Below are 72,089 nucleotides of genomic sequence, written 5' to 3' on the forward strand. Positions count from 1 at the left end.
TCAAAGAGCTTGCATCACTGCCATAGTTGGGTTCAATCAAAGCCCAACATGCTATAATATCAAGTCGAGCTGAAGCTGGTAGGTATTTTTCTTTCGATCCTCACTTCCACACATTGAAATTGTAAACATTGCCAAGCAAGTATGCACCATCATAAATGTAGAACAGCTAGCAACTACCCTTGCAAGTTCAGTTATTGCAAGAGCACTCCCAAGAATAGATAGACCAGGGCAGCCATATCCCTTAATGGTGCCTCCAGCCACTTTAATATTCGCGAGCTTTGGCACAATCTCAAATGGAAATTCTGCTCGTTCCCAATACTTTACAATTACAGGGGCAATTTTTGTTTCTGCAACTTCCCTTGGTTTTTTAAAGAAAAAGAGTTTTCTTTGTTGTCTCTTGCAGGGATGGTGGCCTGTCTTGGCTCAGCACTTTTTCACATTATTACAAACTCTGCTTTCCAATTTCCTTTTTTAATTTGCTGACTTTGAATGAGGGCTTTTCTTTGTCTGCTTGCAGGGATAATTAACATCGAACTTTGGCAAGGAGAACCAGCATCTGCAACTGAGAAACTACATGGTGAAAAGATACATTCGATGATTTCTTCTTCAAAACAGTGTTTTGAAGAAGAAACAATTTCACATTATTGACAATGACATAAAAATAAAAACTTACTGAACCTTCCTCTAGTCTGCAGACAAAACCCTGGACTCAAGAATTAAAATGACTCTTTTCTGGACCACAGTAACATCAGTGACTGCGAATAACAAGGAATGAACTTTGGAGAATTTGACTACAGCGGGCTGACAAGACGGAGTCTAACATTGGCTCCAATGGGGATGGCAGCTGCCGCTTCTTGGAGGTGCCAAGAACCGCAGAGCTTTGGGAGAGCAGATAGTACTCGATCCAGACATTCCAGTGCTCGCTGATCCATTCATGCAATGGTAGGGTATGTGGCAAACCCTGCACTGTGTGAAGTTGTAAACGAAGTAAGAAATCAGTTAGCAGATTTTGAAATTAATGAAGTTTTTTTCAATGCCTTGCTTCAATGTTTTTTTCATGTACTGGAGCAAAACAATCTACAAGTTGAATGTCACATCAACAGCAAACCATCTTCCCCAGTATGGTCGCCACTATGTTAGCACTCAAATCTGCCTCACGCTGAGGAAGGCAAAACTCGAGGCAACATCAAACCAAGCTCAGCCTCATAGCTAGCCCTATGAGGACAGGAGAGGGCTCTCTCTGGGTCTATCTCGGCAAAAGGTCTTCAAAGGGGCTGAGATGACTCAAAATTAATACTGATTTTAGGCTAGTAAATTGATAGAAAGGGGTTTTTTGATAAATGATTTGGTTTTCTGGGCTGTGTGGGGCAAAGACAGCAAGAGCAAAGATTTAATCAAAGACACAGATTACTCGGCAAACTTCTAACTAAACTGTAATGAAACTCGAACAAAATGTTGCCTTTTGGCTGCTTATTTATTTACAAAATTTACCCTACTTCGCTGCAAAAACAATAGATCAGGTAATACTGTAATTCCAGATCAACCATTCAAGTAAATCTGAGAAGAATTCTGCTTAAGAGTGCTTCAACCAGATCACAGATGCAATTGCTGGCAGCCCTACATGCACATAATGAGTCTGATCACGTAAAAGATAGTTTGATTTTTCAGTCAAACTGAAAAACATTTCCATGTACATTGCAATAGGATCGCGAAAGCCAGACTCCATTTGCTGCCCCAACTCTGTAATACATACTTCCAGCTGCACACTGCCAATGCAAACATCTGTAGGAAACTCTATTATTTTTTGTTTCGAAGGAGGAAGAGTTTCTAAGAACTTTTTAGGGTCTCGGAAATCATATGACTGGATCTGCTCATTCAAATACTGAATCTCCTTCTCAATTCTTTCAACAAATAACTCACAGACACCAGTTTTAGCTTCAAGAGGAATTTTTGGAGATTTCAAACATTGAAGCAAGGCATTGAAAAAAACTTTATTAATTTCAAAATCTGCTAACTGATTTCTTACTTCGTTTACAACTTCACATAGTGTAGGGTTTGCCACATACCCTACCATTGCATGAATGGATCAGCGAGCACTGGAATGTCTGGATCGAGTTGGAGTCGCCAGGTGAATGTCTCAGCCTTCATATGTGTCTGACTGTTGTCCACCATCAGCACCAGATCTGTAACTTGATTTCATGTACTGGAGCAAAACAATCTACAAGTCGAATGTCACATCAATAGCAAACCATCTTCCCCAGTATGGTCGCCACTATGTTAGCGCTCAAATCTGCCTCAGGCTGAGAAAGGAAAAACTCAAGGCCACGTCAAACCAAGCTCAGCCCCGTAGCTAACCCTACGAGGACAGGAGAGGGCTCTCTCTAGTCGATCTCGAGAAAATGAGCAATAGGATGCGAGATGACTTCACACTAGAACTGATTTTAGGCTAGTAAATTGATAGAAAGGGGTTTTTTGATAAATGATTGGGTTTTTCTGGGTTGCATGGGGCAAATACAGCAAGAGCAGAGATTTAATCAAAGGTACAAATTACTCCATAAGGCAGGGTAGGCAAGAGCTTAAGCATCCAAACTGAAATTATATGAAATGGAAGGACTGTTAAGAAAGTTGAAAGGGGCATTAATGTATGAATCCCTTTCAGACAGAGGAAGAAACACAAAACATGAATGCTTCTCCAGGGCAAAGCAGTAAGCTGAATTTTACCCTTCTCATTCAGAAACATTCAAATTGAAAACAATTTATGAATGAAATGAAAAACATTACAAGATACATATGAAACAGAGAAAAACATATGCCAAATTTCAAGCCACAGGGATCTTATGAAACAGAGCTGCAAACTTTCAATTAAATCTCTGTCAACTGTACAATAAAACTCTGTATTTCTCCTCACACCTCTGCCAGAACTCTCCCCTACAAATGATTTTTCAATACATTAAATAAACTATGAGAGGTGATAACTGATCGATGAAAATAAGGAGCAGTTTCACCTTAAATAAGTCTGCTCTTAAAAGGAGCAGTGTTACAATTTATTCGCTGATAACAAATGAATTGGTAGAACCTGTAGCTAGACTTTCTGAACTGCAACGGAGGCCAAAAATAGGCAAATCAACCCTATTTCTCTGCTTATGGTTGGTATTCTGCGTTTAATTTGGGTTTGACTATTTATTCACTTCCATTACCATTATACCACCCTCCCAAAATATCATGACAGGTGTCTTTGCTGAGGGCACGTTTCCATGCTGCCACATATGTTGTTTAGATGAATCGAATGCCCAAATAGTGTAATGACTGCCACCTAGGAAATGCCACTTTCATTTCGATTTATTTGTTGGAAGAAACAAAACATTAACTCTAACTCCCCTTATTATCAATCCTGTCATAGAAGAAAACAAATGAAAGCCTCCTCCAATGTGTCTACATATATGTTAAGCAGACAGAATAGTCATAACATTTTATGTTATAATGTTGCACCTCAGAGTTTAATATGGCCTGAGACAAAAACATCTGTGTATTTCAAACATATGCAACGAACTTTTCCAAACAACAATATATGAATATCGTTGCTTGTCTTCCAGCTGTTCAACGACACTGCGAACCATATATAACAATTCAAAACATGTCCAACAATATAGAACCATAGCGTTCCTCTACACATCTAAAGGGAGTCAACTGGTATCCTTCCTTTTCAACTGCGGCATCTTGTGTTACTCCAATATCGAGCAGATTCATACTGAAAGAAGCTCCGCTGTCTCCTTGAAAGTGGTGTCATCCTGTCACCCGCTTAATCCAGAACTTCTTAGTTCTATCGTCGATCAAATTGGAATGACAGAGAATGAAATACAATTCTCTCTTCAACCAAGGCTTGTTTCCCAACATTAATAACACCACAATCATGCTAAAATCTACTGAGCAACCTTTAGAAGCCTACTTGCAAGTCGATGGAGCCGATTTGATAAGAAACTGGGTGCAAGACACAAATTTTCTGGGCTCTGTCACTGTATGGTTAGCGCCCCTGCCCAACAGGTAGCGCCCGACAAGTGGGTAGCGCACCTTCTGTGGGTAGCGCGCACTCTGTATGGGTAGCGCGCACCTCCACTCCATGGTTCTGTAAACAAATTTTCGCTCTCGACTTCTCTAATTCGACCTTTACGCCATCACACTGTTCCCTCTCCAGTGATTGCCTTTGTCCAAACTCGAATTACAGAGAAGACTTCTTAGTCCATTAACAAATTTTGGATCCACACTCAAAGGTTGATTATGTTGTGCCTTATCTATGAGAGAAAGCATGAGTTTTCTTGCCAATGTCTGGCCAGCTACAAGCCACACATGGTTCACTTTCAAGATTATAACCATCAACTCCACCAAACAGCTGGGCGCGTTGTATAATTTGGCATTCTGACATTTGGATGCAAAACTCTGTTTTGTTTGATTTCTTTGTCTCTGATTGCTGATGATGTTCTTTTTGTTTGTGCTTTTGAAGGGACAGGAGATGCTGAAGCTGTTGCCATTTGAAGAGCTGGAGAATTTGAAACATTTTGAGAAATCACATCTTCTAAAAAAAACACATTTGATGATTTCTTCTTCAAAATAGGGTTTTGAAGAAGAATTATTGACGATGACATCCCTGAAAAACTTACTGAACCTTCCTCTGGCCTGCACAAGACCAAACTATGGACTCAAGAATTAAAATGACTCTTTAATGACTGCAAATGACGAGAAATGAACCTTGGTACATTTGACTACAGTGGACTGACAAGACGGAGTCTAACAGGAACTTAACCTTCTTCTTAGATTCCTTTTTTCCCTCACTAGTGTCATCACTGGGTTTATTAGTATTTCCCTTCCCTCCCTTATCTTTTTTCTTCCCATGTCCCTTCTTCTTCCCATCAGATTGTTAATTTCCTTTACGATTTAAGGATTGAACAACGTTAACTACTAAAGGTTTAGAAGGAGTAGACACAGACGACATAGTTTGTATTCTAGAAGCATATTGTAATGAAAACTATTATATTGATTCATAAGCTATTTATATTGCAATATATCAATTCTAAAACTCCATTGGCATGGGGACCCACTTTCGGCTTGGAGAGATCAATTTTCAATCTAGAAGCATCAGGAAAATTCTTATAAATAACTCTTGACTAGGAGTAGATGAGCTCTAATTGTTGAGCTATGCAGATAGCATGTTCTTTAGTGAACACCCCAACAAGTAACACATCCTTAGAAGTCTCCAATTGCAATGATTTCAAAAAACATTCCAGAAGAAACTATCAGGGATATAGGCCTTTATCATTCTCTTCCTTCTGTGCCACTTTTGAAAGTGGTCAGAAATATGTGTAGCCTTGTCTTGCTCAAAATTGGCCAGAAGCTCAGTTCTGGCATGGTAATGGATAGACAACTGAAAATGGTTAAGAAACATTGTGGCTAAATCACCAAATGTTGAAAACGTACCCCCCCTTAAATCAATCTCCCATTTAGCCACGTTTCCATTTAAAATGCATTGGAATAGTCTCAACCTAATTGAATCATCAATCTGGGAGTTTGAGAAGCACCATAAATGGAAAGTGGTTATATGCTTAGTTAGATCCTCACTAGACTTGAATTTGGGAATATTGGACGAAATTTTAGTAGGGACCGGAGGCCAAGCCTGGTTATAACGGATTACATCATTCATTAATTTTGAAATATTTGGAAAATTAAGTGTTTCCAGGAATGGTAAGCACAGAGGAATAGGAGAATTCCAAGTGGAATTTCCAACATTCAAAAAATAGTATCTTGGATTTGAGTGGCACTTGGATGGCACGAGTTCCTTGTAGAAACACCTAAACCATAAGGAAAATATAGTGTCCCAGGGGTTTACAGAGGGTATCCACCCCCTACTGTAGGGTTACTTGTTATAGGAAAACTTCCTCCTAGTAGAACATTATATGAAGGGGAAAGCCCCTGATAAGGATTCTAAGCACTAGCTAAGGAGAGAAAGCTTGTGAAGTACTGGCAACAGGGAAGGGCATACTCCCCTGTTGACCAAATAAATGGGAAAATCTTCCTGACCCAAAACCACTTACAAAAGGATGTGCCAAGCCCTGCTTCCCTTGAAAAGGATTAATGTTTTGAGCATAACCAAAGAAAGGAATTGATCCTAAATTCAGTGATGGATTGGAAGGAGGAACATGTCCAATTCCAAATTAAAAACCTTCTAAAGGAATTGAACTAGTAGGCATGAAATTCATATATGTAGAAGCAGTAGAGGGTAAAGTCAAAGACACTGAGGGAATCCTACTAGATGGAATTCTGAAAGGATAAGCTCCCATGAAAGGAGCTGAAGGTTGGGTGCCCCCACTTAGAATCGGAATGGAGGTAGATCCAACAACTATTGTACTAGGTGTAATAATAGATATAGGAATAGTACATCCTCCTACAACTGAGGAAGGAGTATGTACACCAGTAGTATCGACAGAGCCACCAAGATTGGCCATTGAGAAGAAAGAAAGAAAGTGAATAGGCTAGGTGACCTCTGAGTCAGAGTACCCACATATGAAATGACGTAAGGAATATGAGAAGGAAGAGTTTATGTAGGAGTCTTAATAGGCTCTGAAATGTCTTCAATTTCTACTTCTTCTTTTGATTGGAAGAGTACTCTAGTAAGCACCAGAGCCCTATGAAACGAGAGCCCTCAAAGAAGGATCTGCCTCCATTGCGTTAGCTAACACTAACTAAAAAGGACTAGAGTAATTACTCCTACGACTTCTAGGTGAAGACTCGACACTCGCAGGTGAAAGCCCATGAAGCCTTCTAGACTGACAAACCAGTTGGTCAACCACTTTTATATATTAAGAAAAATTAAAGACTCAAAACACCTATGGAAAACTAGGAGCACAAAGCACTCACTAAAAACATCCTAAATATATAACCAAGCAAACAAATTCTAGGTATTTCCATTCCGGGTGATTAGGATCGAACACAAAAATAAAAGAAAGTGAAGATAAGGATCTCCCGAAGTTAGTTTGGGATGATGAGTGCCCAAGCGTACGAACTCTCTGCTTCCCACCATTGCCAAATGGAAGTTGAGCCTTGTCCCATAACATATATTTTATGTTGGAAAGATTAAAAGCCTGAACAATACACTGGAGTAATAGATTTCAATTCAAGGTTAGATGTGAAGCTGCCTACATATAAAAATTTGGAAAAAAGCCAGTAATAGGGTCAATACCACAATAAAACATGCTTAAAGTTAAATTTTGGACACACACATGCCTAGAAATTTGAATCACGCCTTGATTATGACCATGTCTCTAGGTTCCCATTGAATGATTGTGTAATTTTTGTTGAAGACTAGATTTAGTTGTTCCAGGAACAATTCATTCCTATGGGAACTATTGTGAAGCCCTGATAAAGACTATGACCAGACAGGCACAATGCCTCCACTACTTGTATCATATTTCCCTCTAAGGATACTAGAAGAATTTACGATTGAATGGAATTCATTATATTAATCTAGGGCTTTCATTTGGGGATAATGACTAATCATATTTAGTAGATCTTCCATTAAACCCATTTTCATAGAGCAGCTAGACCATCCTAAAAATTGTCGAGATGAGGCTACACAAGCTACTCCTAAATATCTATTAGAAGGTAATTTTTCTTGTTCATATCAAGTATAGGTTGCAGCCTCACTCAAAGTGTAAGTTACATCTACCCTTTGCATTAGATTTCTTATACTTGTCACCAATTGGTCATATTGTGACCTTGTTGCAAAACCTCTGTTGTTTATGATTGGCTCTCTGCCAACATCCATATGTTTAGACATTGAAGCATTGGAATTTTCAAATGATTCTACCAAATATTCTTCTATGAAATTTCCCAAAGAAGCTCTATCAATTGCTTCATGTTGCCACATTTTTGAAAGGGCATCTTATAAGCACTCTTTAGTTGTCGATATCTCTACAATGGGTAGGGGATAGTTAGAACCCAACTTAACTCTAGGAGAATGAAGAACTGATTTTGGTGCATCCCATAGATGATGTATCCACTCTGTGGATAATCTAGCCAATTTTTTAAGCCAAAAATGGAAATATTCTCCCGATGGATCAAATTTGTAGCCTTTAAAATACACATAATCCCAAATACCCAAAATATGAACAATCAAAATATTTAAATTAAATCCTAATGTATTTTCATCCATGAATAAATTAAATGAAATAATCGTATCTATGTTCAATAAACAAATTCATATTAAACCATAACATACCTAAGGATTATCTATTTGATCCATCTCACGTCCATTTAGCAAGCAACCATAAATGCAATGCCATCCAAGGGCATCACACTCTAGATAAACATATAGGAGCGTGTTCTAGAAATACTTCATACCCCACCTCCTATGAAGCTGGAGAACCTTAAAAAAGAAACTATAGATCACCCCCCAAATTCGACCATGCGACCATCCTGTTGCGCAAAATTCCTGCATCCAATCATCAACTAGTGGATAGCTTGTACTACCTTGCCTCTAATCCCTGTCAACCCTCCATGGTAAATAATTAACATGATGTGAAATAATTGGCCTCTCTTAGTTGTAAGGAAAATTAAAACTCAAATATCTTGAATATTCGCAGAGACTATTTGACTTCAGAAACATATTCACACTATGTTCTCCTGAAGTATTTCCCTCCTTTGCCCACAAAATTTGTATGATGTGAACAAGATGGGACACATTTATAACACTCAACTCCCCAAAATGTAGATGCGGTAACAACAAATAATTTGTTTCATTGTATGCTCTATGAAAATTTAATACATAGTCAAGCGAAGGTCCATTTATAAATCCAGTTAGAGCCTTGTTAGCACTGCTCCAACCAGATGACCATACCCTTGCCAAAAGTGCACTTTTGGCCTTTTCAAATTCATCCTCCAGGTTTAGATCATATGATGGTTATTTAGACACTTCACTTGAATATACATGACCATGCATTTAATAAGCATATCATTAAGCATCTAACACATGTAAAACTAGAAATGTAACAAAATAGCCAACTATGCAACATAATCATTAGTGTTTCGAGCCCTTGGAAAGTGTGCGTGCTAAGGTCCAGTGAGGTGTGTTCACCTTGGTCTTAGTAAAATATTATATGTTATTAATAAGACATCACTTTCTACTATTATGTTAAGTATCACTAATTTTTCATTATATATAACATAAATTTAAGTGCAAAAGGGTGGTGTACAAGGTAAAATACTACCAAGCACCATCCAGTAAGCTAATTATTGGTTTGTTCGCCTTCCATCCTATCCGATAGGTGGAAATAATATAATATTAAATAAATAGTATGAAAACATAGTTGGTCAATCATTGGCTTACTGCATGGTGCTTAGTATTTTCCATCTGCAAGTAGTTAAATCCTTACAATAGTACTTGCTACACATTATTTTTCCAATTGTTGTAGACCACGAATTTCGATTTGTATGATAAATATTTGGTCCAAAAATTTTCGCACAAATGTTGGTTCACAATGTCTATTGTGGCATTGATTAGGATAAGACTAGTGAGATTCCACCAATCATGAAAAAAATTATAATTTTAGTATATCATAGACTACAACTAGATGACCATAAGGGTGGGCCAAATCTTATCTTGAGGCTTAGAGGTAGGATTCTAGACTAATCATGAATCTATTTTGTGCCTCTAGTGTGCTTAATCCTTACCGATTGTTCGCAAGAAGTTTCATTATAGTTTCCATACTGATGGATGTGCAACAAATAATGATACATATTTTGATAGAGATCATTGCTCTAGTATTCACTAGTTATAATTGAACTTGATTAGTAGATGATTAAAATTTACTGAAAGACACCTTAAGTAGTTTGATCACCTAAAAAAATGCAAAGGTAATGCTTCCTATCTTAAGCTTTAACAAAATTATAGATATATTTTAAAGAAAAACTTCTCTATTAGAGAAATGATTTATAAGAAAAATTGACACATTTGAATTCAATGGACATACCACTTATTGACTGAAATTTCAAAATACTGAACTTATGGCAACAAAGTTCATTATACCAATAAGTTTATAATCATCTGAGATATAAAGGTCCTATTCTTCAAAGACATTTCAAGGAAGTTGAAATGTTTCTTGGTAGACTATTGTTAGCTATCAACACCTATCGATAAAAGTTCAATTCATATCAGTTCCACCATGATATGCCATGGAACTTGTATGGTTTTCAACTTTTCATACATCCAAAATCTATGTTCTTAGAAAAAAGTGATTTCTTGTATATATATCTCAATTTTTTGGATCTAGATTAATTCCAAATGCATAAACATTGAATAAACATACCGTAGTCAAATGTATGATATGACACACTAACACGACAATCCACAAATGAAGAAAGGCATAATATTGATTGGTGGATTGTTGGTAGATTATTTTCTAACTCCCTCCTGTATAATTAATTTATTGTGTCCAAAAAGTAATCTAGTTATCTAACCTTACTATTGTATATGCACACTTTTAGCTTGCATAGAATAAAACAATGGAACCATCCCGAATGGTACATTGGTTTGTTGGTGATGTCAATGGAGAATTAAATTTTCCAAAAGGGTTCCATTATCACTGTGGTCTCCCCAACTCAGATGGAATGCCTTAGAAAAGGATGAAGCTCAAGGCATGTCCCAGGAAATTTTGGTAGAATCATCACCCCTTTGACCAAGCATCGAAGCCAAACAAGTCCATGTTATGCAATGTAGTCCCCAAACTTTGAAGCAACATCATAAAAGACAAAAGGGAGGGAATCATACAAGTAGACGAAGTGAAAGCAACTTCAAAAATACAATGGTGTAATCAAAGTACATTTATAACAAGAGAAGGAATACTAACTGATGAGAAAAAAGGGAAAAACAAGTTACAAACTATTGAAGGTAATAGGAATTGAGAATACAATCAAATAAACTTGACCATAATTTTTTTTAAATCATTAAAATTATTTGCATTGGCTAGATTTTTCTTATCTCCATAAATTGGATTAGTCATTGAAAAACAAAAGAATAAACATCCATTATGCTTGATATCAAAGGTACATCCTTGACATTATAGGTAAGTCAACAATTAAAAAGTATTGATGATATAGTGTGGAATATCTAGTAGTATGTTTAGGAATGTACTAAAAATGAATTTTCAAATAAATTGAGGTCTTAGATTGCTATTGTGGGTACTCAACAAGTGGTAATCGATGTATATTAACCTTGCAAATTATGTGATTCCTTAAGGTTTAGCTCTACACTAGATCTTTCAGCAAGAGTGCAAATATAATATGTCCAAAATAATATAAGTTAATTAAAGGCTTCTCTTTCTTGACACTCTATGATAGTTGAAATTAACATGGAAAATAATTGTATGGAAAAGAATAATGATAGTGCCATTTAAGAAAGAGTCTAAAGCAGAGTGTGAACCTACAACAATCCTTTTGGGAGGTAGAAGGGGAGCCAATAAATCATATGGCATGTTAAGGAAATTATTCCAATAAGCTTGAAAGGTATAAAATGCATGTCCTTCCTCATCATTGACCTCCTAGGGCTCATAGAGTAAATATGAATTGAATGATCTCACATGTATGCCTCGAGAAGAGAGATCCTGCTTCAACTTATGATCACAAACAAGTGACAAAGGATCTGATTCACCAAAAATGCATAATGTAAAATTAGTTGTTACAACATGATCAAGTTAAGTATTGACACTATAGGAAGCCAGGGTTTTAAAACCTTATAGAACCTCTACAATTATTTGTAGATCTAATATGCTCTAAAACTGAAGTAATAAGATGATACAAAATCTGTTGTTCTATGATGGCTCTAACTTTTGAAGAATAAAAACACTTAGAAAGTGATATTTATAATTGGAATTGTTCCAACAATGAAATTGGACAGTTGCAACACTCTAAATATAAGAAATTTATCAATGGCTATGTTACAAAGCTTGCACTAAGTGGCACATATAGTTCTAGAATTAAATTATGGATTGATGATTCTCTGAAACATAATTTATTTTATGATAGGACAATGTTTGTAAAAGAAAACAATAATGATAGATGGTGTTCCAAGCTTTCACTTTTATGATGACTTGAAGTTGGTCTTCTTAGGCCCCCAGTACAATGAAAGATGAGTAAGGGGTCACAAAACCAGGACCCTATATCTAAAAAGACCTAACATATTTTATACAAGTGAACATTATTACATTCACTTACAATAACAAACCACAAATGCAATATTACCTATTAGTTTATATCACATTATCTGCCTCCAGCTTGGATTTCTTAACTAGGAATAGAATCCATGATGTGCCTCCCACAAAAAAGACCTTATAGGATCTTAGAAACATTATGGGCTCACAATATCAGGACCTTCTATTTAAGTGACCTAATATATATTATATAGAGAAACATTATTACATTCACTTCCATCTACAAAACCAAAACACAAAGAGACACAATGCTACCAATTAGCTTGTATGACATTACCAACCTCTATAGGATGGATTTTATCAATTAGGAATAGAATCCATTATATGCCTCCATGAAAAATCCCTTATAGGATCTCATAAGGATTACAAATTAGCAAAACCAGGACAATATAGATAAAAATACCTGATATTTTATAGATAAAGTTCTGAATAATATCAGAAACTTCCAAATTCTATTTTATAGAAGCTTATTCTAGTTTGTTTCCAAGCATATATCTCTCTTTGTCAATGCAGGTCCTCTACACATGCCATAATTGAATATTATTTTTCCTTCCTTGCCTTCTAGTAATTTAAGGTGTTCCTTCTACAACATGTCAAGTTTTCTCTCTTAAATTGCAAGTGAATATTTGATATCATTTATCTTTTGCTACATGATTGCTTCCCCAATTTCAACTTTGAATTTTTAGCTGAAAGGTCTTCACTAGCCCAACTTATCCCACCCATAAATTATCATAGTTGTTTAATAGCTTCATCCAACTATCCTTTGATAATATCATTTTCTTCTTTCATCTGCTGGTTTCTATCATGTACAATACGAACTTCTACCATCATATTCACCAAGTCTACATGTAGAGGCTCTTTCTCTTTTTCGAAAGAAAATAAAGCATCATATTTCAACCTAAACTCCTTCTCAAAAGATGTGATCTCATTTTCTTTGTAAGACATTTCAACCAGTTCTAAGAGATGTGATCTCATCTATTAGCTCTCCATTTTCTTTGTAAGACATTTCTACCAATTTATTTGCTCCATCAACCTTTGTTTCAAGCCCCTCCTCTCTGGTTGTGTCATCTATAACCCTCCTACACTCCACGAGAGACTGAATTAATGTTTAAATCTTAGCATTCAATTGGCTTTGCATCACCTTGATTTGAATGGATCCTCCAATACCCAAATTTTCCAAAGCTAGAGAAAGTGGGTGTGTTGATATGAGACATAAAATTGTTTTATATCTCTATGGATCAATTTTGTTATGAAGTTTGCATTAGCTATGCCATGGTTTCAAAGGTAAGGGAGGAAAACAGTATAAAAGTGTTTCTAAACCCTTACAAGTAACATACTACAAAAAAGTAGGCCCACACATGTGAAGTAAGTGGCATATTTCAAGCTCCAAGGTGATGATGATCCTCAAGCAAGGTTTGAAGGAAAGGGAACTCATTCAAGATGCCATACTACCTTGTTTGTATAATACTATTGCTGATGTGCCTGGTTATGTGAGGAAAGGGGTACATGTTTCATATGTTCCATAATTTGCAAAGTTTGTACTAAAAAATTACCCAAGTTTGTATAGAAAAGGATATGATTCTTTTGGTGAACATGACGAAGGGGTGAATGCATGAATATGGGTTACACTTTTCAAAAAAATGTGGTAATGAAATTTCAAAATCTTACTCTTTTATTGAATTGAAGCCATCAAATTTCATATAAGCATTGTGAATTTTGATTCATAGTAAAAACACAATTTATGGAGAATTATGTTGTTTTCCTAATGATATTTTTTTCAGAACATTCTAGTTTCATATAATATTTCAATTTTCCATTAAATGAAATGCTTGTCCTTGCAAATTTTCACACATCTTAAGAGTTATGTGTGTGTTTACATAGCATAAATTAGTCTAAAATGTGAAATTTTAAATATATATATATATATATATATATATATATATATATATATATGAGCATGATCTTCTCAAAAAGAGCTAAGTTTTTCATATTAAAAATTTATTTTTTTACGTAAAATTATATTTTTTTATTACTTTTCGAAGTTGGTGAAGTAATATTTCAATTGCATTTTGTAGACACGTGTTCATGTAAGGTTTTTTTCAACTATTTAAATAAATTGAAAATTAAGAGTACCCTTTTGAAGAGGACTCGTAAACGAAGAGAGTGGTATTTTTTGAATTTTTTTTGTTGTGTATATTTTATGTTATATATTTTTTATTCAACCTCTTTAAAACTGTTCAAAGAAAATTCAAGCATTATGTTTAAAAGAAATTAGATGAAAAATAGCATATGAATTCAAAAATGTCAAACTCATATGCCATTGGATAGAGTATTCCTTCATGAATCCAACATGATCAACTCTGCCACTTAAGGACACATTTTTGCCTAAGTCCGCTATGGTACAAAATGGTATTGCAAGAATTTTTTTAGAAGAGGTGCTGAAATTGTGAATTTTATGACTTTGTGCTTAAATTTCAAATTCAAATAGCTCGACTGAGGGTTTGGTAACCCTCAAATGAGCCATTCACATGGTTAACAGGGGCTCAATCGAGCCTCTATAATTTTTTTTATGAATCCCATAATTTATATTTTGGAATCAATAAAGATATAAAATTTAATCCATCAATAATTTAACCAAGTTGATATGATATTATTTTACTAAAATTGAAAATTCAAGTGGATCTAGGTTATGAACAACATAAGAATTTTTTATGCTATTGCGTTGAGATGCACATTGTACGGTCCAATATGGGGAAATGTGTAAGTATGTCTTTCCGTGCTCAAAATATACCTTATCTTATACCTTGAGTTTGAATAGATCATATATTTACCTTCCACAAAAGTTTTTAACATATTTTAAAATTCCAGATTTTATTATAATTTTTGTTATCATGTTAAGTAGAAACCTTATTAATTTAATATTAATATTAATATTAAACAAATATTATTATTATTATTTTTTTTTTATGAGAGATTCTTCAGCGTAAATCACATAGAATATCATTTGTCTATTATTGTTAAATTAAATTATGAAATTGTTGGGTTGTGTTATATTCTTTCCACGACTAGCCCATGTAGTTAACCGAGGGGTTATAAGGGGGCAGAGCCCCCCCTTCATTGCACTGATTGCGTAGTGAGGGGAGTCACAGTGGGTTTGAGGGGTGCAGGTAACCCCACTTTATGGGGTCTGGGGTAATGCCCTGGAAAATTTTGGTTTTGGGCCCTATGTTAGGTTGGGCGGACCTGCCTATGGTTTTGTGCATGATTTTCGCACATGGTTTTGGATGCGATGGTTTTTTGGTCCATGGTTTTGGACGCGATAGTTTTTGGTCCATGGTATTTGATGCTTCGGCATGTATAAATATGTATTGTAACATTGAAAGGAACATAATGAAAAATCAAGCTGCTAGTCCCAGTTTTGGGATCTAGGGGAAAATCTATGTGTATATGTGTTTTATGTGTTATTCTCTCGCATTGTTTATTTTCTGTGTTTTAGAATTTGTATGTAGGTAATTTCTGTACAGGGTTAAAACCTACATATGGTATCAGAGCTGTTTTGGCTTCAAGGGGACGCCTTTTTTGCTGAGGGGTTTCGCTCGGGCCTGTGGTAGACCCTGCTCAATGGGAGATCTGCGGGATTGATATTGGTGGTGAAAGAAGATGGCGAGCAGTGGAAAGACAGAGATCAAGAAATTTAATGGTCGGAGTTTTGAGTTGTGGAAACTCAAGATGGAGGATTTGTTGGTGGATAAAGATCAGTGGATCGCAGTAGATCTAGGTACTAAACCAACTGGAGTGTCCGATGAAGAATGGAAGAAGTTGGATCGAAAGGTAAAGAGCACAATATGATTGTGTGTCTCAGATTCAATATTGCTGAATGTATCAGGGGAAGCTACGACGAAGGCTTTATGGGACAAGTTAGGGACTTTGTACCAATCTAAGTCTCTGGTGAATAAACCATTCCTGTGGAACAAGCTGTATAACTTGAGGATGAAAGATGGAGACTCAATGACAGAACATCTGAACGCATTTAATACTGTGGTAAGTCAGTTATTATCTGTTGATATTAAAATTTCAGATGAAGATAAGTGCATCAGTTTGTTGTGTTCTCTACCAGATTCGTGGGATAGTTTGGTTTTTGCAATAGGTAGCAATGCAACTGCCTTACAGTTTGATGAAATAGTCTCATCCTTGCTGATGGAGGAGATGAGACGGAAAAATATGGAGAGCCAGAATGGTGATGCCTTGTCTATACAAGGACGGTCCCAGAACAGAAACAAAAATAAGTCATCGAGTGGGAGATCTAAATCTAGAGGTAGATCTAAATCTCCAGGAAAACCTATAAAGGTGGTGTGCTGGAAATGCGAAAAGGAAGGGCACTACAAAAGGGACTGTAAATCTAAAGCTCCTGATAAAGGAAAGGGATCTGATGATGCTCCTTCTGTAGAGGCGAAAACCACCTCAAATGAAGGTGGGGATGTGTATTGGCTGATTGACTCAGGTGCATCCTTTCACTTCACTCCCCATAGACAGTGGTTCTGCAAGTATGAGAAATATGATGGTGGTGATGTCTTTTTCGGGGATGACAGGAAGGCTAGAATCATTGGTAACGGAAAAGTAAAGTTGAAGTTGCAAGGTGGAAGGGTTAGAACACTTCCAGGTGTTCTACATATTCCTACATTAGCCAGAAATCTGATTTCTGTAAGCAAGCTGGATGATGCAGGTGTAAAAACAGTGTTCGAGAAGGATACCTGCAAAATGGTTCGAGGGGCACTGGTATTGATGTGGGGAGTTCGAATTGGAACTTTGTACAAGCTGCAAGGTAGCACTATTGTTGATGGGTGCAACAGTTCCATGGTTCCTGAAAGTGGAGCATAAAATCTAGTGGTCTCTGGAGAGAAGACCATGTTGTGGCATCAAAGGCTTTGACATATTGGAGAGAAGGGCCTTCAAATACTTCATGGTAAAGGTATGGTAGAAGGTATGAGTAATAGCTCTCTGGATTTTGATTTCTATGAAAATTGTGTATATGGGAAGCAGAATCGGGTGAGTTTCCCCTCTAATGGTAAGAGGGCGAAACAGATATTAGAGCTTGTGCACAGTGATGTTTTTGGACCTGTGAAGGTTCCATCATTGGGTAAGTCTATGTACTATGTATCATTTATATATGACTTCTCAAGGAATACATGGATATATTTCCTTAAGAAGAAATCTGAAGTCTTTGACAGGTTTAAAGAATTTAAGGCTCTAGTGGAAAGCCAGACAGAGAAGAAGATAAAGGTGCTAAGGACAGATAATGGTGGAGAGTTTTATAGTAAGGAATTTGAAGAATTCTGTAAGAAGTGTGGTATAGCATGGCAGAAGACTACTCCATATACACCTCAACAAAATGGAGTTGTAGAAAGAATGAAAAAGACATTGATGGAAAGGGCAAGAAACATGCTCAGTGGTGCCGGGTTAGGATAGGAATTCTGGGCAGAGGCAGTGGAGACAGCATGTTACCTGGTCAATAGATCGCCTTCATCAGCATTGGAGGATAAGACTCCACAAGAGGTATGGACTAGTAAGAAACCCTCTCTTTCACATCTAAGGGTATTTGGATGTGATGCATATGTACATGTTCCAAAGGAGAAACGAACTAAGTTGGATAGTAAATCTGAAAAGTGCATCTTTATTGGGTATAAGGATAGTTTAAAGGGTTATAAGCTTTGGAACCTAGTAACAAGGAAGGTTGTGTACAGCTGAGATGTGGTGTGAAGAGAAGTGAAAGATGTTACTAAACATGACTTCCAAAAAAAGGAACCTGAGAAGATGGAGTTTGAGCTAAAGGAGGAAGAATCAGACTCTACAGCAGAGGAGGAATCAGAAGATGAAGAGCCACAAACTCTGGGTGTGAGAAGATCAGTTTGAGAAAGAAGGCAGCCAGAAAGGTATAGTCCATCGGCTTTTTGTTCAAATTTTTCTTTATCTATCACTGATGATGATCCCAGAACTATGAAGGAAGCAGTAGATTTAGAGGATGGAAAACTCTAGAAAGAGGCCATGGTTGATGAAATGACATCTTTGCACAAAAATGAGGCTTGGGATCTAGTGGAGTTGCCAGCTAGAAGGAAACCCATTGGCAGCAAATGAGTGTTCAAGAAGAAGACAAATGCAGAAGAAAAGGTGGAGAAATACAAAGCTTGGTTAGTAGCAAAAGGTTATTCCCAGGTGCTAGGAATTGATTTTGGTGATATTTTTTCTCCTGTTGCCAAGGTAACTTCTATTAGATTACTTTTATCTGTTGTTCCTGCTTTTGATTTTGAGGTAGAAAAAAAGGATGTGAAGACAACATTTCTTCACGGGGATCCGGAAGAGGAGATCTACATGAAGCAATCTGAAGGCTTTACAGTGAAGGGTAAGAAAGAACTGGTATGCAAGTTAAAGAAGTCTCTATATGGGTTAAAACAATCACCAAGGATGTGGTATCAGAAATTTGATACATTTATACGGGGACTTGGCTTCACGAGAAGTAAAGCAGATCACTGTGTGTATTTTAAATTAATTAGTGACCGTGTTATTTATCTGGTCTTGTATGTGGATGATATGTTGCTGGTTGGAAATGACAAATAAATTATCTAGGATTTGAAGACCAATTTGTCCTCCAAATTCGACATGAAATATCTTCGTGCTGCAAACTATATTTTGGGCATGGAAATTAAAAGAGATTGGACAAAGAGGAAGCTCTGGTTAAACCAGAGGAAGTATGCCGCGACAATATTGCAGAGGTTTAATTGCAGGATAGTAAACTGGTGAAGGTTCCTATTCCTATAGGTGTAAATTTATCTGCTAGACAGTGTCCCAAGACACAAGAAGAGGAAGAGGATATGTCTCATGTTCCATATGCAAGTGCAGTTGGTAGCCTGATGTATGCGATGGTCTGTACTAGACCAGACAATGCACATGCAATGGGAGTACTGAGTAGGTTCATGTCAAAACCAGGGAAGGAGCACTAGACAGCAGTGAAGTGGGTTTTCAGTTATTTGCGTGGCACTAGTGATTATGGTTTGTGCTACCAAGGAAGACCAAGATTGGACAGAGTGTTGGATATTCATGGCTTTTTTGATGCAGACTGGGCTGGATATCTGGATCATAGAAGATCTACAAGTGGGTATGTGTTTAACCTATTTGGAGGTGCAGTCAGTTATATGAGTAAGAAACAATCTGTAGTGGCACTATCAACTATAGAGGCAGAATACATGGCAGCCACTCATGTAAGCAAGGAAGCAGTTTGGTTACAGAGATTGTGTTCAAATATGGGGTTAGTACAGGGAGCTATAAGGATAGACTGTGACAGCCAAAGTGCAATTTTCTTGGCAAAGAACCCTGGAATATCATTCAAAGACAAAGCACATTGATGTTCAATATCACTTTGTGAGGGATATGGTAGAAGACAAAAGGATGTTTCTAGTAAAGGTGGACACTTTGAAGAATACTGCAGATGCATTGACAAAATCCGTGAGCTCTGAGAAGTTCTCTTGGTGTAGAGAAACAATGGGCGTTGCAGGGCTAGATAAATGACTAAGCTCTCTTGTGCCCCCCTATGGAAATAAAATAACACATGGGAGAATGTTGGGTCATGCTATATTCTTTCCATGACTAGCCCACGTAGTTAACCAGGGGGTTAGAAGAGGGGTGGAGGCCCCCCTTCGTTGTGCTGATTGCGTAGCGAGGGGAGTCACAGTGGGTTTGAGGGGTGTAGGTAACCCCACTTTATGGGGTCCGAGGTAGCGCCCCAGAAAATTTTGGTTTTGGACCCTATGTTAGGTTTGGTGGACCTACCTATCGTTTTGTAAATGATTTTCGCACATGGTTTTAGATGCGATGGTTTTTCGGTCCATGGTTTTGGACGCGATGGTTTTCGGTCCATGGTATTGGATGCTTCGGCATGTATGAATATGTATTGTAACATTGAAAAGAAAATAATGAAAAATCAAGCTAGTAGTCTTGGTTTTGGGATCCAGGGGAAAATCTCTGTGTATATGTGTTTTATGTGTTATTCTCTGGCATTGTTTATTTTCTGTGTTTTAGAATTCATATGCAGGTAATTTTTGTACGGGGTTGAAACCTACAGAAATCTAATATTAATATCAAAAATTTAACATTAATACGTTTTAATGTTAATATTATTACATTTATTAATTTTGGATAATATAATATTAACTTTAATATAATATAAAATTTGTTATGTTATAGTATATACTAGCACAACCACATTAATAAATGTGGTTGATATACACTGTAGGCGTCAACAAAAGAGCCATTAACACAAAAAGAGTCATACAAGCTGACTCAATATGTTAATTTTATTTAACCTAATTTTTTTATAAATATAAAATAATAAAATATATAATATTTTTAAAATTCTGAAGTAATCATAACCTAAAACTACCTAAATAAATAAAACTTAAACAATTTTAATTGAAAGACATGAAGCACTCTATGTAACTCTAATGGAGGTAGCTGGAACATTAATATTTTGGACAATTATAGATAATATTTCCACTGGAAAATATTCATTTTCCCTCCGGGTGATTGTACAACATACATTTGAAATCTTGAATTTTAAATATGTATTATATATAAAAAATTGTTGTAAGACAAAAAAAAATAAACATGATTTAAACATAATATTTTAATTGTCAAAGTATTTTAAATTTTTTGAAACATAGAGGAGACAGAGAAGGAGAGAAGGGTAAGAGAGAGAGGGGGGCACAAATATGGAGAGAGGGATAAGAGGACAGAGTGGAGGAGAAATAGAGGGAGCTCAAGAGATGGAGTTGGAGGAAAAGATAGGGAGGGAAGAAGTTCAAGACATATAGAGAGAGAAAGGTGGAGAGGGAGAGAGATAAAGGGTGTGACAAGGGAGAGACGGAGAGAAAGTTCATATGTTTGACGGTGAGATAGAAAGAAAGAGAAGGAGAGATGGAGAGAAGGGGGAGAGAGAATGAGAGAGGGAGGGTGATATCCAACATAGTTGTAGGATGAAGAGAGAGAGAGAGAGAGAGAGAGAGAGAGAGGAGGGGGGAGACAAAGGGAGGTGGGAGAGAAAGGAATATAGATAGGACTTGAAAGGGAAGGGTAGAAAGAGATTGAGTTGGATGGGGAGAGAGACAGAAGTAATGATAAAGACATATAGAGAGAGAAAGGCAGAGAGAGAGAGAGAGAGTGACAAGGGAGATGGAGAGAGAGGGAGGGAGGAGAGTAGGAGGGAATAGAGATATAAGGGGAGACAAAGGGAGAGAAGGGGAATAGAGAGAGAGGGGGGGGAGAGGGATATAGATAAATATGGAGAGACAATGTGCATGTTTGTGGGGTGATATAGAGAGACAAACAAGGAGAGATAGAGGAAGGCATAAATATAGATGGAAGGAGGAGAGAGGGAAGAAAAGGGAGATAGAGGGATGGAGGGAAAGATATATAGATATGAAGAGAGAGAGAGAGAGAGAGAGAGATCATGTGTGTTTGGGGTGGTGAGACAGAGAGACAAAGAAGGATAAATGGAGGGATTTATCAATATATATGGAGGGGGGAGAGAAAGGGAAGAAAATTGCTTGCACTAGATGCATTGATTTTAGTGTACAAATGTTGATTTCTAATCCTATTTTATTTATTACATGAGATGCATTTATTTTTGTGTAGATGTTGATTTATAATTCTATTTCATTTCTCGCATTAGATGCATTGATTTTAATGTAGATGTCGATTCCTAATCCTATTTGATTGCTAGCACTAGATGCATTGATTTTAGTGTAGATGTTGATTTCTAATCCTATTTGATTACTTGCAACATTATATGCATTGATTTCAGTGTAGATATTGATTTCTAATCCTTTTTTATTGTTTGCATTAGATGTGTTGATTTCATTGTAGATGTTGATTTCTCACCCTATTTGATTGCTTGCATTAGATGCATTGATTTCAGTGTATATGTTGATTTCTAATTTGATTTAACTAGATGTATGGTGTACAAAAATTTCAAGGTAATTAGTATGACATTGTGCATTGATTTCAGTGTAAGCACAAAAGAACTATTGATGACGTGCATTATGACTAAGCTTTTGCAGATAACCTCAAACAAAATAAAAAACTTACATATTTGTAACTTTTACATATCCACATCTTTTAAAATTGAATAGAAATTATTTCAACCATATTTGAGTTTTTTAAAATTGAACAAAACTTATTTCCATCATGAGGAATTGATTGAAATACATGGATAACTATGTAAATTTAGTAAAGTTGATAACATTATATAAAATTATAGAAATGTTGTCATATTTTTTTTTACCTATATATTAAATTTCAATATGATTGACTTATATCATGTTATGACTAAGCTCTTGTAGGTAATCTCAAAAGAAATAATATTGAATAAAGCCTATTTCTTGTTTACATGACATCTTTTAAAATTGAATAAAACTTATTTCAATCCTATTTGTGTTTTTTAATTGAACCTTGAGATATGAAATTGATTTAAATACTTAAAAGAGTTGTCCATGCAATGGCATATGGGTGGGTCACAAAAAATTTAATATATATATTTTTATTATAATATGGATGACTTTATAATTCAAATAATTTATTTTTAAAATTGAATTGTAATAACATAGATGTTGATTGCACTAAAATACACTTTCTACAAGCGAATATGAAGCATGATTGTAATTATTTCCATGTTAAATATTAAATTGATACATGTATGATATATTCTAGTTCGTTTTAAGTATAAAAGTGACTTGCATCATAACTTATGATTGTACTTATTTTCTTAGTCCATGAAACTGGAAATAATTTTTTTTATATTATATAATATAGGTTATAGTAATATAGAAAAGAATTTAAATTAGCGAAATGATTTTAACAGATCCATAAACTTCAAAACTTAATGAAAATCCATAAACAAGATTAATACAAATCCATTAACTAGAATAGTGAATGTATCAATAAACTATCCATATAAAAATATATACAAATTACAAGTATCATGTGAACATCCATAAATTGAAATAATAAGCATTCATAAACTAAAATAATGTTCATGTACATCCATAAACTGTCCATGTATGAAAATATACAAAGTTTGTATCACATGTGAATGTGCCCTATGAAATAACCCAGAAAATATACAAATTATCCACTCTAAATACCACCATAACTCCTATGTGAGTTCTATCGTGCAAAGTAAGTGTCCATTAAGTGTCAAACTATTTAGATCATTATTTGTACAAAATAAAAATATGGAAATAAATGTTTTTGAACCACATTTTTAATTACATATACATGAATCTACTGACCTAAGTCGAGTCCAAATGCAAGTCTGATAGGATGCAGATTTGATGAATCCAGGTTTGGATCTCCCCTACCTATGGCTCAATGATTGGGGCTTGCACCAATGGACTCGCATCATTAATGCCTCTAAACCCAACATCCCACTCATATGTCCAAAATGGCAAGAACAAATTATAATTAGTCTACAAATTAATTAGCATATATGTCTAACTTAAAAAAAGATTTTTTTAAATATTAGGAATAAAAAAGTTTACCTCAACTTTTGGACCATGTGGTTGTACATAGTGGCTCTCCTCCAAATTAGTGTTATGAGGTGGAGGTCGAGGTGGAGGAGAATCCATGGAAACATGCTTTGGTCAAGGATGGCCTAACTTATAACCTTCTCCCTCGGATCACCTCATAAGCTCATCCATGTATATGGGTTGTGTCTACATGTTATCGTGAACTATTTAATATAAATGAAACCTAATACAAACTAGAAATTAATATAAATAATTATGCATAATTTGACAATAAGATTCAAAAGAATTATATATATATGTACCTAATCTATGTCATGTAGGCTGTATACCCTCCAAGTGTCACAAATGACATCATGACACATACATGCATATGTCAAAAGTTGTTCAGTGGGTAAAATCACGAGAAATGAATCATCATATAAAGGCACTGGAGGGTGACGAGGAAATGGTCATGGTTTCCTAATCTATCCATCCAATGCAACACACACACTGACCAATGACCACTACAAGGAATATATCTTTTAGTGGAGGTATTTGTGGAAGCCCCTATAAAAGTAGACCAAAAATAGGTTTGTAGCAGAGGTCACTAACAGAGGTGGATGGACAGATGTTTTTTGGATGGTGTGTCTATAATCTACAAATTCACTAGTGCTTTACTATCCAAACAAGAATTGGTGCCACACAGAACATGGTGCACCATGGAAAAATTATTTTTATAAAATAAAAAGACACGATGCTCTAAATAACACAGCACACTAGTGCTTGAATAATTGATAACACCAGAAAAATGTTACTTTTAAAAATCGTCGATGCTATATACACCCACAACGGTGGTGCCCTTAATGTAGTAAAACACCCTGGTGCGTACCAAGAAGGAGCACTGTAATATTTTTTAAATTTAAAAAAAATGTGGTGTTATTTTCCAACAATGCACCAGTGCAGTAAATGTACTAAAATGCCCTGGGGCGTCTTCTAGAGAACATAGCTAGGCAATTTTTAATTTAAAAAAAGAGTGGTGCTATAGTCAAACAAAGCACTAGTGTGATACCTGTATTAGAATTCCCTAGGTGTCTTAACAAAAGCACCACTATATATTTTTAATTAAAAAAGAATGTGGTGCCCTTGGATATCTTCCGCACTAGTGAAGTTATGGTAACACACCAAAGGAGGGCTAAATAAAAAAAACCATCCCAGCCGTAAATTTCATTTTTACTACTATAATAATAGAGAGCTCTGAAGCACCGCTGCCACTCTTGGCTCATGCAAGATCCTTGACATCAGTGCTTCTCTTTCTCACCATCCTTCCATACCATACTCACTACTTGACTTTCCAATTTTTTCAAACCATGGTAAAAAAAAAATTCTCCATTACATGTCAACAATGCCTCCCTAATTAACAAATGTATAGGTAATGATTATGTTTCTATCTAATTTAATTTTTTAAAGGACTAGAATTGAAAATTAGCTTAAAATTTCAATTTAAAAAAAAATTAAAAAAAATTTCCTTGTGTGGTGCGCTCGATATGTTCGACTTGAACCAGAAGTGGTGCACCCTATAAATTTATAGGGTGCACTGCAATATGGTGTGTGAACATAATGCACTATTATTGTTGCGGTGTGTTTTATAAATGAAAATGCACCAGGAAAGCTATAAATTGTACATCGATACATTACGTTGGTGTGTTTATGTTTACCAAATGCACCGAAAAAACAATATTTAAAAAGTGTGTTCAATAACTTGAACGTTCGGTCTCGGTTCGAAAAGGTTATACATGCACACCGGTGCATAAGTATGACACACTGTGATGAAAATTTAAATTTGTAAACCAACAATAATGTGCCATACGTATGTGCATGTCGATGCCAATGCAGTTTTGTTTGAAAACACACTGAAGTCAGTGCATGACTATGTTTTGGGCGCACTAATGATTTTTTTTTTTTTTAAATTGAAAGTTATGTTTCCATATTTATAAATACATTTTTCATTTAATAAAAAAAAAATTGTATTTTATGTATGATGTTGATGTATTTTATATGTCAATCATGTAGTAGAGACGTCAACAGGGGGAGCAAGAGCAGGAGAAGGAGAAAATGGCAGACCCATACAATATTGTCTAACCATGGGAGGCCAGAGAGAGGGAAATAGATTTATACCCTCACCCTATTACTGCAATGACCTGAGTGCTCTTAAGGTCCCATGTAGGCATCCTCAAGTACTATGAGGAGGCTAGATCCCTGAATGCACACTTTTTCTTATTGGTGCATTTGATTTGCCAATGGAGTGCCCAAAAGAAGGGTTTCTGTGATGTTCCTGGGGCATGGTATATGCCCTCTAAGGAGGACATATAATTATCACTGGACTATCTAGGAGAGGGGATGATTTTCACCAGTTCCATGATGTCTCCCATGGGCCTGCAGTCAACTTGCCTACACTCAGAGATATGTCGAACCTCATGCAGTACATCCAACAAATTTTTAGGTGTGTGGTGGACAACTATGCATTTCTTCTTTTGTTGCACAAGAAGTTAGGAGCCTCTCATTATTAGTCACCACCATTGCACACTCTAATAGTGATGGATAGCGCATTAGTTGCCCTCTTTTGTATTATGTCGATTATTTGATTCAAGCGCTAGATTGTATGAGATGGTTTGCCATTTTTTGAGGCAATTTTGTATGGCTTTAGATAGATGTCATGCATTGGACATGAGAGGGTAACCTTCCATTTTTCTTCAGAATTTTTTTGTTTATTTTTTTAGAGGCTTCTAGAGACGAGGCATACATTTGACTGTCGCCATCCTAGATTCATCACTGAGGTCTAGATACGCATGTGGGGGCAGATGATGCCCAAGAGGCGCCTATCAGAGTATCTGACTAGGATTTCCGCCAAGGCACTTGCATTACTGGCTAGTGAAGATGACCATGTGTTTGTTGTGTTGGAATTTCCATATGCAGGGATTGATTAGAAATAGTGCCCCAACATCCTCTTCACACTAGTTGAGCCTCCATATGATAGAGGTAATATTAGTGTTTTCTTTAAATTAATCTAGTTTCATTTTATTGTTTTAATTAATTAGAATAAAATTTATTCTAACACATTCTTTAACGTGTTTTATTAAATTGTTTAATGAAATTGTTTAATTATTGTTGTGTACTATATATTTTATATATCAGCACATTTGATGGGGACATGCCTCCTCCCCCACCGGATGGAGGGGATGAGGAGATGAGTGAGGCGCAAGAGGGTGAGGCACATCCTTAGGGGGCATGGGTATCCAGGGCCATACGACTAGTCTGCGATTTCGGATGGACTACTACGACAAATTGGACAAAGTTTTGGTTTAGGAGGGAGTCCGCCTTACGAGGGCTCAATATATCAGCGCAAATTAATGTTCGTGGATCTCTACAAAGATTTTCCATGTGAGATGATGTCTCTTATGTGTCATATCATTAGAGCTAGTAGGCTACTGGCAGTGATGAGGGATGTAGGGCATGAAACTAAAAATACGTCAGATGAGGGTGATGATGATGATAATGAGGGTGGTGATCATGATCACGATGATGAGAGTGGTTATCATGATCATGATGATGAGGGTGATGATTATGATGCTTATGGTAGTACTACCAGATCAGATCATGGCCATCAAGTTGTTGGTGATCCTTCTGTTAGTACACCTCCTCATGATGAGATGGAAGAGTTAGAGGATGCGACTTATGTTTCTCCTAATATATCAGACCAACCAATTCCTCCTCCACCTCAATGTTCACCGGATCACATTGAGGCAGTAATTGACAATCCATCGTCTTCTGTTGCAAACCAACCACCTCCTCCTCCACCTCACAGTTCAATAGACGTTAAGGCAATAGTTGAGCATCCATCATCTTCTACTACATACCAGGCAACTGGCACTACTACGTTTGTCGTATCAGATATTTGATTGCAATTATTTGACTTGATCATGTAGTTATTTCACTTGTTTGTATATCTATATATATATGGTGAATTTTTTTTGTTCATGTTTATGTACTTAATTTATATGTTGGTGTTAATGTGTCTATTGTTAGGTCATGTTAGATATGTTAATTTAATGTGCTTGCAGATAGATGTGTATGTGATAGCAGTTATTTGACATGAGATGTATATTAATTTGAGGATGTGTGTGGTGATGATGTAAGATTACAATGTTTGCTTTTGTTAGATGTGATCATGATTATGATGCCTTGTTATATTATTAGATTTGTGTGCTATCTAATGACGTTTATATGTGCTAGAGGTGTATATAATTAGATGATGGTAGTGAATTTGAATGTGTATCTGAGATGATGTTTATGTTTTTTAAATGGTTATCATCACGATATTTATTTTTATGAAATAATATTTATTATAGATTATGTATTGATGAACTTATATCAAATTTTTATATATGAAATTGCTTGCAAATTGACTTACTTTAAAAAAAATGCATAGATATTTTTATAAATTACAATGTTTAGTATGGTTGAAACTATGATTGTAAAATTATGATAAATATTATTCTATTGCTTATATAGTTCATTGGTATTCAATCTAACTTAATTATTAAAATATTTCAATACTCACAAGGAAAAAAATATTAAAGGTAAAATAATTTAGTTAGTTCTTAATAAGACGAAAATGTGTAACTCATTTAATTTTTAATATAAAGTATTAATAATATTAAATTATTCAAAAATACAATTTAACCAATTCAGTATTGGTTTATAAAATTCAATCTATTGTTAAATTTAAAAAACTTAAGTCATATTTTTTTATAATTAATTTAGATTTAATATAACTTAAAAAAAAATAATTATAAAATTTAATTGATTACTAAAAACAATGTAAACTTTGAAACGGGAACTATAAACTTAAAATGGGAACTCTGGCCCAAAAACCTCGAAAAAACATGAAAAACAGTGCTAAAAACGAAAAGTGTGTATATTGGAATTGTGGTTTTTTCTTTTAGGGTCAATTTTGAACATGTTTTAAAAATGGCAGTGAAAACGATTTTTTTGTGGAAAAATTGTGCAAAAAACACCCTAAAAATGAAAAGTGTTGATACTGGAATGATGACTTTTTTTAGGGTCAATTTTCAACATTTTTAAAAAATGTTAGTAAAACCGAATTTAAAATTTAAAATTTAAAATTTCGATTTTTTTTTTTCTTTTTTTAAGATTGTTAAAAAAATGATTTTTATTTTAAAAACAAAAAAAAGACTCACACTACCCTATAAAAATATAAATATAATTTTGATTCAAATTAAAAAATTAAAATTAAAATTATTATTATTTTATTATATAACGTTCATAACATATTTCATTAAAAATACTTAAAAATATTAACATTATGCGTATGTTTTTTTAAATTAATAGTTTTAGTTTATATCAATACATCATATATATATATATATATATATATATATATATATATATATATATATATATATATATATATATATATATATATATATATATCTATATATATATATATATATATATATATTCACTCTTTAACCAATTTAACATATTTTAATAAATTTAACTATAAAAAATTATATATATTAATAAAATATAAAACAACTGAATATATATATTAAAGTGTAGATATCTTAACATAAACACAGTTTTAATTAGTCATATTTCTTAATTCTTGGTGATGGCATTTAACAATTAAGTGTTTTATTAGTTGTTTCATTTTTGTGATAAAAATTGTCTTTATTATTTTTTAATTTAATTAAAATATATTTAAATTAAATAACACCTTCTAACTACTATATAAACTTTATTATAAATTTATCTTAATTTATATATTTAAATTCAAATTATTATATATTTATTTTTATTTGAATATGTTATACTTTAAAATTATATAAAATACTTACATTCAAATCTTTCATTCCATTCTTTTTTAATTTCATGCATGTGTAATCGAGATATTTCTATGCGTAGAATAATAAACTTTCATGGAAATTGTCGTTTAATCATTGTACTAGAATCTCTATATTTAATTATTCATCGAGATTGTTGTTTAATCATTGTACTAGGATCTCTATATTTAAAGTTTTATCGATAATTTTTTAATTAGAATAACAAAACTTCATCAAAACAACGGTTTAATCATTGTACTAGGATCTTAGTATCTAAAACCGTGTAATCAGTGTACTACGATCTCAGTATCTAAAGGTTTTCCATTGTCAGAACATTTAATAAACATCTTTTGCAATAAACAAAATATGCCTAGATACGACAAAGGAAAAGGAAGGCAGAAGGTTTAGCTTTGTTATGTTTATCATATTTACAGCGAAGTCATTTAAGAGATAAATGACTTTTCATCTATTCATTCACTATTAGAGTAATCACCAGAGTTATCCAGATTGTTTTCATTGGAATCATCCAAGTTGTTCTTCACTAATCGAGTAATCACCAGAGTCATCTAGATTGTTTTCATTAGAATCATCCAAATTGTTCTTGGATGATTTCTCAAAATAATGCTCATAATAGATTCCAATATATTTGATAGATATCATATACAATAATTTGAGTTCTGATAGATATAACTTACAATAATTTCAGCTCTGAGCACAACATCAATATGGATTTGTTATCGTGCTATCTATGCCTTCATAATAAATTCGAAATGTTTTTAGGGAGAAAATAAATTCAAGGAACAAATAGTTTGATCGAGTAATCTCTTATCAATTACATGATATAGAAGTCTTAACTCTCTAAAAGCTGCTTCGAATCTCAGTCTAGTTTCTTTTTTATTTTAAAAGGCTTGGAGTCTTCTTCGATTTAGATTAAAAAATTATAATACTAAGTCTGTGTTTTTATATTATGACAAATCCGAATGCACCTATTGCTAGCTACCCTATCACACGCAAGTATTTACACTGGTTTTTATTCATAATGTTTTAAATTTAGGAATTTTAATTTGAATCTAATCCCTCTAAAATCCTAAATTTAAGCGATTTCAAGAATCACCCAACGTAAACCTACTGGCTTTAGGAGAGAAAAGATTTGATTTTGTTATGTTGCAATTATTTTTATTTTAAAATAAAACTAGTATTTATTCATAATATTTTAAATTTAGGAATTTTAATTTGAATCTAATCCCTCTAAATTCCTAAATTTAAAATATATTGACATTGGGAGATTCTGAGAATCGCCCAATGTAAACCTGCTGGCTTTTGTGGAAAAAAGATTCGACTTTGTTATGTTGCAATTAATTTTATTTTAAAATAAAACTGGTATTTATTCATAATATTTTAAATTTAGGAATTTTAATTTGAATCTAATCCCTCTAAATTCCTAATTTAAAATATATTAGCCTTGGGCGATTCCGAGAATCGCCCAACATAAACCTGCTGGCTTTTGGGGAGAAAAGATTTGACTTTGTTATGTTGCAATTATTTTTATTTTAAAATAAAACTAGTATTTATTCATAATATTTTAAATTTAGGAATTTTAATTTGAATATAATCCCTCTAAATTCTTAAATTTAAAATATATTGGCCTTGGGCGATTCCGAGAATCTCCCAAATCACCCAACGTAAACCTGCTGGCTTTTGGGGAGAGAAGATTTGACTTTGTTATGTTGCAATTATTTTTATTTTAAAATAAAACTGGTATTTATTCATAATATTTTAAATTTAGGAATTTTAATTTGAATCTAATCCTTCTAAATTCCTAAATTTAAAATATATTGGCCTTGGGCGATTCCGAGAATCGCCCAAGATAACCCTGCTGGCTTTTAGGGAGAAAAGATTTGACTTTGTTATGTTGCAATTATTTTTATTTTAAAATAAAATTGGTATTTATTCATAATATTTTAAATTTAGGAATTTTAATTTGAATCTAATCCCTCTAAATTCCTAAATATCACCCAACGTAAACCTGTTGGCTTTTGGGGAAAAAAGATGTGACTTTGTTATGTTGCAATTATTTTTATTTTAAAATAAAACTCGTATTTATTCATAATATTTTAAATTTAGGAATTTTAATTTAAATCTAATCCCTCTAAATTCCTAAATTTAAAATATATTGGCCTTAGGCGATTCCCAGAATCACCCAACATAAACCTGTTGACTTTTGGGGAGAAAAGATTTGACTTTGTTATGTTGCAATTATTTTTATTTTAAAATAAATTGGTATTTATTCATAATATTTTAAATTTAAGAATTTTAATTTGAATCTAATCTTTCTAAATTCCTAAATTTAAAATATATTGGCCTTGGGCGATTCTCGGAATCGCCCAACGTAAACCTGCTAGTTTTTGGAGAGAAAATATTTGACTTTGTTATGTTGCAATTATTTTTATTTTAAAATAAAATTGGTATTTATTCATAATATTTTAAATTTAGGAATTTTAATTTGAATATAATCCCTCTAAATTCCTAAATTTAAAATATATTGGCCTTGGGCGATTCCGAGAATCGCCAACGTAAACTAGCTGGCTTTTGGGGAGAAAAGATTTGACTTTGTTATGTTGCAATTATTTTTATTTTAAAATAAAATTTGATATTACAAAAAAAACAAATATTTTATTAAAAAAATACATTTAATTTTTTCATACAAATAATATTTATTTAAAAAAAAAAAATTAAATGTTTTTCACACAAAAGATATTGCGTCATAAAGAACGGAGGTGTGTTAGGATTTATTTTCCTTCTTGGTACAACGATCTAAAAGAACTTTGTCCTTCCATATGATTGAATACTTTGTTCATTGAATTAATTTATTTAAAATTAAATCTGACATGCAAGAATATTGGGTCATTTAGAAAGGAGAATGTGGGTTTTGCATTTAAAAATTGGTGGAAAACGAACTTGAATATTATGGAAATGGACTTGTCAGGAACCCACACAATTAAAAAATAATGAAAGGTGTGTGCATGGAGTTCAAATGTGTTACCACAAAAATAATCTCAACGATATCTTATGCTCGGTCATTTACATAATCTCTATTAATAGAAACCTCTAAAATAGTTTTCTCTGGTTATATGCACGTAGCTTGTGACCTGTTGTTGTACGTGATGGCATAATTCACAACTTTGAAATTCATAAAAGATTAAACTGAGAAAGTGGATGTGATTTATATCTTAAAATGTGTCTAAGAATTTCCCACATATGCCCACGTAGGCCTGGAATTTCATTCTCTCTACTTGTCAAATTTTAATGAAAATTTGATGACTTTTTTTGCATTTTTTTATGCATGTCATTTTACGTTTTAATCCAATCAAATTTGTGAGTGTCTTCTTGCTTTTATTTGAAAATTTTCTTTCAACAACTCTTACAAATTTGTTTTATAATACAAAATAATTAAATTCCAGGCTAATAATAACTATTATTTATAAGCATTCATTTTAAATTTCCATCATTTACAAATATTTAATAATAATTTTTTTAAATGAATTTATTTTTCAAAAAATCAATTTGTTTTTCTAAAAAATAAATTCTTGGATTTATTCTATCGCAGGAAAATTATGCAACTTGAGTGATATTGTAACACTGGTGTTGTAATTAAAATTGTCGGTTTTTGTGTCTCGTTTATTATTACTAGTGGTTTAATTAGGGATTGAGACTAGTTGATTCTGGTTGGAAAATAATATTTTTTAAATTAATAAATAAGTATTAATAAATAAAGTTTGTTGTTTTGTTGTTGAAAATCATAATGGGTGACACTAGAATAAATAATACTTTGCCGGAATTTACAGGAATTAAATTTGAATTAAAATTCCTAAATTTAAAATATATTGGCAGCCGAGCGATTCCGGGAATCACCCAACGTAAACTAGAAAAGCTTTGACCTTGTTATGTTGCAATTATTATAACTGTAACCACTCAAAAATAATGCATGTAGATTTATTTGATTCCCTATTAATGTTAAAAAAATATCATGTTATTTGATTCCCTCTTAATGTTACTAAAGTTACTATTTTATCATTTTAACTCCTGGATTTTTAAATGAGGAATTAATAAAGTGGATTAATAGCTTTGGTATCGCTTAAAATATAATAATAACTATTTTTTTTTATAAATAAAAAATATTTTTTTTAATAATGTTAAACAAATTTAAATCGAAATTTTAAATTTTAAAATTTTTAATATTTTTCTTTTAAATGAAAAATATGTTTTTTTTTAATGATTTTTAATTTTTTTTTTTTTTTTTTTTTTTTTTTTTTAATTTGAAAATACGTATATTTTTATTTTTTATTTTTATTTTATTTTCTTTTTTTCCATTTTTTTGTTCTGTTTTAAATGTTTTTAATTTTTATTTTTGGTTGATGTTTTTTAAAAATTTTCTATTTTTACTTACATTTTTTTTAATATATATATATATATATATATATATATATATATATATATATATATATATATATATATATATATGATGTCAAAAAAATTGACATAAAAAATTTAACGTGTCAAAAATCGTTAAATTTAGAAAATAATTATTTATATTTCATACATTAGAAAATTTAAAGTCAAAAAATAGGTCTTTTAAAAAAACAACATGATGCAGAATCATCACTTTTTTAAATCAGCATGTAAATCACTAACATTCTAAAACGTAATGTACATAAAAAAATTAAAGTGCCAAAAACTATGCTTTAAAAAAAATATGTGTGTTCTGCATCGCCCCTTTTCAAAATCAGGTCACTTTTTCACTATCTCTACGAAATGGATAACAGTATCAGTTCCCGTTTCAAAGTTTACATTGTTTAAAGTTATGAAATTTTGAAGCAATTTAAATGTAATATTTATAGCAACTCTTACCAATTTAAATTATAATTTTTTCTCTCTAAACATTTTGGTGCTATTTTGGTTCTTTATTTTCTATTGTACTAATTTAAATTTAACTATTTTTAATAATAAATATGAGTTAAATAATACAAAAATGATACTATATTAGATTTAAAATTTTGACAAATAATATATTTGATTATTTCTTTTTTTCCAAGGAAAAAAACGAACTTTCTTATAAGATATAAAAAAGTTACAATGCTTTTGAGTTAACATTCTGCATAAACTGCCTGTTTAGGAGCCGAGACTCCTCTGGTAGGAACATTAGCGCCCCTACAGGGCTCTAAGAACATCTGCTGAACCCGGCTTTTACAGCTATTTCTAATTTGCATGTACTCTCAAGGAAAAAACCGTAGTGCTTCCTGGGCCTCCATACATATGGAAAACAACCCAGGATCAAAGCATAAAAGTTTGACCAGAATATAGTTCGCTCTTTAAACCAGAGCTTATAAAAACATAAGAGTAAAATTATCAGTTTGGAACGTTGTCATCTTGTTCTAACCGCTAACAGGAAAAAAAACCAGCGCATATAAAAGAGCATCTTTTGTGGAAGATTTATATATTTGGAGCTTGATCCGACACACGGATCTGGTCATGTTCCTGTTCAGTTATTCTCCAAGCACCCACAGCCTGCCGCAAGCCTTCTTTAGAAAATCTATCCGCTTCCTCATTGAATTCCCTGTATATGTGAGCAATTGAGAAAACATTAAACTGCTGTTTTAAGGTTTGGATCTCTTCAAGTAATGGCAACAACAAATAGTTCTGACATCTATGCTTCCCCAAAACCCAATTTATAACATTCAGCGAATCACCGAAAATCTGAACTGTGAGGATATGTTTGTGAACAAGCCAACATAGGAGCAGTTTAAGAGCAGTGAGTTCAGCGAAATTATTTGTCCCCCTTCCAATTCCCACCGAAGCTTTGAGAGAATGTGAACCACTAAGGTGGATGCACAATCCGGCCCCCGTGTAGTCATTTTGAGCAGCCCCGTCAAAAAAAGCCCACGGGATCCCTTCTCTGATGCATGGTTCCTTCCGCGGGGTAGCGTTTGTAGAAACCTCCTTTATAGGTATGCTTTCAAGGATGGCACTGCTTTGAATGGCAATAGCTGTCCCCGGAGTCAGCTGCTCACAGAAGATGCTTCGGTTCCTAGCAATCCAGATACCCCAGCAGATGATGGGAGGTAAATTCCTTAAATTCCTCTCTTGAAAGTGATTCCACCAGTATTCCCAAGCTGTGGTCAAGCAGTCACCTTCCCATCTGATTTTTACATTTATCAATCTTTCCACTTCAGCCCACACCTGTTTTGTAAAGGGGCAAAGGATGAACAGATGCGAGATGGATTCAGACTCAGTGAAACACAAAGGGCATCTACCAGGTCCTTGTTTGAAGCGAGCTTGCAGAACTTCCCATGTAGGGATCTTATAATTTAAGGCACACCAGAAGAAAATTCTTGCTTTTTTAGGACACTTTAGCTTAAATAAAGGTTTTGACCACCAGACTGGCGGGTTCCAGCCTTTATTCTTCATCAGTAAGCTATAGCCAGCCTTTGGCGAATATAAGCCTGTCTCCGCATGAGCCCAAACCAGAGCATCTGATCTGTCCGAGATTCTAACGTTTGATCTTCTAAGTTCTTGGATGAAAGCCTGCCATTCCACTCTCCAAGCAGGATCGATTCCTATCTCGACCTCAGACCTCCAAACCTGTCCCCAAATGGAGTACTGCTCCAAATTTGCAATCTGCCTTAAGTTCCTAATACCAATATCATCCAGGTGATTAAGCATACCAGGGGAAAGAGCGAAACCCTCACTACACCCAACCCAAGGATCCCTTCCAATCCTAACATTTTCTCCATTTCCCACCCTCCAAGCTAGCCCTTGTTCAATAACCTTGAAAGCCTCCGTAGTGGCTTTCCAAATAACAGAGCAGCTTCTTCCTTTTTTATTTGGCATTCTAATCCAATCTTCCAGTGGTGTGGGATCAATGTACTTTCGCCTTACCACCTTTGTCCAGAGATTTTCCATAGTGATAACCCTCCAACCCGATTTTGCAGCTAAAGCCAGACTGAAATCTGTGGGGCTTTTCAAACCCCAACCACCCCAGTCCTTTGGTCTTGCTATCTTGTCCCATGCCACCCAAGGGAGCACGGAATCTTCCTTTGATCCTGACCATAAGAATCTACTACAAATCTGCTTGATTTTGTGAAGAGTTCCTTTTGGAATCCAAGTCAAAGCAGCCCAGAATACCGGAATAGCCTGGAGAACAGCATTTACCAAAGTAAGCCTTCCCGCCCTTGAAAGCCACTTAAAGCTCCAATGAGAAATTTTTTGTTCAATCTTCGCAATTAGCCAATTCCAGTCTTGCTTTCTATAAGAAGATGGTTTTAGCCAAAAACCCAGATATTTGAAGGGCTGCTCCATATTACAGGTGCCAAAGGGCAGCTGGCCTGCGATCATATTCTCCTCTTGTCTATTGAAACCTTCAAAAATAAGTTGTGACTTCCTCTCGTTTATTTGGAGCCCTGTAGCCTTTAGGAACAGATCAAGAATGCGCTTAATCTCTAAAATTTCATTTAAGTTCCCATTTGTAAAAAGAAGAATATCATCAACAAAGAGCAGGTGAGTAATAAACAGGTTGACAGCAACTTCCAAACCTTTTACCAAACCTGATTGTTTTGCCTTTGCCATAAGCCTGCTCAAGCCTTCCGCAGCAAGAAGGAAGAGAAGAGGAGAAAGTGGACATCCTTGGCGCAGTCCTCTTTGGCTTCTAAAGAATTGGGAAGCAGCTCCATTAATCAGGACAGCAAAGTTTACATTTGTGACACATCCCATAATCCAGTTTATGAAACCCACCTGGAACCCTAAATGTGTCAGCAGTAGCTTTAAATACATCCAACTGACCCTGTCATATGCTTTTGATAGGTCTATTTTAAGCACTGCCCCCTTCTTGTTTGCTTGCCTTAAACTGTGAATAGTTTCTTGAGCTACCCCTATAGCTTCATGAATTTGCCTCCCATCCAAGAACCCAAATTGTTCCTTTGAAATACAGCCAGATAAAAAGGGTTTCAAGCGAACAGCAATGATCTTTGCAATAATCTTGTAAATGGTATTGCACAGAGAGATAGGCCTAAAATCTTCAAAAGAGCCAGGATCTTCTTTTTTAGGGATAAGTGCAATGAAAGTTGCATTGAAAGGACCATAGATTTCCCCTTTAACTCTAGATTCTTCAACTACTTCAGTAAGCTCAGCCCCAATAGATTCAAAGAAATGTGCAAAAAGTTCTATGGTCCATCCATCGGGTCCTGGGCTTTTGTCTTTTGGCATAGACTTTATTACATGTTCTACTTCTTCCTTTGTCACTTCTCTGAAAAGATCATCCGCATCTTCCTCCTCCACAAACCGAGGGAAAGCCTGGGCAGTTCTAATAATTTCAGGCAAAGAAATGTCCCCCGGATCCGAGAAGAGAGAGTGAAAATGAGATTTCCCCATAGAGGACAGTTCCTCAAAAGATGAAGCCTCCCTGCCTTCAGCATCCCTTAGCTTCCATATAGTGTTTGCATTCCTCCTCCCTTTTGCAAAGTTATGGAAGAATTTAGTATTTTCATCCCCTGCTTTCAACCAAATAGCCCTACTTTTTAATCTCCACTCCTCTTCTCTTTCCAATAGGATCTTCGCCCTTCTCTTTTCCAGAGCCAGAATTCTTTCTTTCGACTCCTGAGATGAATAAGAATCGTTTGCTGGATCTTCGAGAGCCCCCAGTGCCTCATCAATACTCACTAAATCTTCCACTTGCTTTTTCCTCCTCGCTGCTGCCCATTCAATTGTAGCTTTTTTTAGTCTTTTGAGGTTCTCCAAGAACCGGCCAGCTTTATTCACCGAATGCTCCTGGCTTGCATGTCTCCAAGTCTCATTAAAAAGCTTGATGTATGATTCCTCCTGAAGCCAAGAAGCATTGAATTTGAAAGGCGCCGCAGGTTTTGAGGGTGGCTTGGAGAACTCCAGAAAGATAGGAAAATGGTCTGAGTTTCCCCCATCACCCACCCATTGACGGAACAGAGGAATACCAGAGGCCAATCTTTCATTTATAAGGAAACGATCTAGTCTTTTCGCAATTCTGTCTTCCCCCGTTCTTCTATTTCTCCATGTAGGTTTTGCTTTAATGATATTGACATCAATCAGATGATGTGAGAGAAGGATATTTGAGAAGAAGTCAGTCAATGGATCCTCCCTCGCAAGAGGCCCCCAGGCTTCAGCAATTCCCATCGAGAAATTTAGGTCTCCCCCAATGATAAGATTTCTGTCTTTTAACAAGTCTTTTGAGAGAAGGTCGTTCCAGAAAGAGACCCGACCCTGACAAGGGCCGTAGACATTTACAAACAGCAGAGGGATGTCGAAATCAGGGGATACCACCTCCACTCCCAACACATTTGGTAACCCCCAGGAGCTTAAGACCTTCAGTCTTCCCTTTTTAAAACCCAAGGCTAGTCCTCCTGAATGTCCACTAGCATCTGCAGCTATGAATACCCATCCTGGAAAAAGAGAGCCCAAGGAGGATTCAACATCCGAACCTTTTCCCAGAGTTTCTTGAAGGAAGACTATGTCCGGGTTGTTTCGAGCAATAAGATCTTTTAAAGCTAGTTTTTTGGGTTTACTAGCTAAACCCCTGCAGTTCCATGAAAGGCAAATCATTTTATAACAGACTCTGGGGGTTTTGCTGCTCTAAGCGCCCCGGGAATTGTCATCTGTTTCCCATCTGCTACATCAAAAACGGCTTTTGCTTGAGTTTTTGAAAACATGGATTTTCTTCCTCTACCCTTCTTTGGGCAGGATTTTGGAGTTTCAGTGCCCAAACCACCAACAGGGTCCAAAAGCTCCTTCGAGCACCCCGGTTTTTTGCTATGAGATCTAAGATTATATTGACATCCACCAGAAGAGGCTCCAACACCGGAAACCAAAGGAGGGAAATCCTCACAGTTCAGATTTAAGGAGGGAAGATCAGACGTGATATTTTCAATATTTTGCATAACAGACTTAACATTTTCTAACTTAGAAACCCCCCCTTCAACAGATTCAGAACAAGAGACAGAGGTATGATGAGGAAATAGCATACCCGGTTGATCTTCCGCTGAGACCGCAACCGGAACAGAAGGAGAGGGGTCCAGAGTTGGTTGGTCCTCAGACAAAATCCTCGCATCTCCGTCGTCCTTGAGCTTCCCTTCCATTGTCTGCTGCAGTTGCTCCTCCACAGGCTTCCCATCTGGAATGACCTCCTCCTGCTCGCTCCCGACCCGCCTGCTACTCCTTTCCCACTCCTTTTCATCTCTATAGGTCCTCCTCTTCCTCCTACCCAACGGGCAATCTCTTGCCAGGTGCCCATATTCATGGCAGCGATGACAGCGAAACGGGAGTAGTTCATAGTCCAACGGCTGCTCAACCACGTACTCCCTATATCTCAGAGTGATGGATTTTGCCAGTCCCTCCTTGGGATTTAACCTCACCAGAATCCTTGCCACCCCCATTTCGAAAGTGTCAAGATACGATCTATCTGCGTCCAGGTATGTTCCCAAGAGGTTCCCAATAGACTTGAAAACAGAGTCCGCCCAGAGATAAGGAGGGAGACTCGGCGCCCTTACCCAGACGGGAAACTCATCAACCTTCTCTTTTGCTGCATCAAAAAGCGGCGTCCATCTCTTAAAGAAAACCGGTCTGTTCCCAAATTCCCAAATTTTTCCTTCAACCCATTCCATGGCCTCTTTACTGCTGAAACGGGCCATAAACCAACCTTTGACCAGAGAGTTGATCTTGCATGAGGCCGCTGGGGAGTTTGCCCACTGACTCGATGCCCACTGTCTAAGATCTTTGCCGGAGACGGGCCGCCCCCTGATTCTGCCCACCAGAGTAACTTCTGCGATCTCTAGGACGCCATCCACATGCATATCCATATCAAGAACGAGCTCTGAGAAGGTCTTAGTCTTTAAGGGTTTAGCTTTCTTTCTTTTCTCCCCAACCCTTGTCACCTCCGGGTGTGCATTCTGGTCCCCGAGCTCTGGGTCATGTAAACCGTCGTCCCTTTGGGGCCCAAATTCCGGCCTAATAACCTGCACGTCCCCATCCGATGGTGGGGTTTCGACCAAACCCTCAACTGGGCTGCCTACCCCTTCAAACTCCGAGATGACCTTTCCATGAACCGTCCCTGCTGCCGGTGAAGTCGAAACCGTTCCCTGTGAAACTTGTCCGCCTGCTCCGGAGAGCAATCCTACCGACCCACCGATTCCCAAAGGAGGGTTCTCTGTAAAAAGCCCCTTGCTTACTGCAGATGGATGGGTGCCTCTCCCGACCTCCTTCCCTGTAACGTTTAAACCTCCTACCGATCTCCACACCCCTCTGTTCTGGACTGAATTAATTATGTCTTCTAATCCCCCGGATGGACAAAAGATCTTGGCTGGAGATGTTAACTTACCAGACGGCACAGCGGAACATTTGTCTCTCCACGAGCTCAAACCTGACAGTGAGGGTTCCTTCTCATTTCTCCTGCCATCGGTGCCCAAATTGCCCGATAGATCCCAGCTTTCCTCCAACAGACCCTTTGCAAAACTTGCAGCCCTAGTACCAGCCGTCAAAACCGCTCCAGCTCCATTCCTTTCGAGCTTTTCAATCAGCTCTCCAATGTTCTGCTCGCTTAAATCCTTCCCCCACACTGTAAGCACATCCTCTGGCGAAGGGTCAAGCTCCACCGACTCACTAGCAATAACCATTGTAAAAAACCTAGAAGTCCGTAAAATGGTAAAAGACCTTCCAACCGACGCCCGAAAATGCCAGCTGAAAAACCGCCTGCACAACCGAAAAAACGCATACAAGTGCTAAACCGGAACAGCTCCGAGGTAAAGGTCACGGGTTTTCGAAGTAAACCGCTCATTCAATCTGCCTTCGAAAACATTAACCCGCCCGCCTGAGGGAATACTCCTTTGACCCGCGCGACCCAGACCGCTTGACCACTGTTGCACCCGTCTCCCTCTGTGGTTGCCAGCGCCGCATCTACCTGTACCTGCGTGTCAGCTTGCAGAAAACCCTATGATACCTAGGCCCTGGCCCTAGGGGACCAGGGTCGAAACCTGGCCTCGCCATCTCCTCTCATCCCCGTTAGCATCTTCTATTTGATTATTTCTTAATGAACAACTCAAAAAATTATTTTTTCCACATACTTATCGCGAGATAGTCACTAAAATTCATGTTTTCACATTTTTCCTAGCTAAGCTTACATCATGTTCACAATGATAAAGACATGTCTACTTTAAATAATTTACTCATAAATACATAAAAATAAATATTTATTTTACATAATCTAAATAGGAAGGAAAAATGCATCACAAAGTCTATTTGGAAGTCAAACAAATGCCTCTTAATCACCATCACATTATTTATCCTTTAATTCTTAGCCATAAAATATTTATTAATTCAATTTTTATTTATAATTACCATTGAAAATAAAAGTCAAAATTGTTCCATTATCCATGAAGAAAAAATTAAAGCCTCTCATGCATCCATGTAAGCACATTTGTTTCTCATATGGTCCACAAAAAATGTAATCAACATTTTATACATGCATAAGACCCCCTTTTAGTTTACATAAAGTTGCAATAACTATAATTTAAATATAGTAAACATGACTTTACCTATCATGTCAAGAATTTAATCTTACATATTAATACACAATTTTTTCATTGTTAAAGTCCTCATAGAGTTATCACTACATGATGATTTATATTTATTTTGAGCTAAACAAGAAGAAAAAACATGTGAATTAATTAATAAACCAATAAGTATCTAAATCGAGACTAAATCTTCAATGCTATTTCTAAATTCACTATTTTCTTCTCATTTTCATATTTGAGAAGGATTGTGATCTTGAATCCTTATTATCATAGATATTGTACACAATTGGAAATACTTAGTTTTAAGTGTAAAAATGTTTGTGAGTGTTACCAATTATATTATAAAAGATGAATAAAAAATAATATAATTAGTGAAATAAAGAGAACAAAAACATGCAGTAATAGTATAAATGATGAAATAACACAAGTACATATCACTCTCCATTGTCATCACCCTGATTATCTTACTCACTTGGCATGGTAACATTGTTGTTCACAAAAATGTGTTTTGATCTAGGGTCGTGTCTTAATATGAAACACCAATCCATATCCAAAGCATTTGGGTAAAAATACACTTGGCTGCAATGTTTTGGGAAAACATAAGGCTCCCTAGCTTCATGCCACATCTTTCTAGAGTTGATAGATATCATCCCACTATCACGATCTTCCTTTATACTATTTTGATCAAAGGTGTCCCACCACTTGAACCTAAAAATAACACATTTGAATGGAGAGAAGCCCACTTGAATGATCTCTTGTATCTTTCCAACCTAACCTAACATCACCTGCATTAGGTTTTAATCACGATGGTTAGAATGAATAGATTGCTTGAACATGACTTCCACTCCACAGTCTTCTGTCATGCATACATCATCGACAACTTTTGTGCGGAAATGATGTCCATACTCGCACATAGATCAGAACAAATGGACCTATAAAAAAGTGAAAAGATCACAGTGTGATGTGTCTAATAACTTGAAATATCTATATATATATATATTACAATTCAAAGGTGCAATATGAAGTTAAAATTGTACAGAAAGAGATTATAATTACCGAGTTGCTACACCCAATCCCTATGTTTAGCACATCCTCTTCAGCACATGGGTAATGACCAGATGCACTGTATTTCTCTCTGAATTGATCAACAACCCAACTATTAGGGCATGTCATTGGAATATTTTCTTTTAAATGATTAGGATAAGGCACACTTCTACCATTCAACCATTCAAGTTTTTTCCTGTCACTCTCCCATTTCCTCCTCTTATCTTCATACAATGCGACCCATGGTTGTGTTGCTTCCATATTGTAAAGAATGAATTTGGTGATGGCTTCAATTTCTGAATTCATTGATGAAATCAAACAATATATATATATATATATATATATATATATATATATATATATATATATATATATATATATATATATATATAATACGTATGAGATCAAAATATGCATTAATATGAAGTTCAGTGTGAATAGTCACTGTGTAGTAATTTGACAAATGATAAGCCTGCACTTACTCTTTATCGTGTGTCTCTTTCCATTCATTTTTAGAGGCTCCCCTTTTCTTTTGTCTTAATCCCTTTCATCGTCCCAAATCACCACACCTCATTTGTTATCAATCTGCTTGATGTTCTTAATGGCATAATAGAAAGACTCATACGATATATACCCCTCTACCATAGACCCCTTGGGTTTTCCCCTTTGTTGAACAAAACCTTTCAATTTCTTCATGTACCTCTCCAATAAGAACATCCAATGGCAAGAAACCACCCCAACTAATTCAACCTCATCTACTACGTGAATTATAAGATGAACCTGCAAGTACATGAAATTCGTCAACAGTTCCTTCTCAAACATACAGACAATCTCAGCTATCTGTTAACACAACCATGGAATTCTATTCATATGAATCTCCTTTGATGTGATCCAATGTACAAATGTAGATAATTTAGATATGGAACATTGTAGTTCTTAAGGGAAGTCATGGTTCACACACCCACGCATGAGCAGAGGATAATGACACTGCACAATAAACAATACATTATACAAAAATTAATTATAAAATGACCCATTACATAAAAATTAAAAAATAAATAATAAAATCATGTTTTTTACACATGTACTCTTAGAAGGTTCAAATGGTCATTGTCGGCCGGATAAGTCGTTCTTGCAGACAAGACCGACCTCCCTAGTATCTAATGATATCTAGCGACAAGCAAACCAAACAAATTCTATCTTTCTCTAAATATGAAATTTATAGATAAAGGAAAACAAGTGTTTTAGGTCTACCTTGGGTCCACTGCAAGTTTGTGTAAGCCACGCTCCGTTGATCCAAATGAGCTCCCTTGTAAAGAATCTGCAAACACAAACAAGCACACACATTAAATAGCACCTGAAAAACCAATATAATAAAGCATATTTATCATGATGATCAAGGAATTCATGAAACAAATCATATAAGACAATTTGTTGAGAAAAATGAATCTGATTGTATTAACTTTAATCAAAGAAGAACTTTACAACCTTGGTGCCTTGATGCTGTACAAGCTCCTCCCAGGGTCCAGCAAGAATCTCCTCTACTTTGACAAGTTTCACTCTCTTCCCAATGAGGCCAAAAGTTATGTAATCTCTCCTCTCAAGCTTAACTAGGAAGTCTCAATTCCAACGGCATTTACCCTCAAAAATGTTCATCTTCTAACCTCCCTAGCAACCAGCCAAATGCCTTAATTTATAGTGCAATGGAGGGAAGTTACTAGGCCCACCTTCAAAGGGATAAAGCCCTCCTTCAAAGGGATAAGCTCCTCTCATCAAGGGATTAGCTCCTTTAGTTTTGGGATGCATGAACCACCTAGGAGCAAACCATCCACATCAAGATTCCTTCTAGAATCATCCAGAATTAACCACAAGTGAGCTTTTAAGAATAAACTTGTGCCTTTTTTACTTTCACAGGGGTCCGCACCCACTCCTTTAGAGACAGAGCGGGTAGGTCCGCAGGTAACATGACCATGGGGTGCAGGACCACAGGTAACAATAAGAGAAAGTGCGGAACCAGAGCTTTATTGATTTTTAAGGACTTTCTCTCATTTTCAAAGCTTGACATGAAGAGCTGAGGTTTGAAACTTGCTAAGGAGGACAGTATGAATGATGATAGACCCATACTGACTGCAAATAGTCATGGTGACAATATTTTGTGTAACAGATTGCCCCCTAAAGTGCGAAGTCTATAGTAGATGAGGATTTCATTTATCATCTAAGGAGAGTGAAGTACTTTATCATTGTGAGGATCATCTTGTGGAGAGCCTGGTTGGAACCTGTAAAAACATTCAATACAAAATATATATATGAGATCATATCATCGCTGAGGTAGGCATTCCCATACTCAGATCAAAACTGACTAGAAGACTAACTACTGCTCTGATATAGGATGATCTTGTAATACATCACAAGTATAGACACATGTAGACACAGTATGGATGTAGCCATCTGTTTATGAATAGTCCACTGTATAATGAATACAAAATTCCTCGCAGCCTGGATGGTGGAAACTAGATCCAGGGTCTTGATTTCTACTTCCCAAAATAGTATGATTCGATCCATGTGAATGAATGTGTCGAAGTCGAACATGGTAGAAACCACTTGATTACCAGTCAATGATGCAAGTTGTTAACAAGTGTGAGAGAAACCACTAGTAATGTCAATGGCTCTCAAAGTACTCAGTACAATCCATGAGATGTGAATAGATGTGTTGATGTCGAACATGTCACAGAATCCTTTGATCGAAGGTCAATGATGCAACCTATTGTCGAAGGTGAGAAACCTGCCATTGAGGCATGCAGATCCCAAGGTACTGACAATTTCTAGATCATATTTCTAGATAATGAGCTGAAGTCGATAGAAAGCGATCCGTTGTAGGGAAGCCCACAACACGAAATCATAGATCATGTTTGAAGAAATATAGTTGCAAGGACTGACTCAGGGATGGTCAAGATGGATGACAGATATTTTGCAGATGAATGGTTTATTTGCACTGACCTTTTGAACACATAACGACACAGCAGATGGTTTGGTGACAATTGACCCAAAGTTAATACCCAGAAACCGGCTGAAGACTTTCAATATGGTTTGATCAACTGTTAGGCAAAGGATTTCCAAACCCAGGTGAATAAAAGTATCATGTTCAAGAGTGGTTAAATGTTTTTCTAAGACACAAAGCATGACAAACAGGCTCATTTTTCTCTCTTTTCCCCCACCATTTCTGGAAAGTACCTCTTTCTTTTTAACAAGCTTGAGGAGGATAACATTTGCTTGATTATAAGCTCATCCTTCGGATGAGTCCAACTTAGTTAAAATTCGAACCCTAAGAAGGAGTGGTCTGTTCCTGTTTGTAATTGAACAGGTCCTTTACTGTTAAATTTTAACGAGTCTAGTATAGGAGAAACTCGGCGTTTTTCAATTTTAGGGAGTCTGAAAAAACTTAAGAAAACTCTAGGGTTGTCCTTTTTCGTAAATTTGTGTCTCCCAAGCCCGAAAAAGTATAAAATAATACTTGAGAGAACCGCTTGATCATTACGACCAAGGAGTACTTTCCATAATTAGTGCCTCTGATCCGAAAAAGTAAAAAAGTGATCAATGACACGTCGTTTTATAACCAATATCAAATTTGAAACGACAAAAATACGGCAATCTTTTCATGTTTTTACAGTCAGAAAAGGGCTGTAAGTGGATCGTCTTTTTAGTTCCATTTTAATGAGCTTAAAAAGAAAAACTCGGCAATATTTTCATATTTTAGGAGTTAGAAAAGAGCTTAAAGGTGACTAATGTTTTTTGTCAAAAATGATCAATTTTGCCTGAAAAATCCGTTATCCTGCACAAAAACTCAAACATTACTCATACCTGTTTAAAATAGATAAAAATGCTTCAAAATTTACCTCTTTAAAGTGAAAAATAAACAAATTAAAAAATCATTTATTCAAAAAAGCTTATAAAAAGGGCTTTTGTAAATTCATTTTTACCGTTTGACTTCAGAGTGAGAAAAGAGAGCTTTTGGTCAGAAACTTCCCGTGAAGATTGCGGAAAATCTGTCTATTGGAATCGAACGCCGTCTCCTCCAGGTAATCCACATCATCTTACTCTTTCATTTCATCCATTTGAAAATTGTTTTTAGGGTTTTATTTTGTTTTTTAGGAAATTTCTAGGTTAAAAACCCGCGCGCGGGGGTCCGCAGGCATAGCATAGGAAACCTGCGGACCCCGACTTTTTCGTAAAAGGAAAAAAGTCAGGGGTCCGCACCTGCCATGAAGGCAGAGTGCAGACCTACGCACTGTCTCTAACAGAGAGGGTGCGGTCCCCGCAGCATAGGTTTTCAAACCTAAATTTTTCAAATTCTACCCAAAAATTTTGATTTTAGATATTCTAATTCACCTTTTTACTGAATGTAGGATATACATCATGCTTGATTGGCGGGAACAGGAGCACGAGGATGTGGATCTCGCCATGATTAATCATCAACCTTCGATTGATGCATTGAAGGCATGCGGTTTATACAAATTCTGGGCCATACCTGGCATGAGGGCCCAGGTGGACTTTTTGCAGTGGCTGGTAGACAGGTGGAATATACAGGACCAGTGTTTCTTTATTGGTGGCCACCAGCTCGAAATGGAGCTGGAAGACATTTACTTTTTGACTGGTTTGCCTAAGAGAGGTGAACATTTGACTCTATTCGGGACTAGGCCAGGTGGCCAGTCTGTCGATAGCCTCTGGCTAGAGTTTTGTAACGACCAAACTAGAGACAAAGGGATAGATATCAAAACCATATCCCATCCTGAGCTCAAAGTGATTGCATTTACTATTACCAGGCTCTGCGGAAGCACAACACTACATGTAGCCACTGGATCCCAAATGTGGATGGCAGTACACTGCTTTCGAGGCACCATCTTCAACTAGTGCGAGGCTGTGTTGGCTAATATGAAAGGCCAACTGACTAGAGAAAAGAACGGACAAATGAAGACCTTTAGATACGGTGCTTTAGTTATGAGATTTGGTCTAGAGAGGGTCTCAATGCTGGTCCCACAGCATCTTATCGTTGGAGCTGGACTTTGCCGAGAGCCCAAACTGATGTGTTGGGTTGCAGTTATGGTCCGTCATCCTGAGGAGGGAACAGAAGTCATTCGATTTACTCCTAAGTATTTTCATTGGTTGGAGAACCAAGCTTTTGCTATTCAGGACTTTCCTTATGTTGGGGTAGATTATCGTGGTGACCCAGACATGGCTCTTCCACCAGGAGAGCAATGGGATGACTTAGGTAAAATCATTTTCAACATTTTCTAATTTATTTTTATTTTTTTATCTCGTCCCAAAATTGATAGTAAAAGTTTCAAATGCAGATGTAGGTCCACGACGACCAGCCACTCTCTGGCCCTATGAAAGGAAACAGCCAGCAACAGTAGCACCAACCCCACAAGACAAATCTACAGAGACCTTGGCCGAATTGGAGAGTCATCTAAAGCGTTTGACAACAGACATTCCGAAGACCAGCATAGATGACATTCCTCTTAGGCTACAGCACTATGTGATTGGGGTCCCAGGACCTTTCAGGAGGTTCCTTTGTAGGGTGGCCCGTACAGTGGTTTCTTATCGTGATCATCACCAGTGATAGGATGATCGCCTGTTGTAGACTCATATGACATTTTTTGCTTTTTGTACTATCATTTTTGCTAATCATAAGGTGTTTTTCAACCTATGATCGAATACGATGTATATTTGACACACTTCTATGCTATACTATATCACTATTACCGGCTTATCTTGTAAAACATGTTATGGAATGTTTTTGAATTTACTTGTATGATTATTGCAAATGTCTACTTAACATTCGAGAAGCAATTGTTTCTGCTAATGTATTTAAATATCTTGGAATATGCTGATATTCAATATAGTCAAATTCACGTTCCAAGAGATGAACTCTCAAAAATAATCTCAATAACACTGGATTTCTAATGGCATATACTCTATTAAGCTGTAATACAACGAGTTCAGAATCTAACCTCACAATCAAACTCCGAATCCCAAATGAGATGGATTCAGATAATAACTCAATCATTGTGCTATACTCTGCAATGTTGTTCGTTGTTTGACCGAGGCTTACCCCATGCATAGATACCAACTCGTCAGAGGGCGAATAGATGACCCAAGCTGCAGAAGAAATGTTTCGTGTATTACGACAAGCACCATCAGCAAAACCAATGTATGTTTGGAGAGATGTCGACATTTGCAATATCAAGAGTAAAATCAAGATAAGCAGGAATAATGAAAAAAAAACTCACTAAGCTAAGCACACTTTTTAATCTAAAACACACCAGCTAGAAAGAAAACTAACCTAACTAAAAATCTCCACACCCAGATTTAAGCATAATATCTCTTCAGGTAAATACCATTTCTGGGTTTACCTAAAGAGACCCTGTCAAAGTCTACCAATTCATAGGCCCCTTTTGCCAGCTTTCGCTTAACAACATAAGGACCATGCCACATGGGTATGAATTTTCCAATGCCTAATTTATCATTTGCTTGATCGTACAATAAGACTAGGTCTCCTTCCGAAAAATTACGAGGGGTAACATTTCAATCATACTGAGCTTTAATAGGTTTGGCATGAGCTTCGATTGCTAGTGCAACATCACGTCAATTCTCATCTAGCTGAGCCAAGTACAACAAATGCTTTTCCTCTTCGGAAGTGGCTGGAAGTAATTCTATGGCCATTTGCAATGACGGGATTTCGCATTCAATGGGTAACACAGCTTCCAAACCATAAACTAGCTGGAAAGGAGTGAAACCGATTGATGTTTTTACTGAGGTTCAATACGCCCAAAGCGCTGAAAATAGCATGTTATGCCAATTCGACCTATGAATCCCAATGATTCGTCGGATCATGATGACTAGAACTTTGTTGATGGCTTCAACTAGACGATTAGCCTGTGGATAATATGGAGTTGAATTATCGTGACGCAAGCCAAGTTGGTCTGTAAGTTCAGTCATCATAATATTTCGAAAATGACGCCCATGATCAGTGATAATCACTTGTGGAACACCAAACCTAGAAATTATATGATTGAACATGAAAATCACAGCAATTTTGTTGTCTGCCTCAAATGTAGGCATCACCTCGGCCCACTTGGTAAAATAATCTACCGCAAGGATAATATACGCATGCCCCCCGGCCGAGTGAGGGTTACATGTAATAAAATCGATACCCCATTTCGCAAAAGGACCGACGACAATTATAGGGTGGAGAGGAGCAGGTAGAGTGCGCATCTTTCGATCAAAAATTTGGCAGTTGTGGCATTTTTGAATCGCGTTAATATAGTCTTTAAACAAAGACGGCCAGAAATAACCAGCGCGCAATATCTTTTGGGTTGTGGCAAACCCAGACATATGACTGCCACACGCTCCATAGTGACAGTCATTTAGAACCCTTTCAGCTTCCTCATGAGTTAAACAACGTCGGAAAATAGAGTCTGCCCCACGACGATAAAGTGTATCTCCAATGATCTTGAATTGTTGGGACTAGAATCGTATTTTTCGACGTTCTGATCTTGAAATTTCTGGCTGAAAGGATTGGGTTTGGAGATAAATGATGATATCCCCATACCATGGATCTAAAGTGATGATTAGAAACAAGGATTCGTCCGCAATGGGCTCCTCCACCACAATTTACATGTCAGCACGTGGGAAGTCACACATCAACTCCGCAAAAACTAAAGATTTCTTTGACTTAGACTTTTCAAATTCTAAGTCAAACTCCTACAGGATCACAATCCATTTAGAGTATTTGCCCCCTAGTAATTGTTTGGTCAAAATATAGATCATAGGGTTGCAATCAGAAATTACTGTAGTTTTTCCTAGTAAAATGTAATGACGAAAACATTGGACAGCTTGAACAGCTGCCAATGCCATTTTCTCCACACGTGAATATTTTAACTCAGTTGGATTTAAAGTTCGACTAAGGTAATATATGACATGTTCACTACCGAATTCATCTTCCTGAACTAACACCATTCCAATGGTGGAATGCGAAGTGGCGAGATATAAGAAGTAGTCCTGGTTGTAGTTGGGAGGATGCAATAATGGTGCATGGGTCAACGCGTGTTTTAGTGCATCAAAAGATTTGTCAGCTATCTCATCCCAAAAGAATGGAGTATTCTGCTTCAACAACCTGGTAAAACCCTTTGTGATCTCGGCGTAGTTAGGAATGAATCGACGTAAAAAGTTTGCTTTCCCTTGCAAACTTTGGAGTTGGCGAAGACTCAAAGGAGGAGGCAATTTGAAAATAGCTTCAACCTTTTAGGGATCGACGTGAATGCCGACTTTCGAAACAACAAACCCTAGTAACCGACCCGTTTCTATATAGAAAAAACACTTGTGTGGATTCAACCTAATTCAATAATGCCTACACCTCATAAAAATTTCTCGTAAATGGATGAGATGATCGGCTTGGTGTAATGAATGAGCAGGTAAATCATTGAGATAGGGTTGCACAATGTGCTTGATGTCATGAAACGCGTAAGACATGGCTCTTTGAAAAGTTGCCCCAGCGTTCTTGAGTCCAAAAGGTAATTTGAAATAAGCAAATGTACCCCATGGACAAATGAAAGCCATCTTTGGTCGATCAGTAGGTAGAATATTTATTTGATTGTATCCGGAAAAACCATCCATGAAGGAGAATATTTCACTGTCGGCACAATCATCAATGATTTGATCGATATAGGGAGTTCGGTAATTGTCTTTTGGACAGGCTCGATTAATATCCCTATAATCGATACATATTCTTATTGTTCCTTGCTTTTTGTTAACAGGAACAATATTCGATACCCAATCAGTTAATGGAATTGGATAAATGAAACCTGCTTTAAGTAATTTTTCAACTTCTGCCTTAATAGCAGCAGCTTTTCGCGGGTGGATCTGACGCAAACGTTTCCGGACGGGTTTAGCATCTGGGTAAGTTTTGATTTCATGAACAACAATTACTGGGTCAATTCCTGGCATTTCCTTATATGATCAGGCAAACACGTCACGGAATTCTTGAAATAGGGCCTTATATGTTTGAATTTCATTTTTCGTACAAGAGGCACCTATATGAATGTTTTCAACAATTCCAGGCATAACCGAAATGTCAATAGGAATATTTTGAGAAATATTTCCCAAATTTAACTCAGAATTAGAATTTTTCATTGGATTCTGAGGTTCCTTGACATAATCAGTCGTAAAAATAGATGAAAAATAATTTTCAAAGCGATCAATCTCAAATAAAAACGAAGATCTATGATGAAGATCTTCCCATGGTAAATCATCAACACATAGGATTTCACGAATTTGCTCATCAGTGTGAACAAGTTCGGAAAACGTTGTTGAATCTGAGTTTGATGTTGAAAGTGATTCTTCATGGACCACATTCATTAAGTCAATTTTGGTTGATGAAGGGTCCGAAAATGACTGCACGACCTCATATGCAATTTCATATGGACTCAAAGGCATAGCATCACCAAATGAATCTATCTCAGATTCGGAAGGTACGATCCAAGGATCATCATAAACAATAGTGTCTGATGAAATCATATGAATGGTTGCAGTAGAAGATGATGCGTTGAGAGGAGGAAAGGGAAAAGTTCCTAGTAAACCAGAATCTTTAACTAATCCTACTCCAACATCCTTATAAGGGATAGTTGTTTTGCCGACATGCTGGATACTTTCAGAAGAGGCTGGGTCAGATGAAAAGTAAGTTAGCTGGTCTATAGTTACAATCTTTCCATTATGAGGGAACTTTATAAGCCGAAAGACCGATGAAACAACAGCTGTCATAACGTAAGACCAACTACGACCCAGGAGAAGGTTGTAATCTAGAGGGGCATCAACCACCTCCACATCTAGATTAACAGTTTTTCCTTCTATCCCTATAGGTAAATCTTGTAGAATGCAAAAAGGATGGAACCCATGGCCATCAAAGGCCTTTAGAATCATCGGGGATTGATTAAGTGTAGGAGAACCAAGCGATCTCCAACACTGGATCGACATAATACACATTGAGGCTCCCTCATCAATCACAGTCCTATAACAAGGTCTGTTTTTTACTAACACTGGAATCTAGAAAGCCATTTGATGAGGTAAGGGAGGTGTACTATTTTCTAGATTGAAAATTATAAGGTTCGTGTCCTAAATGTCAACAGCTCCTATAGCTGACAATAGCAATTTACGCTGCACTGGACATCATTGCAGCACTTCCAAAGCCGACATTGCTGAAGATGAAATAGCCAAATCTTCAACAATGTTATAGTTCTGAGCCGCTCTCGCATGTGGATTGAAAGCTGACTTTCGAAGTATACCCTTGGCGGGCGGTTTGATTACTATGTCTGGGTTAGGTTTCTCGATCTGTAGTGGATCGGAACCAGGAGTTGAAGTTGATCGGTTCGAATGAGAAGATTCTGCTTCCTTACCACTAACAGGACTTTTACTTCCATAATCTTGTGATTGAGTCGCAATCCTAACATGGGACATCATCATTATGGGTTCTTCTGAGGCATTTGAGGAAGAACCTATCATCTTACTGTCTTGACTAGGAAAAGGATCCTTCAAAACAATAGGCGTTTCGGAACCTTTGATGATTTTTGCAACCTCAGTGCGATGAGGGAAGTCTCTTGTAAAATGCTTTTCGTCACAAATGAGACAAGGATAACAAGGTTTGCGTTTCTCATCAGTTGATTCCATTTTTTCTGGTTTCTCTTTCGAATTTTTATCTGTTTTATTTTTCTTCTTCCCTTTCTTTTTACCGTTGGATTTTGATTTGGCTGTAGATGACTCTACAACATGAATATCAGCAGAAATTTCTGCGGAAGAATTTCCTGTCGGGGAATCTGGTAAAGTTATGATAGGAGAAGAATTGTTGGAAGATTTCTTCTTACTTTCGGTATTAACTGTACCAATCATACCATCAGCGGCATGAGACCCTGAAGGAGCTGTAGTTATTTGATTTTGTTTAGGAAGGTCGGGGATTTTCTCATGTAACGTACTTGACTGCGTATAAACTAAGTCAAGGTACTGAGCTTGAGCAATTACTTTCTTTTCAGTAATGACACCTGCCTTAACTACATCCTCAGTGATTTTTGGTAATAAAGATTTGACAAACCATTCAGCTAAGATCTGATCCGGAATAAAAAATTTCACTAAACGCCATCGACGTCTCCATTCATGAATGTGATCTGAAATGCAAGTGGACGTTGACTGTTTTAATGAAGTTAATAATTCCGTGCCATTTTCATATCTGACTAGCAACTGAAAATGAGTTAAAAATGAAGTAGCTAATTGACTAAAGTTATAAAAAGTGGCTCGCGGTAACTCAATGTACCACTTGGCTGCAAGACCAATTAGAGTGCGTTGGAAAAGCCTTAAATAGATTGAATCATCTGAAATGGAGTTAGACACACACTAGAGGTGATAATTCATCACATGGTTCGACGGGTCCTCTCCTGATTTGCCTTCAAACTTAAGAATATCACTAGGAAACTTATTCGGCATTGGCGGCCAAAACGGAAGATAGTTAATTGGATCGTTCGTAAGGCGCGACAAATCAGGCAAGTCCTAAGTTGCAATGAACGGTAATTGATGATTAGGGTCCCTGAAACCCTGGGTCATGAGACCAGCCCCAGGAGGAGGATATCTAGGATAACTAGGAATTGGAATTGCATTTGGGATATTATATCCTCCTGGAAAACCAGGATTAACCAGACCGTACTGGGGTTGTTGATATGTATATCCAGGGTACGGTTGATACTGATAGACTGGCTGCTACACAGCAGGACCGAATTGGTACTGTCCTTGGTACGGTTGATAAGTAAATTGAGGTTGACTTGTGACAACCGTACTTGGACCAGGTTGTCCTACAGGCATTTGAACCTAAGTCTGAATTGTGGATCCAGACTAAGGTAAAGATGCTTGAGGAGTCATACAGGAACAGTAGAAACCAGAGCTATCGATACCCCAGAAGTAGGTGGGGTAGATTGAACGGATGTTGCAGCAGTCGTTTGAGGCGAAGTTCGAGGCGAACTAGGCCTAGGCTGAGAAACTATAGAAGGTGCAGAAGTTTGAATAGTAGACTGGACAAGTTGCTGGGGTGAACCAGAAACCAAAGGTTGTCCAGTTTGAGATGACAACTGCACATTCGGTTGCAAGATCTGTTGAGATTGAGATGGATCCCACACTAAGTTCATCCAGGGTACGGACCCATAGCAGGTTGAGAATATTGAGGACCATAACCGGGTTGAGGGTAGGGTTGATAATTCAAAGGTACATTTCTAGCTCCTTGGACAAATGACTAATCGGAAGGTGGTTGGAAACCTTGGGTTGGGTACTGACCTTGAGGTTGATAACCTTGAGGCACGTCCTGATACTGGGGTTGACATTGAGGTACATATTGATACTAGGGTTGACCTTGAGGTACATACTGAGTCTGGGGTTGACCTTGAGGAATGTACTGTCCCGTAGGTATGTACTGTCCTTGAGGTTGCCCCCTAGGCGGTAATTGGGTACCTTGAGGTTGCCCCCAAGGTGATAATTAAGGACCTTGAGGCTGCCCCCCAGGCGGTAATTGGCCACCTTGAGGTTGCAGATTTGGAATGGTACCTGACATCATAAGAATATCTTCTACACTCAATGGCTTAGTTCCGTTATTACTAGTTAATAACCCTTGTTCAATAGGTTGAGGAGATGCTCCCGAAAAAGTACCAGTAAGTGATTGATACCCAGAGGGAACAGAAGGACCGCCATATAAAAAGGTTTCTGGAGATTGAGAAAACATGGACAACTATCTTGACATATTTAACGGAGGATAATAACCCCTAGGTGTTGGGTGAAAAGGAATGCGAGGTGGTGAAAAACTTAGTCCTGGGTTTTCCAAAAAATTGGTCAATGAAAGATACCAAACATCCCTCCTAGGTGGACTGTAAAAGATCGATTCATGCTCCCTAAGTTCTATAGCTGGTTGATTTTCAAGGATAGAGATACCTTCTTCCGGAGTAACAAGTTCTTCAATAGCAATAAGTCCAAAAGGAAGATTTTGGGTAATTACTCTTTCTACCCTGGGTGAACCAGGACCACTGGAAGTTGGAGAGGCAAATCCTGATGTTGGAGTAGTAGCAGGTTCAGTTTCAGGTTCAGATATTTCAGGTTCCTCAGCTAAATCACTAGTAGAAGAAAAACTACCAGTAACTTCAGAAAAAGAAACAGGTTCTAAAATATACTCTGGTGCTTGAACTTGGTAATCAGGATGTACAACCAAAGAAGACTCTCCTTGTTCAGGTGACCCAACTCTACTGTCACTAAGAGTTACAAGGGCTCGAAGCCCTTCAAACTGGCTCGGTGAATACTCAGGAGGTTGGCCCTGAAGTCTATAGGACTTCCTCGGTAATTCAACCACGGTTAAATATTTTACCTACTTCACACGCAAACAAAGAAAAATCTCAATGAAAACCACCTAAAGTCTCTAAAGAACCAAACAATTTTGAATCACACACCTAAAGAATCTAGGAGGTCAAACCACACACAAACAGTAACTTTCCGTACCGAAAACACTAGTTGGTGATGAAATCCAACGTCGCAGAATTCAATACAGAAATGGCGGTTGGAACAGTTACCCCGACAACTTGCTTAATGAATAGACTGGCACAAGTTTCTCCACTAAACCGTCTCGAGTGAAGAGAACCCCCTAGAAAATCCAAGTGAGTCTAGCCGACGTCTGCTCCAGGTACAGTGGGATCTTCCCTCCACCGTCACCTTAGGAAAGAATCCTATAGAATATGGTCACTATGGTTACCAACGGAAACAAATATACCTGGGGGAACAGTCTGTGATCCGATACACACGCAAGGGCAGAGTAGCAAGCTCAATCCCCTTGAAGGCTCCTTGACATAATCCAAGGTTTACCAACAAGTGACCCCAGGCTCCTCGACAATGGTTAATCTAAGGTTTATCGTTTTTAATACATGTATATCTAGTATCGTTCCCAATGAGGAAGGATTGATTACCCCACTGGTTCGGACACAATCTCGTGCTTGACTCTTATAAGAGGAGCTTCCCAGAGCATAGATGTAACAATTGGAATTTATCTCCTACCGCAAGATACAACTACTTGTTTGTTTTACTATTTTGGAGAGTTAATTACTCCCTACTCCAAGATACTACCCTAAGCTATGTTGGTGATAAAGAGCCCTAGAAATAAAAAGATTACTAGATAGATTTTACTTTAAGCGTTATTTTTATTGGTTTTTTCTTTAAGTCAAAAGGTACGAAGATGAAACTTATGGTGTGAAGACTCAACTCCAAGTCACTAAAAATGCACTTAAGATGAAAAACAATCCTTTCCCTTCAATGAATTTCTAGCTAAGAAAGAGTTGAGAATGCAAATGCTTGTAAAAACAAATCTTTCCTTAACAAACAAAATAAAAAGAAGAGCTTTTTGTCTTTTTCAATACACTCAAAAACGAGACAACTAGTTATGCTCACGAAAATTTCCCTTTCTTTTCAAACACTCAAATACTACTGAAACAAACTTTTTCAAAAGAGATTTTTTATTTTTATAAAACACTCAAAACTATTGAAAAATCTAATCTTGAGATCTATAAATTCTAAAAAGCTATTTGAAGTAAAAGCTTACAAGATTTCTTTTCAAGGATGTTTTACTTAGTTATGAGCAAACTAAGGACTAATTTGTCCAGAATCACAAATCAATAAAAAAAAAACCAATTTTTGTTTTCTTTTCTAAAAATGAAATCCAAAACTTTCAACACAAGTCCTTTCAAAGTTTCGCAAAGAGAAAAACAAGATGGATTCCTCAACAAAGGTAGATTTTGCACACAGTCAGACTCATAAGAAGGCCATCAAAAACAAAGGTGATCTGAGGTTTCTAAGGCTTCTAAGCTCTGAGTTACTACAAGACCAAAATGAAAATCAAGCCCAGCACACAAAACTTCTAGGAATTTCACCTAAAACCCTAATGCCAATGGAATTAACCTAAGAAAAGTTCCTGACAAGTTACATGCAGATCTGGGCAGAGGCTAAAAACACATTAACAAATCCTAAGCTGACTGAAAGAGAAAATCTTAAGTTTTTCAAAATTTTGACAGGGTCCGCAGGCCCCCAGTTCACCTAGGTGCAGTACCGCTCTGTGTGTAAAGCAAAAGTGCGGGTATGTCTGCACTGTGTTACAAGCAGAGGGTGCGGTCCTCTCCCAAAAGTACGAAAAACAAAAAATAGTTCAAGATCTACTAAACCTACCGAATCCCACACACATCAAGCCAAAAACAGAAACAAAGATACAGTTTCTCAAGTGAAAGTAAAAGCAAAGTAAAAATCAAAAATTCAAGTCCCCAACGGAGTCGCCATTTTGTCGGTTGGATAAGTCGTTCTTGCGGACAAGACCGACCTCCCTAGTATCTAATGATATCTAGTGACAAGCAAACCAAACAAATTCTATCTTTCTCTAAATATGCAATTTATAGATAAAGGCAAACAAGTGTTTTAGGCCTACCTTGGGTCCAGTGCAAGTTTGTGGAAGCCACACTCCGTTGATCCAAATGAGCTCCCTTGTAAAGAATTTGCAAACACAAACAAGCACACACATTAAATAGCACCTGAAAAACAAATATAATAAAGCATATTTATCATGATGATCAAGGAATTCATGAAACAAATCACATGAGACAATTTGTTGAGAAAAATGAATCTGATTGTATTAACTTTAATCAAAGAAGAGCTTTACAACCTTGGTGCGTTGATGCTGTACAAGCTCCTCCCAGGGTCCAGCATGAATCTCCTCTACTTTGACAAGTTTCACTCTCTTCCCAATGAAACCAAAAGTTATGTAATCTCTCCTCTCAAGCTTAACTAGGAAGCCTCAATTCTAACAACATTCACCCTAAAAGATGTTCAGCTTCTAACCTCCCTAGCAACCAGCCCAATGCCTTAATTTATAGTGCAATGGAGGGAAGTTACTAGGCCCACCGTCAAAGGGATAAAGCCCTCCTTCAAAGGGATAAGCTCCTCTCATCAAGGGATTAGCTCCTTTAGTTTTGGGATGCATGAACCACCTAGGAGCGAACCATCCATGTCAAGATTCCTTCTAGAATCATCTAGAATTAACCACAAGTGAGTTTTTAAGAATAAACTTGCGCCTTTTTGACTTTCACAGGGGTCCGCACCCACTCCTTTAGAGACAGAGCGGGCAGGTCCGCAGGTAACATGACCATGGGGTGCAGGACCGCAGGTAACAGTAAGAGAAAGTGCGGAACCAGAGCTTTATTGATTTTTAAGGACTTTCTCTCATTTTCAAAGCTTGACATGAAGAGCTGAGGTTTGAGACTTGCTAAGGAGGACAGTATGAATGATGATAGACCCATACTAACTGCAAATAGTCATGGTGACAATATTTTGTGTAACAATCATGTAATTTCAACCCCGAAAAATGGTCTTCCATAGTGAAGCAGTGTCGTAGTGAAGACCCATGTAAAGAAGGCACCCTCACACTCATTATAACTTCCTTTGCCAAATAAAGATCACCTTTCTTTAAAATCCATGGGACATCACCTTCTTTGAAAAACCAAGAGGGACCAACCTCTCCTCTAATTTCTTGTCTTGGCCAATGTTTCTTTTTAGTTTTTGAAGAAATAAGATTTCTCCTAACAACCAACGTGTCACTTTATTTCGATGATATGTGCTTCCATGAAACATTTTTAAATATATGCATGGGATCTGTTAAGTGGTAAATATTAATATGCTCCCAATATCAAAGCTCATAAAAGACAAATTTCCTTTTCATCCCAATGGGAAATTTCTCAACACAGGTCTCAAAGAATTCTGGATCATTGAACATAGGCTCCCCATTTGAATCAAACATTTCTGTAAACTCCTTCTCCTTCTCTCTCTTATATGATCTAAGCCATTCAACTGGTGTCATTATTGTAGGGCTTTGGGTTCTCTCTAGTTTACCATTGAAAACAAATGTTTCTCTTCTATAAGGGTGTTATTTTGGGAGGAATACCCTAGCGCATTCATACACTAGCTTTTGTAGGTTGTCAGACCACCTATCCTTCAAAGAAGGTCCACAACATTTACATCCACGATACCCTTTTGTTACAAGACCTATGAAATTATTGTAACAAGACGACACGTTAGCGAACATGAAGATCAGAATAATTGCATCGAATTAAATTAATATGTGAAATAATATTGTTATGTATATAAAAAAATCAATAAAAATGTAATTTACTAGAGAAAAATCCTAAGCCTGGATAATCATGTATGGTGTAAGCACATATGTCATACAATGTAAAAATCCTCTCTGTTGCGATGTGTATTGATACATCGTACACATGTAATCCTTCCCATAATTCCTTCAATTCATCTACTAATGGTTGTAAGTAGGCATATATATTCTTCACTTGTCTTCTACCAGGGACTATGAGAGACAACCTAAGATCTTCATTCTTCACAGAAAACCATGGGGAGTTTTCTTTTTTAATCACTGCTATAGGCCAAAAAAAATAGTTGGTGTTTTAGAGGGAATATGGGTTGATGCCATCCATGGCTATGCTGAGTCATAGACTTCATACCTCATCCTTGAATTTTTTAGGCCACGTATCCTCTATATGCTTCATGGCTATTGAATCTGTTGGGATTCATATAACTCCTGACTCACTTCTATGTGAGGCATGTCATCCCTACAACATAGCTAATTATTTACAATGAAAGAGCCTTTGAATCCTTAGGATTATAGGAATGTGCCTCAATATCTTATGAGGAGGACCATTGATCCAAATTGGATCCTAGAACACTCTCTAAGTTTTCATGAACTCTATAAAATTCATACCAAAGTTTCAAAGTCTTATAAATATCAAGCTATCAGAGATATCCTCATAACAGTTCCAATTTGTGATCAGCACGGAGCAACGAGGACCCTCGGTCAAGTGCGCAGACTGTCGGCCCATGGTAACACGCGCTATCACAAATTAGCAAAACCAGAGGCTAGTTCAAGAAATGAGGGTAGTTTCTGATATGCGATTAGCGGCGACAAGTTGCTAATTGCATATCGCAAGGAAAAACCCTCAAAGAAGGAAGAGTTGTAAATCCCCGAACCTAAAAAATCATAAAATGTAATGGATATCATTCAGATTCTGTAAGAAGTGGGGTCCCACAAAAACCGGCAGAATATCGTAGGGGCTTCAAGCGGTAAGCGGTTTCAACCAAATCCCACCCGATGCCACACAATGGGTGCCACACGTCTGACAGAAGAGAGAGAAAACCACTCACATTGGATGGGTAACCGTCATGTTACTTATCCACCCGATATGGATGATGACCGTAGGATTTGGAGGCTCCAGATCAATGGTGGAGATGCATTCTGATGGATGACCGGACCTGATGAGGTAAACAGACAGAGTTGTATAGGATTTGAAGTCCGATATGGATGATGCGTTGGCAGAAGGTCGTGTTTCGTGGGCATTCTTGAAGTAACGGAATAAACGACCATGTCCAAGAGAACTGACACTCATCCATTACAAAATAGGTGGCCACCTCCCTGGAAGAATTATACAATTACTGATGATGCAGCATAGGGGAATTCAAACGGACAAAGGCAGGGGAACCAGAAAGTTGGGAAGCGGAAACTAATAGTTAGAAAGTACACTGGCTTTAAAGCCACGAACTTACAGAGAGAGAAGCAAGCAAGTTAAGAAAACTAAGAGCAGAGAATAGAGAGAGAAGAAGTTGAGCTGACCTGTAGAAGCAAATGCAACATTGAGACAAAGACAAAGAGATTTAGAGAGTCTGTGTACTCCAGAAAGGGCTTGAGAGGTTCAAGCGAACTCCTCTGTATATGCCTGTCATGTATTGAGTCTCAGATTAGACTCATACCATTGTGACTAATAGAGGTCGAGATTCAGTAAGGAGAGTCTGTGTACTCCAGATACTTGGGGGATCCAAGTACAGTCTTGTTGATTTATGTCTATTGAGTGAGACTCAAATTAAGCTCACTATTGTAAAAACTCTGCTTTGAAAACATAATAGAGAGGCCACCACTGAAGGCTGGACCCGAAGACGTAGCCCAGGAGTATTGGGTGAACTCCTTATTAAACTTGTTGTGTCTATATGTTTGCCTATTGTGTTTTCTTTAACTGCTTCAGTGTCTGTGTATTTCACAATCTTATCGATCTGTTGCATAAAATAACATGGACACATCCATGCACATGAGTCTGTAATACCTTATTAATTGTCTTGGATCAATTCCAGATCAACCATATGATTTACCCATTATTTTTTAATTATGGTACCTGTCATGCCACATTTCCAACATATCTCTTTGTTTTCATATTCTCCTCTATATAGAATATAATCATTTAGACATGCATGATATAATATGTACTCAACACCCAACATTTTCCACAACTTCTTTGCCTCTTCGCAACTACCTAGAAAGACATATCGCTCATAAAAACCTACAACTGGTGGGGAATATAATTATACAATGTCAATATTTAATGTTCATAAAATCAAACATATTTAATGTTGATTACATGAAAAGATTTCTAAAAATATAAGGGACTTGATCGATCATGCAGGTGAATTACCTCAATATTGCTGAGAAAAAAGCATTCGATATTCCAAACTTTACTTTCAAGTTGTAGATCAACATCATTATCCCCAACTGAGTATAATTTGACTTTCTTCTAGGTCCAAAGAGAGGGTTGGTGAAAGCATATTTGAGGCTTTCAAATAAGGTATCGTTGATATGAGCATCATCCCCTATCTCACCATTCTGGAATTTATATAACAACATTTCCTCCATGGCAATCGTATCCCATAAGTAATCATCCATACCAACCTCTATTTGTTTTCCTCTAGTGCCAACTTGTGATGAAGAACTACTATTGATGTAGTCATTCCTAATTGGTGAATTTGGATGTAGCGGGAATTGAATAGGTGGTTGATTCAACCATTCTTTGTATGCTTCCTCTACGAGTCTTACTCTTAATCCAACCTTCTCTTGAGTTGAATTTGTAGTGGGGTGGACTAGAAGATGGTAGGTGGTCTGTCATCATCACTAGAATCCTAATTTTAAAAAATATTGGATGTCATTAGTACAATATCAATGATATTAGTAAGCATGTCAATGAAATTGGTTTGTTGAAATTACATTATACCAAACAATTATTACCATCATTGATCTAGGATTGTGTCTAGAAGATGCCATGTTCCAATTGGTAGGGTGAAGAGGTTGTCCATTTTCATCTACCAATTGCTTGCGATATGTTGTTCCTGATAAGAGATTTTGGTGTTTTTGAAATGAAGAAATATTATCTGCATCAGAACTCGATTATGAATCAAGATACTACAAATTTGAATGCATTTTTATTCAAATTGACATGGATTAAAAAAAATTGAATTAGATAATCAAATATAAATAAAATTTGAACTTATTGGACATGGAAAGGGAGAACTCCCTTAAGGACTTTGATTAGCAATATGGAACGAGCTAGAATTTTAAGAATCAACCATTTGATATTATTGAGATTTTGTCCATGCATTTGAGAAAAATCAGAAATAAAATTTTGTGTGCTTATCTAAAATTAATCTCGAGAACCATATAACCACAATCTGAAATTTAATATAGTTTTCAAACCATTTTTCAAGGATAAGGTAACTTTACGTGGAATATGTATACTACGAACCATTATAATTCATGTGGATGCATCGTAAATGATAATTTGAGATTAATATGCCATTTTATGCGAAAATAAAATTTCAGATATATTTTAAACTTGACTGGTGCACTTATCTTAACAAAGCGCACTGATGAGTTTAAATAATACAAGCATCGGGGCATTCAAATAATACCTGCACCGATTTCAGGCATTTCAAAAAAAAATTATATTATCATATCGATGCTCTTGTACAAAGAAGCATTGATGCGTTTTGAAAAAAATAGCATCAGTACGCCCATATTTCTGAATTTTAGAAAATAAAAATGAATTCAACCATATTGGTGTTCTTATAAGAATTACAACACCGATGCTTTTAAAAACAAACTGCATCATTTCATTAAAAAAATTAATCACATGGTTTCGGGATTTCGAAAATAAAAAATGAATTGTATCATGTTGGTGTGTTGAAAATTTTGGCGCCCTGATAATGTAGGTGAGATTTTATTATAAACACACTAGTGCGCTTGATTATCGAACACACCAATGTTTAGATAAATTGAAAAAAAATGTGATTTTTTTTTTTTAATTTCAAAAATTATTGGCAATTAATGTTTCGAAATATAATTTCATAAAGTATTTTAAATAGTAAAAATTTATTCACTATTTTATTATTTTTCCCCAAATTTCGAGGGAGTTATTTGCAAGAGAGACATACCAGGATCATTGAGCAACAACAAAATACTCTAGAGCAACATAACTATTCAAAAGATCAGAAGCTAAAAGGTATGGTGATTCATTCAAAACCTTGCATAGTAAAAATTTAAATTTTATTGTTTATTTTGCTAATAAAAAAAGTTACAATTCCTGTTAGGGTTTAATTAAAAGAGAGATAATTTGCAAGAGGGACATATTGGGAGCACTATGGAGTAGAAATATATTTTGTAACCACAGAAAGATCAAAATTTGAAAGTTATGGTGATTCACTCAAAACCCTGGATAGCAATTTTTTTTAATTTTATAGTTAATTTTTTTACAATTTCTGTTAGATTTATTCATAATTCAAAATAAATAAATAAAAACCCTGTATAATAAAAAAATTATGATTGATTTTAATGGTAAATTTTTTTACATTTTGTATTCCTATTTAAATTTAATTAAAATTCAGAAGAAAATAAATAAATAAATAAAAATAAAAATAAAAAAATTTCAATGCTTACCTTAAAACCTTGGTTCTTCCTACAAAATTTCACCTTAGGGTTTAACTTCCTCTACCTTTCACAATTATGGTTTTCCATTTTAAACATTTTAGATTTAATGGGTTTGTGTATTTACTATATATAGAGTGTTTGACATGTAAAGTAGGGGAATCATTTATTGCATTAGATCCAAACCCTGTTGGCCATGTCTGTTTTTTTTTTTTTTTTTAACTAATATATGTACCACAGTGTTCCCTATGTAATACAACACACTGATATATTATAACATTGTTGGTTATGCCCAATCTTTTCATTGTTGCCCCCAGTGTAATATAACACACTAGCGCGCCTCTTCCAAATAACATCGTTAAATCATTGTGTTTAGCCTTATAAATCGCACCATCATAATTTAAAATTATTTAAAAAACTAATTTTCCATGACGGTGCTGAATAATTAAACGTATGGTGCATTTAATGGGATAAACACATTTCTTACCAAAACTCTTTTTGGCCTAAAATTATTTGATTTATTTATAAGATATATTTAATGGCTTCTGTATTGAATGGTACATGTTTTTTATTGATAAAAATGTCTTAGAAGGTGTCAAGTAATAAAGATACTAATCGACACAATGACATCACATCAAAAAAAAGTAAAGGAAAGTTCTTTGTAAATTCTTTACAAAATTAATATGTTTCAACTATATGTAAATTTAACTGATATGTATTGGTTGGTCTGTGTTATCTAGAGCCACAAAATGAAGAAGGTCGATAAGATTATTTCTAATCTAAGTGTAGAAGAGCGTAAAATCCTGATAGAAAAATTGCAGAAGGATGAATAAGATGAATGAAAAAATACTATTCAATGTGAGTTTTTTCTTTTTCTTGAATTTTCATTAATAATATACTTAAAAATATTAGACAACTTGTTTCAAACAATCTATTAATTCATATATGTTTAATGTTCTATATGGAACAACACCAAAGGAAAATATCAATGTCGTTCTAAGAAAAGAAACATTATATAACATGTAAATAACGATGAATTGGTCCTTAGCTCATATGGAGTGGTGCTAAAAGTTAATGAAAGGGGGATTTTTTTTTACACAACTATGATGGATCTAGTGGAATGAACATATAGACGTACTTTCCACTTAAAATACAAAAATCAGTCCAATGATTCTAAGAACCAAATTATATCTAAACTATAGGAACCATTTCTAGAGAAATGGTCGATGAGACATATCAAACTTGCAATAGAAAAAACATACAAAAACAAAACAACAAAAAATCATTCAAAAGGTAATATTCCTAATTAAAATGATTTTCTAGTAATATATGTATATATTACTACAAACCATTTATTTATTAATATCAATTTTTTTATATTTAGTCTTCTTATATCAATATAAAAATAGTTTATTACTTTTTTCAGGAAAATTATGAAAATCCCAAATGATCAATGAGTTGATATGAAAAACATGCATCACAGGAGGAACCATCTCAACAACACCGTTCTTCAAATGTATGTAATCATGATTGAATTTGTCATAGAAAATTTTAAGGGCGAATGTTCGCCCTTTGGCGAAATTAAGAGGTTTTAAGTTTTTAGTAGGCAAATATTTTGTATCATAGTACATTTTTACAAATCACCTCAAATAGCCCACCTTATTTTAAGGGAGAGGGTAAAAAAGGTAAATTTAGCCCTTGAAATTAGGAGTTACAACCTTCCATTCGCCCATTTTCAAGAATAGGTTTTATTTAAGTGAATCCATTCGCCCATTTTCAAGAATAGGTTTTATTTAAGAGAATCCTATGGGCCAAAGGCCCAAATACCATATTTATAAAAGAGGTATGGTAAATTAATGAAAATATAAATAAATGAGAGGTATAGTAAATAAATAAAACATTTTTTATATTTACTCCATAAGTCACCTTATATACATGCAAGGGTGTAAACAAATAAAAATATAAGTAAATTGGAGGTATGGTAAATAAATAAAACGTCTTTTTATACTTACTAAAAAGGTATGGTAAATAAATAAAAATATAAATAAACTAGACGCATGGTAAATAAATGAAACCTCTTTTTATATTTAGTCCATAACCCTCGTTCTATTTATGAAGGCTCGAGAAAGAGGTTTTATTTAAGTGAATCCTATGGGCCAAATACCATATTTGTAAAAGATGTATGGTAAATTAATAAAAATATAAATAAATGAGAGGTATGGTAAACAAATAAAACATTTTTTTATATTTACTCCATAAGTCACCTTATATTTACGAACACTCAGAAAATGCGTTATATTTAGGTGAAACCTATGGGAAAAATACTATGGGACAAATACCATGGACTAGATTGTTATTAATACCATGCAAAAAGACATTATTAACCCTAATATTAGTATTAACAAAAATAAAAATGGCACATGGTATTGACCCATGGTATTCACAAAAATGGCACATGGTATTGACCCATGGTATTCACCTGGAATGTAGCATATTTAAATGGGATAATTAAACCAGCATAGATCCATCTTTACTCTGGATCTACTAACCCCCGAGAGGTATCAAATATCGTGATATGCAAACTAGCATAGAGTGAAAAAATATTTGATCCGATCAAGAGTAAAAATGGATGTTGTAATTTAATGTATGTTAAACATTTTAGCTTGGTTAAAATAAAAAATAAAATAAAAATCAACTATTAATTTTATTAATTTTTATAAATTACTAATAGTAATTTTTAAGCTCCAGGTTTATGATAACCCATGGTAATACCATGGTATTCATGTGAGCATAGACTATTTAAAGGGGAAATTCTATCATCTTAGATCCATCTTAATTCTGGGTCTACCAAGTGCTCAGAGGGATAAATAGATTTCATCCCCCTAAGAGTGGTAGATGTGGAGTTAAGATGGATATAGGTTGGTTTTTATGATAATGAAGATATTAAATAGACTTAGGAAATTATATTGTAAAAACATCTTACGGTGAATGGTTAAAGCATAGACATTGAACAAGTATATTTGTATACTTATGTTTTAAACTGAAACAAATCCAGTTCTAAAAGGAATGGATTGACTGCACTAGTCATTCTTCTATAACTTTCCAACATATGCTGGAGTAAACAGATTGTAATTTGGGTAATTTTTCTAATTGCAAACAGGAACATACTTGTGTATTGGTAGGGTGGTTACGAGGTCCCTAAAAGTGATGAATTTGAATTTTTCTTGGTTTTATATATAGTATTAGGTTTTTTCTCATGCTTTCTGTGAATGGCACTGGTGAATTTTATCCTACACCCACTAGGTTATCGATATGTAATTTCGGTAATTTTGATTTCAAAATATATTTGAAAGAAATGCAATGATTTCATTGTGTATTCAATAAACACAAGATTTTATAATTGAGTAAAATATTTGCCATGCCTGGTGAGAGATTCGCCAAAAAATTATATATACATATCTAATTATTGATAAAATCACCTTCCATTTTTCCTATATACCATGGAGATTCGCCCATTTATTATACATGTAAATTTAGGGGGGGTTCTTAAAATTTTCCCTGGAATTTGTACATATAAAAAGATAATTTAGCATTAAATATTAATTTTCAAGTATTTTCTTGCGGAAAAGAAAACAAAATGGAACTCATTTAACACATAAAATAGGACGATAATGAAGAAAATGGTTGATTTCAAAGTTTGTGAGTAATTGCTAATATTTCTTTATAACAACTCAAGTTTTCATTTTTGTATATTTTAAGTTGTTTTACAACAAACATCCTTGAATGTATTCAAATAGGTGTTAACATATGAAAAAGAGCCATCAGAAGAATTGATTGACATTGGGTTAAATAAGGGTTGTGATTATATGTTGGCATATCAAAAATTAATTGTGGAAATTGTAAGTATCCATGTTGTTTTACTTCCATGAGTTTATAATTAATAGAACAAAAAAATATTTTATATTAAATCTAAGATTTATAATGGGGTTTAAAATATGCAGGAAACGTAGTATGGAACTACACCAGTAGAAGGCTTGTTTCAACAAGGCATGAGACTTGGTTTTGAAACAATGTGAACAATTTATGACTCACTTCTTGCTATGGTACATTTCTATTTGATTTACATTGATGTATATTATTTATTTCAATTTTCATTATTCTCACCAATGTAGATACACTCATTACACTTTATTTTTATGTTTGTAGATGGAATAAGATCAAGAAGATGAAAACAATCAATGCAATAATAAAAAAAAACTCCTCCAAATAACCCAAGTCATGGAAGTAGCTCGAGAACTGACAACAGTTCCAATGAAGAATGATGATCTATTTGGATATCAATGCAACTTGTTGTATTTTTTGAAATAATTGTCTGTGAAAATTAGACATTTTGTTTAATGTAATGGACATAGTGTCCCAATTGAAAGACAAGGGTTACCAATAACAATCCCATTTTTTTATGAAAAATAGCCTCTTATTGATATACAATAAAATACATTTTAATTTATCCAATGTCACTGTGAAATGTTATACCAATGATTAAATATTATAATGAAGAGACGCGATATATGATAATATAACAAGTTAATCCAAAATTCATATACAAATGCACTAATCAAATTTTAATTTATATGAATATTGTTATACGATATATGTTGATTTTTTTATGAATAACAAATTTTAAAAATTACAATAATTTCACTGTCACATGTCGATGTTTCCAAAAAAGAGAAGATCTCATACAAAATGGTGCCTTATGTTATATAAAAGCACTATGATGGCATATTTTTTCATGACTTGTTCCTTTTTGGAAAACGATAGCACCTGGCCATTTATTTCTTCAAGCACTGATATTGTTTTCAATTAGCACTTCGGTGCATCATAATTCTTAACACACCAATGTTTTCATAGAACTAACACGTCGGTCCTACAGAATATTATTTCCAGCTCTGGTACATTATGAAAACTAAAAACACCTATCCTTTTATATAAATAACGCACCAGAGTGTTTATACAAACAATACGCATCGAAGCTGCAAGTTTAAACAAAAGCATCGATATTGCAATTATTTTTTGCATGCCCCAGTGTTGTTCCTTATAAGAACACTCCAGGGAATTTTTTTATATATTAGCACCGGTGCAGTATATATTACGCACCAATGTTATTTGCATTCAATGCCTCGATGATTTTAGTTATGTATGTAGCCCAATGCATTTATATATGTAGCACATCAGTGTTACTTTTTACATGAAGCACACCACTAAAAAAACATCCACTAAAACCTCAAGCTGCCCATATTTTTCAGTTATTATGAATTTTAGTTATAATCTCCACTAAAACATCCCATATCACAAAAGGATGTTTTAGCGGATCTTTTTTTGACAATTTTTGCAAATTTTATAACACTAAAATCCTCCACTATAACCTCCGCTAGAAGGTATCTTCCTTGTAGTGGACGTTTGCATACTATCTGTAATAGTCTACCTAGTCTCAGCACCGAGTTGCGATGACTCCTCTTGCTCTTTCATCAATACCATGCTCCGAGACAGTAGTGGAAAGAATCTAAGAGGTGGTGGTACATGCCTAAGGTCCATACGAGCCCGCTCATGATCATATGTATGTCCCAAGATGACTCCATAATAATGTGATCTAGTAGTAGTGTAATCCTTTCTCACATGCAACACAAACTCTTTATATATATGCTTGGAAAAATAAACGATGACCTAGTCATGGTGGGGGAACTAGCCCAAAGATCCATTGCATCGATCATACACAAAAGGGGTTGCATCAACATTCCTAAAATATTTCAGTGGAATCAAACCTTTATGTCTAGTAGGATGATCCAGAGGGATGTCAAACAACTCCCCAAGAATATCAATGTTCTTGGTGGCCTCTTTCACCACCTCCAAAGTATGTGGGCTTCTAACCTCATGCCTCCTAATCCTCTGTATGGACTACATGAGGTGTCTCTATGGGCCCAACCTCCGGTATGTCTCGATTAACCTATTGATGTTATCCAACATCAAAGACAAACTACGACTAGTAGGTGAATTGACAGGGACATTACACAACTCTCGTCTAATCCACATATGTTGGGTCGTAACATCCTCCAATGTGATATGAGTTGTAACATCATCCCATGAAGGGATCGATGTTACACTGTGATCCTTAGCTTTACCCTGTTGAGGTTCTGTAAATCATAAACATAATTTAACATATATAATTAAAAAACTAGAAGCACAATAACATATACATTAAATTCAAACATATCAGTTGAAGAAAATTTAAAAATTAAATATAATTTCAAGACATAAACACATAAAGTTTAAAGAGGATTTAAAAATGCAGGAGGTGTACCTCAAATAGGTGAAGAAGGTCTACTAGAGTTAGCATGATCATCAGCAAAGACAAAAACATTTCCTCTGGCACTCTGAATAGCATCGAAGGTAGGATCTATGAGTGGAACATGCACTCTGGGTGGTCTACGTGATCTATCACAAGCCCAACCATGTATAACAGATCCCCTCACACTGCGATGACCTACAGTTGAGGCGTGTATTTGGGATGTCTTTGTATATTACATATAATAAATATAAACTAATCCAGGAAAAAAAATGTTGACTAAACTATTACATATAATACAAAACTAATACATATAATACATATAAACTATTCCAAGAATAGTGTTGACAAAAATATCATTTCTAAACTCAAGTAGAATAATCTAGCCTAAATTCCTAAACTTTAGATTCCACTTTTTGATAATTTATCAACGGAAGTATTGAGTTCCATCTAAACACAATCAAAAGAAGTGATCAAATCTACCTTCATACTTTTTCGTGTTTCT

General features: G+C 35.7%; 1 pseudogene; it reads right to left on the reverse strand.

The window, feature by feature from the left end:
* Positions 1-7,669: 7,669 nt before the first annotated feature.
* Positions 7,670-26,619, reverse strand: LOC149190576 (cryptochrome-1-like; annotated as a pseudogene).
* Positions 26,620-72,089: the final 45,470 nt, after the last annotated feature.

The sequence above is a fragment of the Pinus tabuliformis genome, chromosome 3_1 (assembly GCF_031772625.1).
Source record: "Pinus tabuliformis cultivar Carrire ecotype Pingquan chromosome 3_1, CPIR1, whole genome shotgun sequence".
NCBI classification, from domain to species: Eukaryota; Viridiplantae; Streptophyta; class Pinopsida; order Pinales; family Pinaceae; genus Pinus; species Pinus tabuliformis.